The sequence below is a fragment of the Pseudorca crassidens genome, chromosome 3 (assembly GCF_039906515.1).
Source record: "Pseudorca crassidens isolate mPseCra1 chromosome 3, mPseCra1.hap1, whole genome shotgun sequence".
NCBI classification, from domain to species: Eukaryota; Metazoa; Chordata; class Mammalia; order Artiodactyla; family Delphinidae; genus Pseudorca; species Pseudorca crassidens.
The window spans coordinates 27977795-28038742 of NC_090298.1; the positions used below are offsets into that span (position 1 = coordinate 27977795).

Sequence of the window (60948 nt, forward strand, 5' to 3'; positions counted from 1 at the left end):
TTTAGTCCATTAAGCATAGAGGTGATCCTTCTAATGTGTGTGTGCACACATACATGTGGAAAGTGAGAGAGACAGAGAGAGAGGGATTCTGGGATAAAGGAGCGGCATGGATTTCAGAAGGAAAAAATGAAGAAGGTAGCTGGTCTAGCTCAGGTTAAAAAACAAAAATGCAGAGAGGCAAGTACAGCTCCAAATAACCAAGGTAAATAAGGTAGTATCGTCTTTCTCCCACTTTCTCAGGCAAAACAGGCCACTAAGGCATTGGGGTGATCTTGCCCACTCTTCAAGCCTTCTATACATATTGGCTGAGTACCAACTGTGTAATTCCTTTTCTCTCTTATGACCAAAGTTCACTTGTGTGAAAAATTTTGGAGAGGAGAAATCAGGACACACAAATCCAGAGAAGATGTCGTCATGCCAGTTTCAGATATTATTCCCAACCCTATGACTGAGTCCAGTGAAGGGGGGACTACAGGCAAAAGCTGTAGGAAATGTTTGTAAAGGGACTCCATGAGGTGTGGAGACCTGCTCAGTAAGGCATTGATGTTCTGGGTGACAAAGTGTGGCACAGAGCTAGGAAGCGGGGCTTTCTCTACACCTTTGTGTGAAGCATTCCTCCAGTACTGTGAGAACTTTGGGAAGCGTTAAGGAGACTGCACTCTTTGTGGGTCAACAGCTTCCTCAGAAAGAGTACCAACAGTTGGGACACTGTTGGGGCATGTCTCTCAAGGAGACTTTGTATTTCTTCAACACCTCAATAAATGCTTATGAGCAGCCTCTGTGCCAATCATTCTTCTACATTCTGAGGATACTGCAAGAAGCAAGGGCAGAAGAAAGCAATCAGAGAAATAGAACAGCCCATGAGAAATTATTGGAGCTCTTTTGGAATATCCCGGAGGCTCCCAGAGTTGACTAGGGTGAAGTGGAGCCGGAGGGCTACAGTTGAAGGCTGAACTATGCAGATGGGGACACAATCCAGTTACATTTTGGTTCATATTCTTACTGTGAACCCACTGGTATGTGCACACTAGTGTGTATGCACTGCGTATCCATGCATGGATAAGGGCTGGAAGGAAATATACCAAAATGGTAACAGTTGTTATTTATGGGCAGTAGGATTATGAATATTTTTATATAATTTCATATAATATTATCTTTTCCAAATGTTCTATGGTGGATATATATATATATGTTATTATTATTATAAGCAGAAAAATAATTTTTTATTTTGTAAAGGAGGAGGTGATACTACCCTGTCATTAATTTAATTTGCTTTGGATAGCATGATTCTCTAAATTCTGACCATGCTATAAATTTAAAAGAGGTGTCTTTCATGATAAACTTACGAAAACAAGAATTGACAAATTTCTCTGCTGCTTTGTAATTTTTTTTTTCATATAAACCCTGGTTTCATCTGTGTCAGACGTTCCCTGGGATGGTGCTAGCTAATGAGACCTGCCATGCCCCATACAGGGGCCTTACAGCCATCCCCTGGGGCTGTCCCCTTGGAGTCTTTCCTCCTGTGAACTCCTTCAGCCAGTGATAATAGTAATAACAGTAACAGTGATGGTTACTGAGCATTTCTGGGGTTGGGGCCTGTACCTACATCCATGAAAACCCTATGACAGTGGGGTCAGGGGGGACCGTGCACTGCAGGGAAGCCGCTTTTAAATTCTCTGATGATGTTCTCAGGCGGACGGGTGTAGGGATGCTGGTTTTGGTTTTTGATTGTCCTTTCTTTTTTAAAAAATTTCTATTAGAGTTGATTTACAACGCTGTGTTCGTTTCAGGTGTACAGCAAAGTGAATCAGACATACATATACCTGTATCCACTCTTTTTTTTTTTCCCCATATAGGCCATTACAGAGTATTGAGTAGAGTTCCCTGTACTAGACAGCAGGTTCTTATTATCTATTTTATATAGAGTAGTGTGTCTATGTCAATCCCAATCTCCCCATTTATCCCTTCCCCTCATATCCCCTGGTAACGATAAGTTTGTTTTCTACACCCATGGCTCTACTTCTGTTTTGTAAATATGTTCATTTGTACCCCTTTTCTTAGATTCCACATATAAGCGATATCATATGATATTTGTCTTTCTGTATCTGACTTACTTCACTCAATATGACAATCTCTACGTCCATCCATGTTGCTGCAAATGGCATTATTTTGTTCTTTTTTATGGCTGAGTAATATTGCATTGTATATATGTACCACATCTTCTTTATCCATTCGTCTGTTGATGGACATTTAGGTTGCTTCCACGTCCTGGCTATTGTAAATAGTGCTGCAATGAACACTGGGGTACGTGTTCTTTTCAAATTATGGTTTTCTCGGGGTATATGCCCAGGAGTGGGATTTGTAACTAAATGTTTAATCTTATTTCATCTTTTACTCCTTCCAGAAAAGTAAATTTTACCAGAAATGAAAAAGAAGAGGGTAATTACCTTTTTCTGGGAACAATCATAAAAATAAGCTCTGTAGGGCTTCCCTGGTGGTGCAGTGGTTGAGAGTCTGCCTGCCGATGCAGGGCACGCAGGTTCGTGCCCCGGTCTGGGAAGATCCCACATGCCATGGAGCGGCTGGGCCCATGAGCCATGGCCGCTGAGCCTGTGCATCTGGAGCCTGTGCTCCGCAACGGGAAAGGCCACAACAGTGAGAGGCCCACATACCGCAAAAAAAAAAAAAAAAAGCTCTGTAATTCCTTGGAAGATATATTCTACATGAATAAGAAGATAATTAATTGAACTCTTCAGATAATTCAAGAATTTAAATACCACATCTTTGTCCTGGTGTCTCTATAAAAAGATGAAACGGTTTACATGTGTGCCTTGTTTTATATTCTATTACCATAAACGTGGCAGTTCTAATTCATTTGTAAGTAGTTCCCCTTGAAACATCTGGTCTTCAAAAGTTTAATGCTACCTCTAATGTAACCATGTACCTTAATGTTTTATATACATAAATGTTTTATTCTCCTGGAGAACTTTAATTCAATCTAATACCTGATACAATTGATATTCCTTTGTTAGAAAAAAAAAAGCAATGAGAAATTTTATCTAGTTTTTCCCCCTTCAGATCTAATTGCAATTTTTTAAAAAGTGGCAGATTAATTTTCTTAAAAACAATGCAATGAGACTTTATGCCAACACAAGAAACATGTCTGTGCCAGAATTAGAGAAATGAATATGACATAGAGATACACAGCAAGCCTGGAAAGGCCAGGCTTGAGTGGGGCACAGAAATGAGGGTTCAGCATGGGGACCCCAAAATGTGGAGATTCCTGGAAGTGAGAGACTCCGGAAAGAGAGGTGATGGTGCTGATGTACACTGTTGTCCAAACGAATCACTAATTACTGCTTGATGATGGTTTTAGTGGCAGCTGTGCACCTGAATCACTACTCCCAGAAAATAAACTATAAACGCTGATTTGGTCAAACCCACCCTTCAACAGAGTTCATCCAAGACCTTCAGAGAATTGCCAAGGACGTTTACTGTCCACAAAACATGCATGACTCCAATACAAACTCCAGGGCAAACTCACCAAGCTTCAGAAGCCAGAATGTCTTCATCATAAAGAAAGGATGCTCCAGGTGACCTAGCCATGGAAGCATACATACATGGATATGTACGTATACTTTGTTCTGGAAGCCCAGATCTTGGGGTCTGTTTGTGCCTTCCAGACCTAATTGGTTAAGAGTAACCTTTGAAGTGAGGAAGTTCACCTTCCTAGGTCAGGTTCATTGGGAACCTTTGATGTACTACAGACCTTCCTTTGAGCCCATGTTTCCTTTCAGAGGCCCTCTGATAAGATCTCCTGGGAAATCTAAAAGAAGAGTTGTGAAGGGCATCCCAGATCACAGCCAATGTACAGAAAGTCTTGACAGTTGGTTCTTTCTACTACATTGAAAATATGGGAACTCTCCAGTCAATACTCTGCTGTTTTCTTATTCAGTCCCAGCCTGCCCTGAGAGCCAGGCAGAGCCAGTTGGAAGACATGAGGTATTGGGGAGCTCTCCCCTCCCTGATAGAGATAAACCAACTTGGATTCTCTGTATACTTCTAAGTCTTGACAGATGAGCTGTTCTGCCTGAGAAACAGTCCAACAACCTTACTGTAAAAATGCATACACTTTCCACATTACAAATGCCAGACAGCTAAAAACACAAGCCCTTCAATGACTGTCAAATCTCACAAGAGGATGCAGATGGCATTCATGTTGAATTACAATACAATTCACCATCTTTTTTTTTTTTTTTTTTTGTGGTACGCGGGCCTCTCACTGTTGTGGCCTCTCCCGTTGCAGAGCACAGGCTCCGGACGCGCAGGCTCAGCGGCCATGGCTCACGGGCCCAGCCGCTCCGTGGCATGTGGAATCTTCCCAGACCGGGGCACGAACCCGTGTCCACTGCATCGGCAGGCGGACTCTCAACCACTACGCCACCAGGGAAGCCCCAATTCACCATCTTTATGGTATTTGCCAAAGCTTTCTCATTGTTTCCATTTCTTTTCTTTTTTCTCTTAGGGGAAAAACAGAAATAATATGCTTTGGGGTTTTTTCACTTAAAATGAGGAACTCAGATCTAAGTAAACAGTATATCTTAACACTTCTCTTGCTTTCAGGGGAGAAAAACAAGTGGAAAAATTATTAAATACATTTGGAGAGAAGAAGAATCCCTCCCTTGTAAGCTAAAATATGGATGAAACAAGTAGAGTCGTATATCTGAAAAAAAATTATTTTGACCCCTATTACCAAAGCTAAATTACAAGAATCACCTGGAAAATATGTTTGGTGGCAAAATATACTACGGCACTCACCAGTTGGAGTTATTAAGATTTGGGTCACATTTCCCAGTCTACAGTGATGTAGCCTAGCAGTTCTCTTATGGAAGCTCTCTTAGGTAGGTAAGTCTGTCTTGAGGCTGAGGCAGGTAGATGTGATGCCAGCACTCAGCTCTGCCATTTACCAGCTACATGTGTTCTTGTGCAAGTGGATTAACCTCTCTGAGTTTTGGTTTCCTCATTCATAGGCTGATGACAATAACAGTACCTTCCTCGGACTTCCCTGGTGGCGCAGTGGTTAAGAATCCCCCTGCCAATGCAGAGGACATGGGTTCAAGCCCTGGTCCAGGAAGACCCCACATGCCGCGGAGCAACTAAGCCTGTGTGCCACAACTACTGAGCCCATGCTCTAGAGCCCGCAAGCCACAACTACTGAAGCCCACGCGCCTAGAGAGCGTGCTCCACAACAAGAGAAGCCACTGCAATCAGAAGCCCACGCACCGCAACTAAGAGTAACCCCAGCTCGCAGCAACTAGAGGAAGCCTGCTCGCAGCAACAAAGACCCTACGCAGCCATAAATAAATAAATAAATTACAAAAAATAGTATCTTCCTCATCAGATGTACTAATGTATGTAAAGCAGTCAACACGGTGCCTGGCACGTAATAAGTATGCAAGCATGCATTAAACCCAGAGTCAGCGAATTATGGCCTGCAAACCACCAGTTTTTGTAAAGTTTTACTGGAACACATTCACACTCATCATTTACATATTGTCTGTGACTGCTTTCTGTTCACAACAGCACTGAGTAGCTGCAACAGAGACCATGTGGTCTGTAAAGCTGAAAATATTTGCTACTTGGCCCTTTCCAGAGTTTCCAATTCCTGGATGAACAATAAAAAACAACTATTATGATAGTGATAGCTCAATTTTCTTTTCTTTTCTTTCTCTCTCTCTCTCTGTGTATGTGTATAGAAAGGAACTGACTTTCAAAGTATAGCAACTTACTGAAAATCACCCAGCAAGGTGGTGACGGGGATTCTCTTATCCCCATTCCCACTCCATATTCCTTCCTGCACTTACAGAACCTTAAAGGAGGTCGTTTCCTTCAGGAAGTATGTTTAGCTTGCGGTCCCATAACACATTTGCTATTTTTTTCAACTGATTGGCTTTCAATTCAAATTGAACTTACTAAAACCAAACATTATCATTTAGGGCTTTGAAGATGATTAAATGTTGTACATAGGTTTGTTCATCCCAAGAACCCTACCCCAAAATATTCTTGATAAAACTTTGGCTACGACATCCCCCCACTGTGCTTATCTCCCTCTGGGCTCAGTTTGCTTTGAAGTCAGTGGATGCAGAAAACGTCCCCAGGGGGAGTGTCCCCAACTGGAGGCTTGATCTCTGAAAGTAAGTTCAACAAAAGCCTCAGGGTCACTCCAATGATCATTGAGCCCGTAGGTTAAAAGCTGAGGAGTGCAGACAAATTGGCAGTTACAAATTAGGTGTCCAGAAAGACAGTTCAACTGAAAAAAGTATTTTACTTCTACAACACCCGGGCTCACTTACTGATAAGCTCTAAAGAGACACTTTTACAAAGTGAATTTGATGTGTAGCTTTGTTCTCTTCACTTCTATCCCCAGAACACCCTTGTTATTAAAATAAAAAGTAGAATTTGAACTAAATCCTTAAAAAGGGAAAACATATGCAAGTAACTCAAGAGAGAAAAGGTTAATAAACAGGTTTAATAATCCTGCTTATTAAACCCCCTCTATGGGTTTATCACTGAGGTTGAAAAAAGACAGCATCAGAACACACATAAATGGTTTCTCCTGGCCCATTGTGTTGTCTGCCCTTCTACTATGTAACCCTTACAAAGCTTTGTTAAAAACAAGAAACTTTTACAAATAGAATTATTTTCTCACCCAGATGTTATGTCGGTTTATTTGCTGAGATACAACGTCTTTCTCTGATCCAAAGATGAACTTCCAAACTATACTAAAGGTCATATAGAATAAAAGAACTTAGTGAATTGAAAAATTATGCTTTAGGGTTTGGAGTTGATAAAAAAAAAAAGAAATAGCAACTAGATTTGAACCATTTTAGGTTTTGATGTTAATTTTTTTTTAAATTTTTATTGGAGTATAGTCGATTTACAATGTTGTATTAGTTTCAGGTATACAGCAAGGTGAACCAGTTACACATATACATATATCCACTCTTTTTAGATTCTTTTTCCATATAGGCCATTGCAGAGTATTGAGTAGCTGTTAATTATTTTGACTCTTTAACATTTTATTCAATTTAAGGTAAATTTATTTTCTTCTTTCCTAAATGACTCTGGGATTAAGAGCAAGTCTCAGACTTGAGGCAGAATTTTACAGCCAAGTTACAAAAGCCTGACAAACAAAGTTTATAATGGGAACACACAACAACATGACCAGCACTACTGTGATGGAATCAAAATATGTGAGAAATAAATTTTTTTCCAGTAATATACAGGAGAATATGAAATTCCCACATTGAAATAAAGCATATTTGCTGGTTATTTACTAGGAATAACCAGTATTTCTATGTTGAGGGAATACAGAAATTCAATCCGCACACGCCTGAAAAATGCGAACACAGGTAATGGCCAACTTGTCTTGCTTCCTCATTGAAACCAAATGGAATTTGCCTACAACAAGCAACTCTTATTTTGTGAGTATAAATTCAACAAGAGATTTAAAAAGAGGGAGAAAAAGACTGAAGCCATACTACATAAAATAGGAAAAACAGCAGAATACCCCAGTTGTCCAACCCAGGGCAGATATAAAATAAAACTGAAAATAGCTTAAGGAAGATGCTCTACAGGTCTTGGTGTTCCTTCATGTTGCATTTGAGCAGGAAAAAAAAAAAAAAATGGGGAGAATAAAAGATCTGGTCCCTTAGCTTTACAAAGTTCCATCCCAGCTGGAGAGCCATAGTGTTACATGCATTCATGAACACAGATGAGTCACACCTCAGTACTGGTTCAGTGTGTCCCCATTTTCCAATCCCTGGCAGAATCTCTCTGATCATTTTTTATCTTTCAGAAAGTAGATCAGTCCTGTTATTTACCACCACAGAGAAGTTAACCCATGGCCCACCCTCCTTTCTGTTCTTCTGTCTTTTTAAATTCTGGGTTCTCCTGTTTTCTCAGCTCATCTCCCCACATAGAACTTTTCTTGGGAGGGGATGTGCGTTCACTTTTCCTTACTGTCATCATCTTAATAGCTTACAGTTATGTAGCACTTCCCACTTTCCACACTCTTTCAAACATCCCAGGGGGCTTCCCTGGTGGCGCAGTGGTTGGGAGTCCGCCTGCCAATGCAGGGGACACGGGTTCGTGCCCCAGTCCGGTAAGATCCCACATGCTACGGAGCGGCTGGGCCCATGAGCCATGGCCGCTGAGCCTGCGCGTCCGGAGCCTGTGCTCTGCGACGGGAGAGGCCACAACGGTGAGAGGCCCGCGTACGGCAAAAAAAAAAAAAAAAAAAAAAAAATCCCATAGCGCCCCTAGGCAATAGTAGTAGTATTCTCAATTTACTCAGGAAATGAAACCAGTATTAACAGACTCATTGTTTATATACAGGATCCATTCCCAGCCCCATCCCAAAAAAAGGATTTATTATAACTTCTCATTTATAAGCATTACATAAATGACTTTCTCATATAAACAAAACATTCCTTTTGGACACCAAAGCTCCATTTTAATCATTTTGTAAGAAATCCTTCTCAAAAAACTTATATGTCATAAAGGATAGTCAATGCAATTTAACCTTTTCTTGAAGAGCCGAATATAAATGTAAATATCATTATCTTATAATTATGTAATATAGTTTTGTTCCTTTGAGTTTAGCAATTTTCCCCCTTATTCCTTTCAGGCTATCTGCTGTAACTTCCCATTTTAGTGGGCCTGCCTCTTACAGTCCCATTTCTGTTTCAAACACCCTGAAGTCATCTAAACCAAGAATTAGACAACCATGTTTATTAAAAACTGCATGTCAGATAAGGTTCAAGGAATGACATAGAAATTATTGTTAATAAGTTTGGTGCAGAGATCTTAAGAAAGCTATTTCACTTTTCAAAGAAAGCCCTTTTCAACTTTTCCACCCAGGACCGTGTTAAGAAAGGAAAACCTGAGGTTGCCAAAGTCTAACCTTCAGATAAGCTAGGTGGTTGTGAACTTTGATTTCCATTTTCATTCACATCTACCCAGTTTCTTATATCCTCCTGTGAGTTACCTGCCAACAGGTCTCAAAGCAGAGTAGGAATCTATGAACAATATTACTTTTTTGCCCAGTGTTACTGGTACTAAATTAAGTCACAACAATTTGAACAATCTACTCCAGACCCCCAAAATTACTCTGAATAATTTCAAGAAGAAAAAAAAAAAAATCAGTTGATAACTGATGCAAAAACATCTTTTCCAAGATTTACTTACTTTAATGAGAGGAAAGTCCACTGGAATAGAAGTCAAGAAGTCTAGTTTTAATGCTAACTAGCTATGTGATCTTAACTAAATCACTTGATTTATCTAGTTCAAATAGTCTATTTTTGTTTTTAATTAACTGACATGATTGAACAACATGAATTTTAAGGTCCCATTCAGCTTCCCGTATAACCTGGCATTTAAAATAGGGTTTGATAAGCAAAATCTATGAAGTGTATGACATCTAGTGGCTTCTCAGTTCATGTACATCCTGACTATTCAACAATTCCCATGAAGTCACCATGGATTAGTACAATCTCATACATGCAAATATTTAGAATTTTAAAAGAGTGATCTAGAGGATAATCTAGTTCAACCTCCTCATTTTACACTCATGACAACAGAACAAATAGTGGTCATATCCTTGCTTAATTAAGGACCCAGAGCTAGAGGTTACCCACAGTCTGCTGACTCTAAATCCAGTGTGTTTATCTTCTTTATTTTTATGTTCCCCACAAATGCCAAAAAAGGCAAGAAATAGTACCATAAAAGACCAAGAAGGATTTTATTCTTTTATGCAAGATCATGTCAATGAAAAATTAATCAGTTGATCTAAGAAAGAAATGCAAAATTTTATTCAAGCCAAATTGAGGATTTTAACCTGGAACAGCCTCTCAGAAAGCTCCCAAAACTATTTTGGGTGTTAGAAGTCAAAGCACAGTTATAGGGCTTCCCTGGTGGTGCAGTGGTTAAGAATCTGCCTGCCAATGCAGGGGACACAGGTTCAAGCCCTGGTCTGGGAAGATCCCACATGCCGTGGAGCAACGAAGCCCATGTGCCACAACTACTGAGCCTGAGCTCTAGAGCCCGTGAGCCACAACTACTGAACCCACGTGCCACAACTACTGAGCCTGTGTGCTACAACTACTGAAGCCCGTGCGCCTATAGCCCGTTCCCCGCAACAAGAGAAGCCACCGCAATGAGAAGCCCACCGCAACAAAGAGTAGCTCCCGCTCACCGCAACTAGAGAAAGTCTGCATGCAGCAACGAAGACCCAATGCAGCCAAAAATAAATAAATAAAATTTTAAAATTAAAAAAAAAAAAGAATTACCAAAAAAAAACCCCACAGTTATATACGTTTTTGAGATGGGGCTATACATTAAATGATGTAGATAGTTTGCACAATCCAAATCTGAAAATACAAAATGGTGGATCACTGTGACCCTTTACAAGATTGTAAGGAGACAGGTTAGGGGGTCCCCTGAGAAAGAGAACCAGAAATGGCTTTCTTGACATAAGAGAATCCACTTTGGCCTAAGCCGTTTTGTGACCTAAGCCTGGCCACAATGCTTGCCCTTAAACAGGTCAAAGTAATTAATGATTTTAAGGGAGGGAATGCAGAAACTAGGGAGGAGCAGTCAAGAAACAATAGTGCAGCCTTGGGGCAGGGTCCTGGCTCCTCAAGGTATATACACAACATATCTTTGAGTTCTGCAGGAACTAAGGCCCCCCCCAACCAGGTGGAGGATAGAATGATGACTTCAATCAACCTGTGCCCCAATTCTAGGCTGAATTCTCCTCTGCTCAAGCCCCTTCACGAATATACATGTACACTTAGCTTAAAACTTCCCCAATTTTGCTGTTTGGGAGACACTGCTTTGGGAGTGATCCCCAGTGTTCTCCTTACTTCCCGCAAGTAATAAATCCTTCCTTCTCGTGATCTTTAGCTCTGTTGTATCTACTGGCTCAACACCCACCAAGAGGAGAACCCAGTTTTCAGGTAACAAGATCAAAAAGGAACATAATCGTTTAGGAGTTGTTGGTGCTAGGAGATAGTTGCTCTTTATGGCTGAGCCAGTATTTCTGCCAAAAGGGGGGTGTGGTTGATGCATAATGCAGCTACACAATGCACAGTAGAGGCGAAAGAGGAGGCCAAAGGGCAGAGAAAAAATTTTATGTTTGAATATTCCTTAACTTGCCTTAGAATATGAGTTTTTATTTCACCAATCATTATCTGTCATCATACCTGTTAGTGATTATCACACTGTTTTATAATGGTTGTTTACTTGTTTAAATTTCCTCATTAGTCATGAGTTTCATGAGACTAAGAACCCCAGGTCTCACTCATTTTTGTGGCCCTGGTACCTACAGTTATATTGAGCCTATCACTGATGCTAAAATCTATATATTTACTATCTATCTATCATCTATTTATCTACCTACTTATCAATCAAGGATTGGTAACATATTGTCAATATATCCTTTTTAAATGTAGTGAAGAGTGTGCAATTTTATAAAATAAAAATGTAATTGTGTATTACTTGTATGGCCAAAAAGAAGATAAGTTTATTGGACTGTTTTCCCCACCTTCCATTGGAAAACCACTTATCTTCATCCTGCATCACTTGGGTGGGTCTCCCTTGGCCCCGGAGGAGATTCAGCCCCAGAAGTTCATGACCCAGGCTTGGCCAGTTTGTCTTCCCCATTTTTCTGGGCGTGTCTGTGAGGGTATTTCTGGATAAGAGTAACATCTGAATGAGTAGACTAAAGCGGACTGCGCCTTCCTAATGATCCACTGAAGATCTGAATAGAATAAAAAAGCTAAGTGAGAGGAAACTCCTCCTGCCTGATTATTTGAGGTGGGACATTGTCTAGTGGAAACTCAATTTCCCACTGATTAACAGGATTACGCATCCTGGCTAGGACAGTAATGTGGGAAGTTGGGTGGGGCTGGGGAAGTAAAGCTAGATCCCAAATAAGGGGGACCACATCACTCTGCTTCCAGCTTCACTCCACTACAATCCACTCTCTCTGGTACAGCCCGCGTAACATTCCTAAGACAAATCTGATAGACCTAATCCTTCTTACGTCTCTTCATTGGTCCTGAAAAAAAGTGTAAACTCTCTATACATTGGCCATCATCTCTAAATTCTGCTTCTCTGTCCAGGACCTTTTGTTTTTAAACCCGTACCCCATTTCTACGTGGCCCGTTATAGACACACAATTTTAAACATGTTTTGGTTTTGTTTTGTCGTTTGTCATGTGCTGAGATCACTCTTCACTTGCAAGACTGTCACTCAGTGAAGAAAAATTAGAATTATGATCCTAGTTACACTATACATAAAAAAGAAAACAGGCAAAAGAAGCTATTTATTCCTGAAAACCTTTCTGGAACAACTAACCAATAAATATACGGTAAACACATGCTATGCAGTAAACCCTTAGTAAAGGTGCAGTGGCTAATACAGTGACACATAAAACAATGTTTCTGTCTTCAGTTAGCTGTATGAAGAATACGGAGACAATATTCCTAAATATTAAAATAAAAGTTAAAAATGATAAAAGATACAAACACTAAGATCAACATAACAACAGGAATGCCTTCATATGCTTTCATGGGATAGTCCATGATTGCCAGGAAATCACCCAGTGTTGAGGTGACGCAGTTTGGAAGAGTGGAAGAAACATACATTTTGGAGACAAATAGACCTGTGGTCCACTCCTAGCCCTGATTTTACTAACTCTATAACTGTGACCAAACCACTTAACCTCCCTAAATCTGTTTCCAAAATGATGAGGTACCATGCAGAATAATTATGGGGATTAAATAAGTTGCTCAAAAGCAGTAGAGATTTCCACCTGGAACACAGATGTTTGAATGTGAAGCACCTAGGCTGGAGCCCCTGGGATGTAAATGACCATCCTACAGCCAGAGGGCCCCTGAATGGTGAGGAACTGGAGAAGTGGTGCTCCTTGAGCTCTGTGCTGAGATAAAAGAAGCAGATCACAGAGCAGGAAAGGACCCAGAAAACACAGGTGAAGGAAGGAGAATATTAGAACACTGTAAAATTGATCACGTGTCTCCCTATTTGCTACCTCTGTCCTCTGTCATTCCCCCATCTACTCTCTACAAAGGCAAATGCAAATGCTTAAAATAAGAAACACTATGGACTTCATTTCAGCAACATACACGAGAGAGGAGGTGAGAAGAATCCCATCTCACAATCTGTCTCGGAGGAAGAAAAGTCTCTGGAAAGAAAGTAGCTTCTGGCATCTTCAGAGAAAAGGGAAGTAAGCTGAGTCCTATGAGCCTGCACAGAAAGAGGGAGAGGTGAGAAACGCTGCAAATGTGACCCTTAATTGCCATGAGGAACATTCAGGTTCCCAACATCTGATTAACTTCCAAAAGAAATATATACCCAACATATGCTCTAGATACAAATGGTAACTATGAGGTTTGCTAAGGCCTTATGCTGGCCATAGACAAATGGCAAGATTTAGATGGATCTGAAGGGCTAAGATCATGAGCAAGTGAGCAAAGGCCAGGATACAGAAAAACACTGTCACCTCTCCTGGGGTACATCTATTTCACTGGAATTTATGAGGGCAGAGAAGAAACATAAACTGGAAAGTTACCAGGGCCTAAGTCGTGAAAGCTCTTTATTGCTAGGATAAGGACAACCTTTGCTCTAGGCAATGAAAAATCATTGTAAGGTTCTCAGCAAAGATGAGGTATGACAAAACTGAAGATTAATTCAGGGGGATTTTTTAGGATAGTTCCTAATGAACCTAGAGTAAACCTGAGAGGGTAATTAGCCAGAACATTCATTTCCCCAAACATTATTAACTTTTATAGCCCTTTAGAGTTTGCAAAGGACTTTTCATACACCTAGTTTCATTTTATTCTCCCAACAAGTTCCAGAATCACGTGTTATTCTTATCTACATTTTATAGCTGAAGAACATGAAGATATCAGACAGGGTCTGCAGGATCTGCCTGAGAGAGTGGCTGCTTCAGTATTTCCCTGCACTACACATTAGGCTGGGGCATTCTGTCAAGTACTGTCAAAAGGAATAATATTTGCTTTTTATAGTCTTTTTCTGCCCATGTGCAGGATATTAAAGCACAAAGGCAGCTAAGATACACACGGACTATAGAGCTCTGCTCTGTGGTAGTACTAGGACTAGCTGTAGTTTTAGAACTAGGTCTAGGTATGCAGAGCTAGATCAGCTGTCCCAAATTCCACTCCTCTTTGCATGACTTTTGAACTGTATTTAAGGATAAAAGCCTGGAGGAAGTGACTTTTTGGACTTTGTGGTTTATCCAGCGATTTCACCAGCTATGTGATCTTAAGTAGACTCTTGAGAATTAAAAAAAAACATTTTTTAATTAGTTTGTGTTATTGACAAAAAGTCAAGGATATAGGCCTTTATTACAAAGACAATATGTTCTTTTGGGGGACTGCAGTAGAGAAACAATTCAATTAAATTATTGCAAGCCCAAAGGTGAAGAAGGTAATTAAAATATTAAAAAGACCTGTGTCTGAAGTCTCTGTCTCAGGGAAGCAGGTGTTCTTAGGAGACCAAGAGGAAGGAGAGGTGCTTGGAAAATACACTTCAGTTTTAGTGTTAGAAATCAGCAGTGTTACACTGAAAGTAAAACAAGAGAAGACAAGCTGATTAAGCTGCAGAGAGAAATTCCCTTAAGAAAAAAATTACTATGGTAGAGGCAAGAAGGGAAAAAGCGTATCTTTAACGAAAGGATAGATAGGAAACGGAGGTAGAAAGGTAGAAGGTAGAAGAGAACTAAGGTATTCTTCAAAAAAGCAGTAGAAAATGGGGAATGTGTTAGATGTTATTAGGTCAAAACAATGAGATCCACTGAAATAAAATCTAACAGGATGGGAAGCAAAGCCACTAAACAAACTGGAAAACTCAGAAGAAACCAGGGTTCAAACACCACAGAGTGCCCTCTTCAAGGTGTAGATAGGTTTTCTATTTTGGAAGCACCTACTAAAGGTTGACACTGTCATTCAAAATGCCCACAGAACATCTGGACAGTTTTGAAAAGTAAACCAGAAACATTGGTGTAAAATACCCAAAGAGTTAGACAGTGAGTTTCAATTTGACCAAGTAATTATGCTTGTGCCCTGAGTAAACATATGGTTTTATATATATATATATATATATATATATATAAAATAAATCTGCATCAGCATCACCTTCTGTGCTGTGGTCTATAGTGACGCTATATGCTATGAATCTGCATGATGATGATTGGTATCATCTTCAACAGCATTCACAATTTTAACCATATTTTTCAGATACAAAATGATTTGCAGGATTAACTGCAAAGAAATCAGAAGGGAAAAAATTCATATCAGTAAGGACCATATGTCTGATAGCTCTAATGATTTCAGACTAAAACATAAGCCAAGATTTATTTGGAAAGCATTGTGTCACTCCAAATGTGACTGGTAAGTAATTTTATCATAATAATGAACACCTTATAAGTGGTGTCACATTTTCCAAAGTGCACTGCATGGAACAACTAGTTTTGTCAGATGTTGTTAGAAGTTAAGCACCCTTGCATCCCCTCCCCAACAAAAACCTCCACAAAAACACCCTCTTAGTTCTTTTTAAGTGAAATAGCACCCAAATTCCTTTATAGTAACTGTAAATACTGCTCAATGAATCACAAACACGTTTTGCCTTAGAGATAACACTCGCAGCACCTGTCATGCTCAGCGTCTCCTTCTAAAGGTGCCCCCAGTCCATGAGGAAAACAGCTGATCCCTGCAGCACAATGGCTAAACCACATGACCAGCCCCTCAGCCATTACAGATAAGACCAGGGGAGGCACCCGACCTAAGGAACAACCAATCCATCCATAAGTTGGCCTGTGACTTATGATGATGTGGCTTGGCAATTAGACAACTACTCTGATTCTCCCTGGTAACTTGAACCAGGACATGTGGAATAAATTGGCCAGTTGGTAATAGGAGGAGAAGCAAAAGACAAGACTGACTGAATCTTGTTACTAGCAGAGTACTAGAGTTCAAAGCACAACTTCCTTATACTACAGAGCACCTCGGATTCTGATCAACCATCAAGCTGCAGTCTTTGCAGCCTCGCATGAGGCCCAGTTGTCAATTTTCCTGCAATCCACCTGGCCTGGCTACACAGATGAGATTCTCCTTTCCCTTTCTACTTCATGTTATTTAAGAATAAATTTCCTATTTGTCAAAATCACCAAATGAGTTTCCTTCTTGCAACCAAAAGACCATGCCTCCCCATTCTCACTGTAATCAGATTCATTCTTACCTGGTTATGTTCCAGCTGAATGTTTTCCTAAGATGTACTAACAGCAAAGGAGAACTTTCCATGCAATCTTCCATTGTTACACACCCTCTGTACTTCCTTTCTTTTTTAATGTTCTTACCTGAGTGAATAAGAGATTATAGATCATCTTGAATCTTCTCTAATTCATATTTCTAAAAAGTTGATTATGTGCAATCTTCTATTATTTTTAACATTTTTTGTAGCGTAGCTCTTAAATAATTTTGTTCCACTTCTCAAAGCAGAGATGTTGAGAATCACTGTCCTAGAAAGTATGTAGAGTAGTAGGCATAAATTATAACACTGGATGTCAGTCAATATTTTTTTTGTTGGTAAATACAAATAAAGTTGCATAAGAGCATGTTGTGCTCTGGATCTGCAGGAAGCTCCCATCATCTTTGCTTAGCCCTTAATGTGCATGATGAAAGTACCCCTTCCTAACACCAGAGGACACTGTGCCATCAGGATACTGCCAGCAACTGATTTTTTTTTTTTTTTTTTTTGCAGCTGCTTCTATCAATACATTCCTGCACCACATTCAACCTCTCAGAAAAGCCTTCTGCTTTTTCTTTTTGCCATTCTTAGGCCAGGACTGGTTCTGAGGTTACATGAGAACAAGGGATTAAGAGAGGCTGCTAAAAACCAAGTTTCACAGGGATAAGAACAATCTGTAATTTTTTAGCCATTATTATTCTGCCTCTAGCAAATTCAGTATCTTGATCTTTCTGGCCCTCATTATTCTCATTTAAAATTAAGATACAATTCCGGCTTCCCTGGTGGCGTAGTGGTTAAGAATCCGCCTGCAAATGCAGGGGATACGGGTTCAAGCACTGGTCCCGGAACATCCCACATGCCGCGGAGCAACTAAGCCTGTGCGCCACAACTACTCAGCCTACGCTCTAGAGCCCGCGAGCCACAACTGCTGAAGCCCACGTGCCACAACTACTGAAGCCCGCGCGCCTAGAGCCAGTGCTCCACAACAAGAGAAGCCACCGCAATGAGAAGCCAGCGCACCGCAACAAAGAGTAGCCCCCGCTCACCATAAATAGAGAAAGCCCGTGCGCAGCAGCAAAGATCCTACGCAGCCAAAAATAAATAAATGTTTTAAAAATTTTTTTAAATAATTAAGATACAATTCTCGGGAAAACATGTCTAATGAGCATAACTAAACAGTTTTGCATTAGAAGGTAAGACTAGATCCTGTTGATTCTCATTGCAATTTAAATAAGGGAAGTCAGATTGGTTTACTTAAGCCTATGAAATTGCGTCTAACTACTGGAACTTCTTAAAGAGAATACCCACCAAGTACTATCAATAATCTACTCTTATTATAAAGCTTCTTCTAAATCTCATTAGTACAGGGGTTTGGGCTTCTTTCTTTCACAATCCAGATTAAGAGGAAGTTTTTCAAGCAAGGATTGTCTCAACACTCATTAATTCCCTCAACATGTACTGAACATTAACTGTGTGCCAGGCTTATATCTGCTAGATGCTGGCAAAAATACACAAGTTGTGCTTTCATGAAGTTTTCAATCTGAGGCAATAAAATATTTTTTTAATTGTAAAACTGAACTGATAGGTGCTATAAAGAGAGCTCCAGGAAGCTACCAGAATATATAACAGGGAGACTTGCCCCATCTGGTAAGGGTGGTCAAGAATGGTTCCCCTAAGGAAACGATTCTTGAGATCTAACAACTAAGTATGTGCTAAATATGCAAAAAAGGACGTGGGGCAGGCAGAGATGAGGATGGGGAGAATAATCTCAGCAGGTACAAAAAAAATCTGTGGGAGAAGACCTGAGAAATAAGGTCACTAAGGTTCAGTTCAGTGTATGGTGGGGAACTGGGAAAGCAGGGCAGAGGCCCTCAAAGCCATGACTATCTTTATACTGAAAAACACTTAAAGAATTTTAAGTTGGAGGTTGCCATGATCCTATTTGTATTTAAAAATACTATTCTGGCGCCATGTGAAAAATGAACACAAAGTCAGGTTAGGAGGCTACTGATTATTGAGCTTCACGGAAGGATGACCCTGAAGGTGGCAAGTTGAGAGCTGATGTTGAGAAAGTAAAATCCACAAAACTTGGTGATGGAGTATATAAATTATAAACGAGCTCATTGTGCTTCTGATTTCAAGTCACCAACTGTTTTAAATTGGCTGGTAAATGAAAATAGAGCCAGTGGATTACAAACACTGAGACCTCTGCCTGAGAGAATCCCTGGGGTCGGCGTGGTTATTTTCTTAAGCAAAAGATTCGCTGCAGTCTCATGGGCTCTGTGGAAATGCTCCCCGATAGATTGGCGGTGGCGGGTACAAAGGAATGTCCGAGGAAGGGCGCTCGCCCCTGGATCACCAAGGCTTGGGTCTTGGGAACCCTGGAGTGCAATAAGGAGGGCTCGGTCGATTCACCGCCACAGACTTCGGGGCCCTGAGTAGTCCCCAGAACTCAGCAGTCACACCAGGTCGGGTGGCGCCGAAGCAGCAGCGAACGTCGGCCTCTATTCCGGTGTTCATCCCACTGCCAGGGATGATAGTCAGCTTGCCGGAGGTTTGCCGGAAGCTCAAGACAGCCCCTCTTCTTCGCTACGGTGGCCGAAAAGGCCCTGGAATAATAAGCCAAGTCAGCCTGAAGAAGGCGCACGCGCATTGCGGGAAAGGCTCAATACCTGACGGGCAGAGAGTGCAGGTTTAGCGTCTGTAGTTTCTTCTCCCGCCCCGCCGCACCCTGATTTTCTAGAAGGGTTGTCGCCCTACAAGCTTGGTTTAGAGAAAGGAGGACCCGCCATTCCCCGTTGTCAATTAGCTGCCCGTCATCCATCAGGTTAGGAGGCGGAGTTTGGGCGCTTTCCTGTTGCATCAGCAGGTCCCTCCCGGGCCACGTGGCGCAAGCGCAGTGTTCCTGGGCGTTCCAATCCACCTCTGCCTGGCGACCACTGTCCTTTCCTCCTGACCGAAGTTTTGGGGTTTAGTTTTCTCTTAGTGGTTTGCCAGTGTCCGAGGAGAAGGCGAGTAGCCCTTCAGGGAAAATGGGAGACGAGAAGTCGGTGAGTGGGTTGAGTGGATCCTGGAGGCCGGGCTGGGGCTCTCCTGGTACCCGTGTTGCCCAACCGGGGGAGGGAGGGGGTGGAGGAACCCGAGGGGGGCGATGGAAATCCCGGACAAGTCAGGGTCCCCTTTGGAGAGGAATCTCAAATGGATAAAGCCGGACGGGGCTTAAGATCGTCTCTGGGACCATCCTCTTTTTGTAGATGAGGACACTGAGACCTTGAGTGTCTTGCTCAGAGCCATACAACTAATTAGAAGCCGAGACAATTAGAATCTAGGGCTTCGGACTCCTAGACTAGGGTATGTGGCTCTCTTTCGTCGGGAAGAATGTTGCAGAGCCTCATTTACTTTTAAAACCACCTACGGGTAAAAAGCCCCAGTTTAAGGAAGGGAAAACCAAGTCATCGAGATCTGCCCAAGTTTTGGGTGGTTTATAATAAATGGTGGAGACTGGATGACCCCAGCTGACAAACTCTAGAAAAGTTACACACTTCCCTGCGTGGTGGTGGAGGCATGCCTTATACCATTCATAAATGCTCATTTCACCTCTGGACTTTCCCTTTAGTGTCATAATTTGCTTAGGAACATCTTCCCAGTCCTCTTCTGTGTACCAGCTTTTGGGTTGAAATTTTAGATTGCATTTACGTTGACATATAATATGTAAACTCGCCTATTTTTGTTTTGTTTTCATTGGAAGTAAAGAACAGTTGCCCATCACGATGTCACTTGTTATAGGAAAGGTGAAATGGGCCTCAGGGTTCCAGAGAGATCCATTTTAACGCCCTGGCTCTACTGTTTACTAGCGATGTACAAATGGGAAATTACTTACTTTCTTTGAGCCATTGTTCTCATTTGTAAAATGGAGAGGTATTTAGAAGACAAAAAAAACGTGATGTTAATTTTCTTCATCTTTACCATTATTCCTGTTCATTTAGCAAATATCCATGTGACCAAAACCAAAAACATTTAATCAGAGAAATAGAATTATTTCCCTCTCTTTCTGTTTTAAAGCTATACAGGCAGACTTGCAATTAATTTTTACCCTCTTTTTTTAAAATAAATTTATTTATTTTATTTATTTATTTTTGGCTGCACTGGGTCTCCGTTGCTGTGCGCAGGCTTTCTCTAGTTGTGGCGAGCAGGGGCTCCTCTTTGTTGTGCGCGGGCTTCTCGTTGCGGTGGCTTCTCTTGTTGTGGAGCACTGGCTGTAGGCGCGCAGGCTTCAGTAGTTGTGGCACGTGGGCTCAGTAGTTGTGGCGCACGGGCTTAGCTGCTCCGCAGCATGTGGGATCTTCCCGGACCAGGGCTCAAACCTGTGTCCCCTGCATTGGCAGGTGGATTCTTAACCACCGCGCCATCAGGGAAGTCCCTTTTTACCCTTCTTTTCACCTGATGTATTTGACTAATTACATTGATCATACAGTATGGTGAAGGCATACAGGTAATCTTATAATCATGTTGGTTAGTACTTGATTAGAATGGACTTAAGGTGTGTTCATTGTTCATCTATTGACTATAAATGAACCTTCAGAGTTCATTAAATCGTGAATACCTGAGTGGGGCAAGTGTTAGCTCAACATGAAATTCGGAGTCATATTTTAAAAATTTGTTTTGATTTTTAAATTATACACGTCATAAGTTTTATGAAATTGAAAAGAACAATCAGATTGTCCACAAGGGATAAATGGATAAATAATGGAATGTTATTTGGCAGTAAAAAGCAGTGAAATACTGATACGTGTAACATGGATGATCTTGAAATCATTATACTAACTGAAAGAAGCCAGTCACAAAAAACCAATATTGAATGATTCCACTTATATGAAATGCCCAGAGTAGGCAAAACTGTAGAGACAGAAAGATTAGTGGTTGCCAAGTGCTGGGGAGAGGGGAGAACAGGGAGTGACTGTTCATGGATACATGTTTCCTTTTGGGGTGATGAAATTGATCCTGGTGATAGTTGGGCAACTGTCTATGCACTAAAAACCATTGAATTATATGCTTTATGTGGGTGAATTTTACGGTACAGAAATATATCTTAATAAAACTTTAAAAAAAAATTCAAAGATCAAAAAAATATATGAAACAAAAGTCCTCCTGTCACATCCCCAGTTCTACCCTCAAAACTCCTTCACTGCTGATAACATCCCCACTTAGAGCTGACCACTGTCAACATCTGGGTGGGTATCTTTTTTTCCTGCCACTTGTAGGTTTCCTGAACCTAGAAAAATCATCTAACTTTTTAAAATTTAATCTTACCTATAAAATGGGAATAATAATGATAGTCATCTCACAGTGTTTCTATGAGAATCAGATGTGATTGTGGAGGAACTTTGTAAACTGTAAAACTTTATGTAGTGAAATTTGCATTAGAATGTTTCTATCTGAGCAGTTACAAAGAAGTAAGTAATTTATTTCTGAGAAGATGCTCTTTGGAGTATCCCATAATGTGGCTCCGTGTTTCTCGACCTCAACGCTCTTGACATCACAGACTGGATAATTCTTTGTTGTGGGAATCTGTCCTGTGCGTTGTCGGATGGTTAGCCACCTCCGTGGCCTCTACCCACTCTCTTTCTGTTGTACGCAACACACCACACCGCCCTCCCACCTTCCCCCAACTCCCCACCCCCGGTTGTGACAACTGAAAAGGTTTCCAGACATTGCCAGGTGTCTGTTGGGGGCAAAATTGCTTCTGGTTGAGAACCACGGGTAAGACCAGTTCTTGCCATTGGTTGCCTTTTTGCACAGGACTTACTGTAAAACTTTCTATGACTTCCTGGAATTGAATTGAATTGAATTCTAATTGAAGTACACATCTTTATGGTAACTTTTAGTGCTTGCTTCTGTCTAAGCCCTCATCTGTCTTAACTGACAGTGTTTCCTAAAAGGTTTAGTAATTTTCGCTCTCTCTCTCTCTCTCTGACATTTCCAACAATAAGTTTCTGTGTACACCTAGAACAAAATTTCCTCCATTCTCAAAATCCAGCCTGTTGAAATCTTCTCCATCCTTTAAAGTCCTTTAAAGCCCTAACAGTTACTAGTGTCTTACCTTATCTGACATCTGACCAGAGTACTACAGCTGTGTTCTTTTCTCCTTCAGGAGTTTCTCACATATGTATGCCTTAGTTTCCCCAAAGAGATTAAGTTTGCACATGGTAGGGATTGGGTCTTATGTTTGCTTCTTCTACAGGGTTTAAAAAAAAATACTGTGAGCACAGAGGCTCTGGGTAGTACTTGTGGGATGGATGGATATATATTGCATTAGATTTTTTTTTCTGAAAATACTACTGAATAAATTGCATGCTTCTTGTAGCTATATATTTAGTATATGTCCATTTAAACCTGAAGCGAGAGTCATGTGAACAGGTAAAATGACTGAAATTTGAGGACTTGAATATTATCAAGTAACTCTTCTACTTTTTTAGGGCTTGTCTTTATTGTAAGTTGTTAACTTGTCTTTGACAGTGGTGAAATTTTCTAGTCTTTCAAAATCAGATTTCCACTTAAAAAAAAATAGATGCTAAAATAACATCCTCAAAACTTTTCTGGAGGCAGCATGGATGGGTGTCAAATGAGATTAAAATGTAAAACCTTCATGCCTTTTTTGCTTATTTAGGTAGGTGCCAGTGAAGAGAAACGAAAGGAAGGAGGCAAGAAGAAGAACAAAGAAGGCTCTGGGGATGGAGGTCGAGCAGAGGTAAATGTTTTCAGGGCTCTGTCATCAAAGATTGACAGAGGCAGGGAGCTGTCTCAGACTCATCCTATGCAAGATTCTAATGGTTTTCGTGGGGTTTATAAGATGGCACTAGATGGAAAAATCAGGGAGAAGAATTAGGAAATTCTGAGAGGGGGAGGAAGACTTGCAGTTACTTGTTATTGAAAAAGGAAAACAACTGAAGTATGATTGTAAAATAATCTGTGGGATTAGATATTAGAACAAAAGTTGGTGAAAAGAGGACTGTGGTAATTAGTTGCCAGGTCGAATGCTAGCTGTCTGACCATTTCATTCAATGAGACGTTAAGAGACTTGGTGTTTGGGCTTTTACTGACTACAACAGAAACCAAAGAAAGCCTTGTTCCTTCACCCCATTAGCACTGTTTCCAACTGGACCTGCCACTGGCGTTTGGTTTTAAGCCAGGACAAATCTCCTTGCTGCCTCTCAAGTGTAGAGAAAAGGCTTTCAGTTCACCAGGCTCACACTAAAAGGAACTGGCATTTCAAGAGTCATCCCAGAATTGACCTGGCTCCTGGGTCTTGCTTTAGGAGGCAGTTAAGCTTGTCTTCCTACTTAGATTTTGAAATTGAACTGCTGTGAACCGTGCTTGACTTTTTGCTTTTGTCATTGCAACCGTTTTGTTAGATCTTTAGAAAACGACCAGAATGCAAGACAAAGGAATAGGTTTTTAAGAAGTATGCTATAGCACAGTAAACTGACTTTAAAGAGCTGTTTTTATAAATGTTGCATTGCTAAATTTATAGTGCTTCCACTTAATTTAGGGTAAGTTTGTAGGTGATCAAGAATCACTAAGTGTTGCCGAGAGCCCTGCATAACCGCTTCTGTTGTGTTTTGTCCATTATATCCCACTGTAATTGTGGGGAATTGTTGATTGTGAATTTCAGAATTTGTAAGTAAATAAGAAAATGGCGTATGTTCCCTAATTTCGTTTTTGTACTTTCAATACAAGTAGTACATGCTGTTCTGTTACAGCTTGAGATTTAGCCTGGAAATAGGAAACAAAGGGTATAATTAGAGGACTGTTTTGAATAGAGAATTGTGCGTGTGACATGTGGTTGATTATATGTGTTTTAAATGATCTGTCTGGGAAAAAAGTGTACAGTGAGATGTCGAAGACCTTTCTTCCTCCTCCATGCTCCCATCATCTGTGTACTTGTCTTATTCCCCTTCTAAGGGCAGTGGGCAGGTCTTACTCTTCTCTTGCATCCGCAGAGCCAGGCACAGAGAGTATCTGCTCCATGAACGTTGAATAAATTAAGTTTGACACTAAGTTCTGATCAGGAAGTGCCAAATGGACGTGGAGATAAACAGCAGTAAGATACAGAGGGTCATGTGGGTGGGTAGGACTGTAGTGATGTCAGAGTATGTGGGACCAGGTAATGTGCTTTGGCCTGAGGGATTCAGAGCAGGGTTGTAGAATGATAGGCTTTGAGCTTTTAGTTAATTTATTGATGCTTCTTCATTGAGGATTATGGACCCCTGTGACAATTTAATGAAAAGCCCCCAAAGACCACCCAAATGACTAAAGAAAGGGAAGGACTGTGGTTGGAGGGAATTATAAAGATATTAAGGCTTTTCCGTTTAAAAAACTGAAGGCCAAGAAAAAATATGATTGAAATGAGAAGGAAATTTTGTATAAGGGAAAAACAATAAAAACACTACTTCATACAAGGTAACCTTTGTTTTTATTATTTCTTCCACTTTTCTAAAAAGGAAAGCAAGTGTGTACTGATTATTTCTTCATTTGTTGTCTTGCAGTTGAATCCTTGGCCTGAATATATTAACATACGTCTTGAGATGTATAATAAACTAAAAGCAGAACACGATTCCATTCTGGCAGAAAAAGCAGAAAAAGACAGCAAGCCAATTAAAGTCACCCTGCCTGACGGTAAACAGTTGGATGCAGAATCCTGGAAAACTACACCGTATCAAATTGCTTGTGGAATTAGGTATAAGCTATACCTGTCTGGACCTTCTGTTGTTTGTAGCTGAACTTTTTTTTTTTTTAGCTTTCCAAGTTTTATCCTCATAATATTTTTATGTTCCTGTTCAATGTTTTTATTGTTTAATTTACCTTATTTGGGATTTTTAAAAAACCAAAATAATGTAGAGCTTTATAGTCAAGATTCAAAGTTAATATCTGAAAGAGTCAACTTCGGTCTTATTTTACAAAAGATTTTATATAATTAGTTCTCCTACTTTGATCATAAAATGTCACATAACCAAGTAGAGAGTACTTCACCTATTTTGACTAAAAAGTCTCAGTTTTAAAGTTAAAAATGAAGGTAGCTCATCTCAAAATGGGAAAATTAAGAAACTAATATATGAAATATATTATTAAACTATATATGAAATATATGAAACTAACACGTGAAAAAATGTACTATTTTTTATAAAAGCTAATGTTAAAACTTTTGTCGGGCTGGGGAGAAGTTATTTCAGGTAACTGAGAATTAGATGCATACTTTGTAATAGAGTAAATGCTTTCCTAATCTAATATGATTGGGATGAATAGTTGGTAAGTTTATCAAAAAAATGATAAAGTTGGGAAGGCATAAATTGATAACATGTATCTTCTACCAAGTGTTGGCAAACTGGTCTTAGCCTGTTTTTGTACAGCTCAAGAGCTAAGAATCGTTCTTATGTTTTTAAATGGTTTGAAAAAAATAAGACAACTAAGAATATGCAACAGAAACCATGTATGGCCTTCAGTCTAAAATATTTATATGGCTCTTTACAGAAAAAGTTTGCCAACCGCCATTTAAACATTTTAACTTAAAACTTGTATATATTCATTTATTCACTAATATGTATATAAGGCCAAAGTTTGGGGGGTGGAGTACTAATTAAACTTTTACATTATCTTAGCACACTTGAGAAGCCATCTGAGTGCAGAAGCCTTCCAGATTTTTATGTAGTTGTTTCATCCACACCTGACTTGACAGTATCTTTTTAGTGACTTCCCTTTATCAAGCCTTCCCAAACATTCACCTTGGTTTGAATGTAATTCAAACCAAGAAACTGTAATTCCCTCGTTGTATTACTTATATATTTCTATTTATTTATAATAATTACATATTGAGCTGAAACAAATGAAATCATATATGAATTGTCAGAAATGGTTGATTATCATCAATTTCATATTGTTGAACCTAAGACATAAAATAACAAGTGCATAAACAAATTTGGGAACCATCACAGCTGATTCTTGGTAAGCCTACTATGCAACTGGTGGGAGTTAGGCCCACAAGCTATGTATTCGTATATGCCGTGGCCTTCTTACAGAAGGAATGGAATGTTGCTGTTAATCTGACAAGTACTTCTACCTAACATACTTCTGCCTTACTCGTAAGAAAGTTGTAATGTTAAGCAAGTTTCCATGTGAGATCATAAGTGACTAGATAGACCTTTAAATATCAGTTCAGCCTTTCACTTGAGAGATAATTTCGCAGGTGAGGTTAAAAGATTCCTCCGTTGTTGCACAATGAGACTGTAGCTGTGTCAGTACTAAAATCCAGGCTCCTGTTAGTGCAAGAACTTTTTCTCTACATGCTACCGTATTGTTCTTCAGATTATGTTGTAATTTATCAAGTGGCCCATTGGAAAACTAATTTTCTCTTTTTTTGAATTAAAACTTTTATTGCGGTGTAAGTGTCATAACATATTAGTTTGAAAATATTTGAGGCGGGGAAACTGCTAGCCTATTATAGACTGTCATTTCTCTAGCTGCACATTCACACCTATAAGCTGACTAACTTTACTCAATTCTGCTTGAGCCCCGCAGCTTCCTGAACGTCTCCTAACTTATATCTCTGCTTGCATCCATGCCCATTCTCAGCATTTGAAGTGCCATCTCCTCTCCTTTTCTTCCTGTCCAAATCTTTTGATGCTTCGTCCCCTCATTACTTTATGTTTTAAAGCCTGTCCAGACTTCTCTGAACTGTGCTGCTTTCCCCTCCTGAGAACTCCTGCGACTTCTCCACTTGGTGGGTCTAACATCTCATCACTTGAGGAGAGAGTTATCTTTTGTACTGTGTACTGGACATTTAGATGACATTTTTATCCGTATTATAAAATGTTTCATTAAATAGTATTTCACTTCACCTGTATATTTGTTATAACTAATATCATCTTAGGCATTTGCAGAATTATGAGATTAGCATTGCTTCTCAGAGGAAAGATCTGTTACAGATTTCAAGCAGGATAAAAGCAGAGAGGTTATTTAGAACCATCTCCACCTCCCTTTTTTTCCTTTGGGATCTAAATAGCTTGGCTTTATGGAAAACTAATTTTGGAGAAATTTAAAGATAAACTACTGGAAATTGTTATTGTTTATAACAGGTGCCATGTCTGCTTAAACAAGAAGCATTAAATGAGGTCAAATAATAGTGTTCGGAATTTTCAGCATCTTCTAGTTATATTCTTAGGGACTTTTTTGAATTTTGTCACTTTTTCATTTTATTTCAGAAAGGTAAATGTACATCTATATATAATATACAGGCGTACCTCAGAGATATTGCGGGCTCAGTTCCAGACCACCACAATAAAGCGAGTATCGCAGTAAAGCATGACACACGAATTTTTTGGTTTCACAGTGTATAAAAGTTGTTTACATTGTATTGCAGTCTATTAAGTGTGCAGTTGTTTGTCTAAACAAAAGTATATGTTGTAGTTTAAAAATACTTTATTACTAAAAAATGCTAACTGTCATCTGAGCCTTTGGTGAGTCATAGTACTAACATCAAAGATCACTGATCACAGATCGCCATAACAAATACATATAATAATAATGAAAAAGTTGGAAATACTGTGAGAATTAACAAAATGTGACACAGAGACACAAAGTGAGCAAATGCTGTTGGAAAAATGATGCCAATAGGCTTGCTTGATGCAGGGTTGCCACAAAAAAAAAACAAAAAAACCCTGCAGTATCTTCACAGTGCAATAAAAGGAGAGATATGCCTGTATATAATGTTTATTTTCCTGTTCTTGTTCTCAAATTAACTGTTGTGCTGCAGAAAATTCTTTTTTAGAGTCTTGTGTTTTTATACATGTGTGTATGTTTTTCTTAAAAGTCAAGGCCTGGCTGACAACACTGTTATTGCTAAAGTGAATAAAGTCCTCTGGGACCTAGACCGTCCTCTGGAGGAAGATTGTACCTTGGAGCTTCTCAAGTTTGAGGACGAGGAAGCTCAAGCAGTAAGTTTTTATTCAGATTCACATTTGCAGACTTCTCCAGCTTATTACTAAAGCCAACGGGTGGCTAAAGTTGGTTGATGTCTCATTGTCATATTTGAAATCTTCGTTTTGTCTTTCATGTAGGAAACATAGTAAAAGTGCTTGTCTTATAAAATTAATAAGTGCACTTATTCAAGTTTATTTTTACTCTAGATACTTCAGTGGGGAAAAAGTGCTGGGAATTTTATTAAAAATTGATTAAGCAAGTAAAAATTGTTTTCTGCATTATTAGTCAACACTTAATCAAGATGCATATATTTAACAAATTCGAGCATGATTTAAAGTTCTCTTCCTATTGGGCAATTGATTTCTGTATTTTTCTTACCTTAAAATGCAGATCTGCTGAAAGCACTGTAAAAGTCAATCTGCATTTGATGGCAAAGTTTTCTCCTTATTTCCCCATGATGGAATACCATATAAGAAGAAGTAAAAGACGTTGTTTTAGTGGCAGTGGTTTACTTATGTATGTGAATCAGTGGCTTTCAAATGTATTCTGGAGTCCTTAAGTTTTTTATGAGAATTTAATTTTACTTATTATTTATTTATTTATTGAAGTATAGTTGACTCACATTATTAGTTTCAGGTGTACAGTTTTTATGAGAATTTAAAAAATCTTTATTTTGGTACCTTATTAATTAATCTTAAAAACATTGCTTTGGGTATATTCTGTCTCATCTGAATTACCACCTTAAAACCAAGTCCTACCTTTTGATTTCAAGGCCCGTATGTGGTCCTTGGTTTTATAATTGTACTGTAGGGTCAAGTTGTACCATCTTAGTTTTGTTTGGGGCCAATAAGAGAAAAGCAGATATAATTCTTAAGTGATGTTCCACAGCCAAGTGGAAGGCCAGAGCCAAGTTCCAAGCCAACTCAGATATTTTGAGTCAGTTCCAGGGATTGACTCAAAAGATCCCGGGGCCATGGCAGTTAATAAGACAGTCACATTGTGAGTGCCTGTTGTTTTCAGGAAACAAAATCCATCCCGTTTAATTAATGATGCTAAATGTGTATTTTAATTAGTTTGAAAACAACTAAACCAGATAATTTCTAAGGTACAAATACAATTTAGTAATTAGAATCATTTTAAATTATGTTGGCTCTGAATGGACTCACATTGCAATCTATAGATTTGTAAATTTAGGTTTTCACATCTTGGGTTTATTTATAATAAACTTTATATATCTTTCAAAACAAACAAATTAATTTACAACTTGTATGCCCAGACTCAAACCATCCCATTTTTCTTTGATTTTCAGGTATATTGGCACTCGACTGCTCACATAATGGGTGAAGCCATGGAAAGAGTCTATGGTGGGTGTTTGTGTTACGGTCCACCAATAGAAAATGGATTCTATTATGACATGTACCTTGAAGAAGGGTAAGTTTTGTAACTGGATAAAGAAAAATAAAATCTGAATTACTGTGGGTCCATACATTATTTTTAAAGAGTTCTCAATTAAGGAGGAATGATATAAAACTTATTGCTTCATAGTCACCAAGTACTCCCACTAACAAAACTTAAAGTGTTGTAGTAACTCACGATGTAGTAGAGAGCTCTCTTCTAGATCAGTGGAGGTGGAACCCTAAGCTATGTCGGGAAATAAAATGAAGCTTGGACCTCTCCTGTTCTTTAAACCCGGTTCTAAAGTTAGAGGAATGTTCACTAGTTGGAATGGTCTTCATGATGACCAAGGTCAAAGCCACTGAAAATATGAAAATAGTTTATAAAAACTGTCTAGTTAAAAATTCTTAATAAATAATGCAGGGGTCTAATTTTTTATATTGAAACCCTTGAAGTATTGTAAAGAAAGGTTCCCCCAAGCTGCGGTGTGAGTGGAATGGAATGGAAAGAGATTAATTATATTTTCTTCTTCAGGGGTGTGTCCAGCAACGATTTCTCTTCTTTGGAGGCTTTATGTAAGAAAATCATTAAAGAAAAACAAGCTTTTGAAAGATTAGAAGTTAAGAAGGAAACTTTACTGGAAATGTTTAAGGTAAATTGAACTGTAACATGGCCTCCACTTTTATTTCACTCATTAATGTTACGTAAAGTACATTGGGCTCTACGCAGTGCTCTGTGGTGACCTAAATGGGAAGGAAATCCAAAAAAGAGAGGATATATGTATATGTATAGCTGATTCACTTTGCTGTATAGCAGAAACTAACACAACATTGTAAAGCAACTACTCCCATAAAAATTAATTTAAAAAAATAAAGTAGGGCTTCCCTGGTGGCGGAGTGGTTGGGAATCCGCCTGCCGATGCAGGGGACACGGGTTCATGCCCCGGTCCGGGAGGATCATGCGTGCCGCGGAGCGGCTGGGCCCGTGAGCCAGGGCCATTGAGCCTGCGCGTCCGGAGCCTGTGCTCCAAAGCGGGAGAGGCCACAGCAGTGAGAGGCCCGCGTACCGCAAAAAAAAAAAAAGTACATTGGGGCTTAGTGTACTAAGTTCTTTAGAAAAATATAACAGTGTTTTTAAAACATGAAATACGTATTTATATTCATACGGTGATTAGATGTACTTTGAATTGTATTTTAGCTATAGTATTTAGAAGTAAAAATTAAAGGATGGTTACTTAAAAAATAATTTTTCCTATTTTCAGTACAACAAGTTCAAATGCAGGATATTGAATGAAAAAGTGAATACTCCAACTACCACAGTCTATAGGTGAGAACATCAAGTGTCATTAAATACCATTGGTGTATATGTCATTTTAAGTCTATGTTAAAATTCCTTTTAATTTATCTCTAGGTGTGGCCCCTTGATAGATCTCTGCCGGGGTCCTCATGTCAGACACACTGGCAAAATCAAGACTTTGAAAATACACAAAGTAAGCAATGTAACTTTGAAGGTGCTATATAAACGTATTTGTATACAAAAGATGTATGTTTAAACTTGCATTCGTTTCTCTTTTCAGCCATTTTTCTCTTGCATATTTAAGGGTGGATTTTTTTCTCGTGCTGTCTACTGACTGTGGGCACTACGTGCCACTAGGCTTTTTTTTAACTGAAATTCTCTCAAGCACTGACTGAGTGACTCACCACTCATCACCAGAGCACACGGGGATGGAGATTTGGAGGATTTACAAAATCACAGTCATGGGCCATTGTGGCTCTAAAAGCTTTGAGACTCACTGGAGGAGTGTGTGCTCTTGCCTTTTGTATGTCTAAGGTAGTAATTACCCAAGTTGTTCTTTTCTAACCAAACTAATCCTACCAGTCAGATTTTTTTTTTTTTTGGCTGGTTGGTTGGTTTTCCATTTTTGCTGAATCATCTTGTGGGAGATGCCCCTGTAGTCAGTTGTGTTCGTGGAGTTGTGGTGTGAGTGGGTCTTGAGGGCAGGGCAATTTCAAGGGCATTAAGCAGCCAGCTTTGTGCTGTGGAATGAGTACAGCCACCCTAGCAAGGCCTCAGCAACTGAGATGCTTACTACATGTGCACTTTTTGTGCCATTTTTCTTGTCATAAGGACTAAATATGAATTTGACTCATGATGTGACTGAGAGAGAAAACGCCTAACTCTTAAAATAAATGAGATATTTAAAAATTTGGGGACTTCCCTGGTGGCGCAGTGGTTAAGAATCTGCCTACCAATGCAGGGGACACGGGTTTGAACCCTGGTCCCAGAAGATCCCACATGCAGTGGAGCAACTAAGCCTGTGCGCCACAACTACTGATCCTGTACTCTACAGCCCCCATGCTCCGCAACAAGAGAAGCCACTGCAATGAGAAGCCCGTGCACTGCAAGGAAGAGTAGCCCCCGCTCACCACAACTAGAGAAAACCTGCGTGCAGCAACAAAGACCCAACACAGCCAAAATAAACAAATAAATTTATTTTTCAAAAAAATTTGAATATTATCTCATGATTATTCCTTCTTTTCAGAATTCCTCCACCTACTGGGAAGGCAAGGCAGATATGGAGACTCTGCAGAGAATTTATGGCATTTCATTCCCAGATCCTAAAATGTTGAAAGAATGGGAGAAGTTCCAAGAGGAGGCTAAAAACCGAGATCATAGGAAAATTGGAAGGGTATGTTTAAAAGAATAATGATGTGTGTAGACTGAGTTTTCTTTATTTTCATTTGAATTGAAATTGTATTACGTACCAGGAATCTACTTCTGCAGAGATGCTGTAGCTTTCAGTAATTATTGTACTGTCCCGTGAAAGCTGTAAATTACTTATTCAGTGTCCACATTATCTTTCTAGAGTGTGTTCAGTACCGCACAGAAGTTCATTTTGACTACTCCTTTTATTGAGAACAAATGCTGATGACCTACATTTTTCTTTAAAAAAAGTATTGCAGCATAGCAGCATTTCATAGAGCTGGGAGATGCTTTAGAAATCCCCTGGTCTCACTGACTTATTTTAAAGATGTGGAGGGCTTCCCTGGTGGCGCAGTGGTTGAGATTCCGCCTGCCGATGCAGGGGACATGGGTTCGTGCCCCGGTCAGGGAAGATCCCACATGCCGCGGAGCGGCTGGGCCCGTGAGCCATGGCCGCTGAGCCTGCGCGTCCGGAGCTTGTGCTCCGCAGCGGGAGAGGCCACAGCAGTGAGAGGCCCGCGTACCGCAAAAAAAAAAAAAAAAAAAAAAAAAGAATGTGGAAACTTAAGTCCCAGGAAGATTCATCTGCTTGTTGCCCAAGATGACATAGCAAGTCATTGATGGATTCTGTGGTGTCCTTTTCTTTATTCTTCTACCCCTGACTGTTTTCTAAGCTGTCAGTTGGGTTTGGTAAAAATACTCCCTTCTAGAAGAGTGTTTACTCTGTGCCGGGCGTCAGGTCACGGCTGTTAGGTTGTGAAGTTTGAGCACAGGCAGCATCCACTGTCCTGTGCTGCTGACTGCCTGAAATAAGATCCAGCAGGAAGGAGGCCAGCAACAATTGGTGGGGTCCCTCCCTGAGGAGTTGGGCATTTGGTGGGCAAGAAGGTAGGAGGGTGTGCCTCTTTCACCATGACCCAAAGTTAGCCAACTTCTTCTCCATCTTCTCTTTCATTATCAGTGTCTTTTTCTCAGTCTCCTTCCTGCTGTTCTTACTTTAAAAAAAAAAAAAAAGAAAGAAAGAAAGAAAGAAAAAAAAAGGGAGGGAGGGAGGGAGGATCGTTGAGCTTTGAGGAATTAAGACTGAGAGCCCCTGCTGTGCACAGTAGAAGAAAACTAAGACCCTTGCTCCGTGTGACTCTTGGGTAAACTTGACTGGATTCGGGTATGTAACAGTCAGAGAATGTACTTGTGCTAAGTGGTAAAGCACCTGCAACACCAGAAATGTCAACATGTTTTCCTTGATTTGGGAATGGCACCAATTAAAATGTGAAGCATCATGACCATACTCTGAACTCAAGAACCCTGAAGTTTGTGTTGATATTATATACATATATAAACTTTCTTTTGCTTTCGTTTTACCCAGGACCAAGAGCTATATTTCTTCCATGAACTCAGCCCTGGAAGTTGCTTTTTCCTGCCGAAGGGAGCGTACATTTATAATACACTTATTGAATTCATCAGGGTAAACCATATTCATCACTTTCTTCTGTAGATTTAAGGCATAAGTTGATTTTATTAAATAAGATCTGCCAAAGGGAAAGATAATCTTTTGTTTGAGAAGAAACATTTCAAATAATAAATGAAAATGGACGTATGAGGTCTCATAAAATGTTTAAAAAATTCTTTCCTTCTAATACATGATCTTGTCCACATACGTGGGTGTGCACGCATGAGACAAGCTGGTGAGCCTGCAGGGGGCCTGTAACCCTTTACACAGGAGCTCTGTGGCTTTCTGACCATTCATTTGTATTTTCCTAGAAAAAGCAAGTTAATCTTTACATTGCTTTTTTTCTTTGTAAACTATGAAGTGTTTCAAGCATACATTTATAGAGAATAATACTGCCAACATCTCTGTAGTCCCACCTAATTTAACACATAACTGCATTGGGCTATATTTGCTTCAGATTTTTTAATTGAGGTAAAGTAATACATATATAGTAAGGGGAAAAAAAACTCCCCTTTGAGAGCCCTTTCTGATCCATTTCCCTCCTTTCCTAGAAGAAACTACTGTTTAGAAGTTAGCATGGTTGGATTCTTTTTGTCCATGTTATTTTTACATCTACCCCATAAATATGTACCCTAAATTATAGTGTTTGTTTGTGTGCTTCAAACTTACGTACGTGAAGTCTCATTGTATATCAGTCTGCACTGTGATTTTCATTTTAGATAGGTACAGATCCAGTTTGTTTCCAGTTGTTACGTATTAGTCTGTCATATAACTACCACAGTGTTCATTTCTTTACTGGGGGACACTGATGTAATTTCCCATTCTCCCATATTACCAGCTGTGCTGCAGTAGCCTCCTTATGCGCATGTGCAGGCGCTTCCTCTTTGGTGTACACCTCCAGGTGGAGCTTCTAGATTATAAGATGTACATCTTGAACTTTACTAGATAGTATAAAATTGCTCTTGAAATTTTTACTTCCACCAGCAGTATAAGCATCTATTCCTTACACAGGCATTGTATGTGTTTTCTAACAGAGTGAATATAGGAAACGAGGATTCCAGGAGGTGATCACCCCAAACATCTACAACAGCCGACTCTGGATGACCTCGGGCCACTGGCAGCACTACAGCGAGAACATGTTCTCCTTTGAGGTGGAGAAGGAGCTGTTTGCTCTGAAACCCATGAACTGCCCGGGACACTGGTATTCTGCAATTTTGAGTTTCTAGCAAAGATTTTCTTGCAATCAGTCCCAGATTGTTTTCCCTCCTTTGAAAGTATTTTGTGAAAAACAAATTATGTAATCAGAAGAGTATTTAAATGCATCATCATTGTGGTGTTGTAACATCTTCTGTGCCCAGCTAGATCCTCAGATCTATAGATAGTCAAGAATGGAACCGGGGTAGCAGCAGTGAACAGGCAGAATACAGAACAGGGGCGACTGAATATGGGGCACAGCAGTTTTTTGTTTTGTTTTTTTTAAAGAAACATGTATCAAAATCTACTGCTGATGAATTGACCTCCTTAGAAAATCTTCCTTGCCTTGAGGCCGCTCACTTTCTATCCTTGAAAGTTGGGTGAAGAGCAGCGTGGCGGCAGACTAGGGAGAGCTGTGGCTATAGGTGGCTGAGTTATCGCTCCTAGCACTGCTCCCAGTAGCAAGACCTCAAGGGCAGAGGGCTGAGACAGAGGAGTCTCCACGAGGGGACTAGCTTGTAGGTCAGGGAACCAAGGTCAAGTTCATTCTTAGTTTTCCCAGATTCTTCAAAGTTTCTGAAGCACTTTCAGACTAAGAGGGAACTGAAGCACTTTTGAGAGCAACAAGAAAGTACAGACTTTAGTTTCTGCTGATATAAATGATTTGTATATAGCTAAGATTTTCTTTAAAATATGAGCCTTAAAGGCAGTCCTCAAATTAATAGAGATTGAGCACAAGGCTATGACTCCAGACTTATGGGAATACATTTTTTATTTTCTCTTAGTTATAGATGGTTGTATTATAATTTATTTGCTACTTTATTCATGCAAGTGCTTACACTGTTGTATGAAGCCCAGACTTTGAAAAGTGTTGTTTGTGTGAACAACTAGAACAAGTAGCTTTTTGACAGCCTTCCTTATAGTATTAGAGAAGCAGTTTTATTCTTGTGAAATTAAATATCAGTGGATTTTACTTTTCTGTTTTCTTTAGCCTTATGTTTGATCATCGGCCAAGATCCTGGCGAGAGTTGCCTCTGCGAGTAGCTGATTTTGGGGTGCTTCATAGGAATGAGCTGTCGGGAGCGCTCACAGGACTCACTCGAGTACGAAGGTTCCAGCAGGATGACGCTCACATATTCTGTGCCATAGAGCAGGTATGAGACACTGGGGTGAAACACTTGGAAAAGAAGTGTCACAAAACTTGAGGAAAATTAATGACCACTGTGTCCCTGTTTTTTTTTTTTTTTTTAATTTAAAGATTGAGGATGAAATAAAAGGTTGTTTGGATTTTCTGCGTACAGTATATAGCATATTTGGGTTTTCTTTTAAACTGAACCTGTCTACTCGCCCGGAAAAATTCCTTGGAGATATTGAAGTATGGAATCAAGCTGAGAAAGTAAGTGGTGATTTTCAGCGTGCTTCAATATTATTTGACTGAAATTGGCTTGCGCCATAATGTGAGAAAGCAAAGCCTCTTTAAATGGATAAAAGCAAAAGAAAATTGGAAATGGTTTCTAGGCTTGTATAAGCTAGTTTTATTTCTCTATGATTTTGTATTTTAGAAATGGTTGAATGTTCTTTTAGTCATCAAGCTGTAACCTTTAAAGGGGTTTGTGTATGAGTATGTCTAGGTGGACAAAATGGTAAAACAAAGAATAGTGACACATGAAAGTAGCTGTAGTATTTTTAGTCTCAGATTAGGCTGGAAGAAGTTGCATTTGACCAGAAGTTAAAATCATTTTGCTTTATCCTTAGCAACTTGAAAACAGTCTGAATGAGTTTGGTGAAAAGTGGGAATTAAATCCTGGAGATGGAGCTTTCTATGGTCCAAAGGTCAGTACCAAAGTCACTTTGAGAGTCATATGTCTTTCATTTTTGCGTGAAGAAGAGATTACTTTAAAATAAGTTTTAAAAAATTCAACCCTAATACAACCCAATCTTTGCTTCTTAGATTGACATACAGATTAAAGATGCCATTGGTCGGTACCACCAGTGTGCAACAATCCAGTTGGATTTTCAGTTGCCCATTAGATTTAATCTTACTTTTGTAAGGTGAGTTTCTAGTGTCTGCTCTGAATATTCTTCTTCAAGGACATATAAAGGAATATATATATATATATATATATATATATATATAAAATAAAGCAAAACAAATCTTTTCTTTCTAGCCATGATGGTGATGATAAGAAAAGGCCGGTGATTATCCATAGAGCCATCTTGGGGTCAGTGGAAAGAATGATTGCTATCCTCACTGAAAACTATGGGGGCAAATGGTAATTTTTGTCATTGTTTCCTTCTGTTTTTGTCTGGACCGTGTAAATTGACTGTCAGAAATGTCTGCTGTCCAATTTAGTTATATGATGGAAAGGAGGAATGATTCTAGTTGGTCACTTCTAATTAATGATAAGTGTTCACTAAAAAGTAAGGAATCACAATCTAAACCCAAACTTTTTAGCTCTATGAATGTTTGTTGTGAGTAATTATTTTTATTTTAGCACTTGATTTGTTTGAATATTATATAAATGCTTTCTAACTAGGAATTATTATTCAGTAAGAAGCTTATTGTTTTGATTGCTTTTCAAGTAACTTTGGGAATTTATAAGTTTGATGTTTTTGTCTGAGTAAACAAGAGTAGGCTTTTAGCAATACTTTGTTCAGTGTTGCTGATCATAATAAACAAGTATTTTAGACTCTGTAGAAGCCAAGGTTTTTTTTCTTTTGATTGAAAGTACAGACTCCAAACTGATCATCATTTTTGTGTCCTATTTCTAGAAGCTTATGTTTCTACTGGCAAGATATAAGCACATGACTTGCATTTTATTTTCTAAGCAGCTTTATCTGGGCCCACATTTTGTAAAGGCAGTTGAAAACAGCACATGGTTATAAAACACCCATTTTGTAGAGCCTGACAGACTACACTGTAGTCATCTCAGTTTCATGTTTAATTTGGTTGCTTCAGACATAGGGTGGGGTGGCGGTGTCATACTTGTAAATGAAATAAGCTAATCTTTTAGTTATATTTCATGAAATCAGATCAAATGTGGGCAGTATTCTCTATGCACAGTCTAGAGAATAGGGGGATCTTCAGATAACTGCTCTACGAAACCTGTAGTAGGTGGGGGGAAAAGCCCACAGTTTGGGTAGAATTTAGTGCCTACTCCAGCCTTTTCCCTAATGTAACAAAACAACTTGAACATAGAGGAGTGACCAAGAGAAACACTGGCCTGATGTGTGTAGCATGGGGAGGGGTTAGACACCTGAAATACCTGAAAGGTAGAATTGAGGATGGGGGTCACCTTTTAATAAGTAGTGAAAACACACTCATTTTTGCCAAGTACCATCACCAGTTATTATCGGTTCCAATTTGTTGAATCCTGCAAAGTGGATCTTGAATAAACTGAAGGTACAGTCTTTGTCCTCCAGTGAAGAAAAAGTAATAAAATAACACTTGAACAAAATAACTTTTTGAGTAAAATAACTTGAATCACTAAGTGTTTCTTAAACTACGTTAAGCCCTCTGGCAGCAGGCATATGGTGTTCTGTTACCTGATGCGTTGAGTTGTGGGCTGTAGTCCCTGCCCTCTGTTTGCTTTGCTATATCTGCTTAGCAAGACAAATCTTAGTTACAGGTTTTCCTGATTTAGGGTTCGTTTTCTCCTCCTGAATCTCCCTTTAGTCCTTTTTGGATATTGAAAAAAAGCCAAGTTTTTTAAAGTGGCCCTTGCGTGTTTCAGGAAGTGGTACTGAAGAGTAATCTAAGAATTGTGCCATTCTTGTTAAGGAAAGTGCCCAAATCCACATTAAATGTTTTTAATTTCTTCTAAAGGCCCTTCTGGCTGTCTCCTCGCCAGGTAATGGTAGTTCCAGTGGGACCAACATGTGATGAATATGCCCAAAAGGTAATCCTTAAGTATGACTTACTTTAAATTTAAGAGCTGTCGCTCAGCTTTTCAATCTCATAAACTACGTGTATTCTTGGTAAATCAAGCTGCTTGCGATATAGAGAAATGTTTCTATTTTCAGTCTTTGGTAAGCCTCAGTAGATCATATTACCTCTTTAATGCTTTTTTATGTGGTTCCATGGTTAGTAGACTTAATTTAGAGAGTGCATACTTGTAGTTTTTAGTTTTTAGCATTAGTAAATAGCAAATGCTTCAGTATGACATGTAAATTCAAATGCATAGTGCAGTTTAAACTGCTCTTTGACTTCAGTAATTTTGCTTTGTTTCTAATGCACATTTCTTTAATTTGAAACTTTTTTTCAGGTTAATGGCATGACAGAGCAATGTTTGCCTTACCTACCAAAAAGCTACCTTACTAACAGATGTACACGTATCCATTCATACTTCTTACCTTAAAGACTGGAACACTCTGTTCTGTTATAGCAACAATTTCATACTAAGGAATTTCAAATTATCAAAAGCTGATATTAAAAAAAGCATTGTTTCATAACTGGCAAAGTAATAAATTGGCTAGTTAAAACACAAAAATCTAAATATCAATGAATAACATTGTAACATCAAAACCACCATGTTTTCAGGTCATCAGAATAAATTGCACTCGGGTCTCAACTGTCTTTAAGAAATAAATGATCATTAAAACAGCTGATAGGCAAACCATTCAAGATATACTGTGTTCCTATTACTGCACATAGTAGTTTTAGTTAGAAATGATCAGAATCAGCTATGCTCCATGTTTAATGAATTTTACTTTATTGTATTTGCATTAAGAAAGCTCACACAGTAGGAAGAAAGTCTGTATTAGTTAACTCACTTTTCAACTGGAGATAGTACTGACCTTCTCCTTTCCATCTGGGGGTGGAGTAGCGTTTAGAATTACGTGGGGTGGATTTTGGTTATATTGAGTGGACGGGAGGGTGAGCACTGCTATTGCTACTTAATGACTAGAGACCACAGTTGTTAAACAGCCTAAAATTACCAGGCTTCCTCCCCAATTACAGAATAGCTCAACTCACATGTGCAGAGGACTCGTGTTAAAAAAAAAAAAAAAAGACACTGGTGCTTTATTCTTTAAAATAGGTTACAGTTGAGAGTGAAGTCTTATCCTGGCACTCTAATAAACTAAGTCAGAACCCTTCTGAAATTTGCGTACTTATAAAATCCAAGGAGGTTCATTGGTTAATGATCACTAAGGCACAACAACCTATTAGTGAAATAAAAATGGTTCATTCAGATCTTTTTGTCATATTAGTGGTAATTGGTTGTCAGATGGATGGAAAATGTAAGCTAGTTTATTTAATTTAATTCACAATTTATGTCTCGAGCAGAGTATATAGTTTTGTAGTTCTAAGTCACAATAATATATGCTTCAGTATATCTGTTAACATTCCTTTTTAATGCTGGCATGATTATCCAAATTGTTTGTTAAATAAAAATATTTAAGATCAAAATATAATTCTGATTTTAGATCTGAAGAACCCTCTATCTCTATTTAAATAGGTACGGCAACAATTCCACGATGCTAAATTCATGGTGGACATTGATCTGGATCCGGGCTGTACGTTAAACAAGAAGATCAGAAATGCACAGTTAGCGCAGTACAACTTCATCCTAGGTAAGAAAGGAGACTCACCAAAGGAAATCTGCCAACCTTTAGGAAAACTTGAAATGCTGAGACTTAGGCTTAAGGGAACTGCGGCCATCAGTAGTTCTTTCCAGTCCTGATCTCAAACTGTATGTTTGTTCCATTGATGTAACAAAGAAACACTTTGGTTTGAAAAAGAGTACTTGAAAGGTTTGTCTAAAAATCTCCCCTTCACCTCCTATTTTTTCATATGGTGAATTTTTATTAAGTTGGCTGGATTAAGTGACTTGGTAAACACAGCAGTTCTAGTCATTGCAAAATGGTGAGTTGGGGTTTTTTGTTTTGTTTTTTAATGACTAGATTTGGTCACCTGTACATTTTAATGAATCAGAAGCTACAGGGTGGATTTCTGTTCCAATATTCAATAGGAGTCCTTTCACCTAACAAAGCTTTGTGGGTTTTGGTTTAGTTGTTGGTGAGAAAGAGAAAACCAGCAGCACTGTCAATATCCGTACCAGAGATAACAAGGTGCACGGAGAACGTACTATTTCTGAAACCATCGAGTGGCTCCAGCAGCTCAAGCAGTCCCGCAGCAAACAGGCAGAAGAAGAATTTTAAGGAAGAACTTTGCCCAGATTGGCTCAATGGAAAAGGATGAGCATGTTTCCATAACAGTAACTTTGTACAATTGAAAGCATCAGCTTCTACTGACCTTGGAATCGTTTGGCAGAGTCCGCAGACATGAATGCAGGATCAACCATGTTTGACCTAGACAGATTTTAGAAAATATGTATTTGAAGGAGTTAATTAAAAGTGACACAGTAAAGTGATTTTATTCATTAGATTTCTGAGCACTGGAATAAAAACATGAGGAATGCTCTGATGCAATGTGGAAGAATGTTTTTGTAAATTTAATACAGCTAAAATAAATTTTTTTTCAAATTTGATTAATGGAAAAGAAAGATTAAAATTGGATTATGATCTAGAAATAAAAACTTTTATTCACGTAAGTTTCAACTGCTCTGTCCCTCGTGTCCGTACAAACCTACCTGGAACAAATGGCGTGATTCAATACTTATCTTTCATCTTTTATAATACAAATGATGTAAGTTGGGTGGAGGGGTAAGATCTGTAGTGTACTGCTGTTCTCAAACGGGTATGAACCAGGTGCCTGCTTCTCAGTCACAGGGTGACATCGCGTAGGAATGTCACCTAACTGTTTTGCGATGCAAACCTTTTAAAACAAATTAAAACCAACCATGAAGCTAATTTAGAGTAGATTTGCACAAATTTTTAAGAAGAAGGATGAGTCTTCAAAGAAATGCATGCTTCATAGATGTAGAGAACAAACTAGTGGTTACCAGTGGGGAGAAGGAACAGGGGAGGGGCAATAATAGGGGTAGGGGATTAAGAGGTACAAACTATTAGGTATAAAATTGGCTACAAGGATATATTGTGCAACACAGGGAATATAGCCAACATTCCATAATGAATATAAATGGATTATAACCTTAAAAATTGGGAATCACTATATTGTGCACCTGTAACTTATATAATATTGTACATCAGCTACACTTCAATTAAAAAAAAGAAATGTGTGTTTATGGCAGACTGTTCTGGGCCATAGAATCCTTTATACAAATTCCCTGTTGTCTCATAAAGGATAATTTATGATTTTTTTTTTAAACCATTGAATGGTGTTTGGGAGAACACCACAAAGTAAGGAATTTCTTATGTGGATACATATCAATTCCTCTTTAGTTTTTTTTTTTTTTTTTTGTGGCACGCAGGCCTCTCACTGTTGTGGCCTCTCCCGTTGCAGAGCATGGGCTCCGGACACGCAGGCTCAGCAGCCATGGCTCACGGGCCCAGCCGCTCCACGGCATGTGGGATCTTCCCGGACCGGGGCACGAACCCGTGTCCCCTGTGTCCCCTGCATCGGCAGGCGGACTCTGAACCACTGCGCCACCAGGGAAGCCCTATTTTAAAAAGACAACATCTTGTCAGTTCGCCAGTTAACTCCAGTAGTTTGTTTGCTAGGATCACTTCCAAGCAGAGCCCATTTGCATAAATGAATCCTCACTTTAATAAAGGAGATAAGATCTTTAATCATAGGGATTTTTTTTCCTGAAACTTCATAATTAAGCCTTGCTTATGACTGTCTTATAACTTAGCCTTGGATAGGTTTGTAATTAACTACTAATGCTTATCCTTAGGAAACTAATTTTGTATTTGAACCAGAACTTTGCATTCTCAAGTCATGACACCACAATTTCTGATTCATTTTAAAACTATTTGACTTTTATTTTTTTTAAATTCACAGTATCTTAATTTGGATTTTTCCTCAGTTTTAAAAAACTCATATTACAGCATTATTTTAAATGGCTTCTGTAATAACGTAGTCCAAAGACCAACTACAGTTTACCTAGATTTCTTTAGTACCTGTTTTACACTTAAAGCAACAAATGGCTTGTATATTAATAATTTTCTTGAAATATTTGGAGAAGCTTCATAAATCTTACAAAACTTAAGATATAAAAGTATAATAAAGACATAGGCAAGACTGGGAATCAAAGACTCCTCTTTGTAACTGACACCTTCTTAGCTTAGTCCCCACTTCCAGTGGAAGCATAGGGGACCACTCTCTTATCCCATCAAAGCTCTTATGTCTGTAGTTTGTTTTCTTTTCCTTCTCTTTTCTGGAGAGCAGAGACTTCTATCGTTGTACCCTTCTGATTGCTTCTGGCATATAATGAAGAATTGACTGAACCCAATTGCTGGGAATTCCCTGGCGGTCCAGTGGTTAAGATTCCATGCTTCCACTGCAGGGGGCACCAGTTTGATCCCTGGTCTGGGAACTAAGATCCCACATGCCCTGCGGTTCGGCCAAAAAGAAAAAGAAGTGACAGAACCCAATTGCTACGACTATCGAGAGTTATATGATCTGGTAATGAAATATACAGACAGGAACTATGTGAGAACAATGACATCTGCGAAGACAGATTTTGTCAAGTCAAACAGGTACGAAAAATAAAGTAGGTACCAAGATGTGTAAAACAGGCACCAAAACCACAATCAGGCTAAACCAGAATCTGTAGAGACATAAAGTCAGGGTACTGAACAGGCAGGTAAAGATGGTTTAGGCAAGTGAAAGGGCAAAGGACCTGGGACGGTGAGCTGAGGTCACACCTGAGCCCCTGGTGACCTCGTGTGCCCAGTGCATCCACTTGCTTCACTTCACCTTTATACATCCCCAGACATCTGCGCTGTGACTGCTAGACTGTGCTTCTCAAATTGTACTGGACGTGGGAATCAGCAGGAGATAGCGTGAAAATGTGCATTCACTCTGTAGGTCTGGGTCCTGGGATCCTGCATCTAACGAGCTCCAAGTTGATGCTGACAAGCACGGTTTGAGGAGAAGGTAAATCAAATTGTAGTAAAAGGCCTATAAGGAAACCAGCCTATTGTACTTTGGACCCTCATCTGATTCCCATGCTCCCAGGCAACCACTTTAGCCATGCTGCTGTAGGCTTCTGTTCCTGTTTCTAAATACATTACTCTCTGATTCATCACTTTTAAAACCCTTCTTCCGACTTACTGTTTTAGAAGATGTGGATTTTAATTTACACCTGTTTATTTCCTCTCTCCATCCTAATATATCTCAACTTTTTGTTAAATCCATAGTAGGTGTTATTGTTACTATGTCCACAAATATTATGGTCTAATAAATTTTATTCTGTGATTATATTTTCCTAGTACAACTTTTTTTTTTTGGACCTTTAATTTTTTCTTTCTTTTAAAATGTCTTCCTTGAGTATTTGACTTAAACAGCTCTTTGTTATACCTTTCATTACAGTTTTCCCAAGTCAATTTTCTCCCCAGCTTTATTGAGGTATTGACATATATGTAATAAGTTTAAGGTGTACAATGTGATCATTTGATACACATAAATATTGCAAAATGATTTACTGCAGTAAAGTTAGTTAACATCTCCATCCCCTCTAATTACCATCCAAAAGTCAAATCTGACAGTTCACTAGTTCCATTTCTCTTCCAAGGCAAGTCTCTTCTAGAATCTTCCAGTGTCCTGCTCATGGCAGCCCTCACCTGGGTCAGCTCCCACCTTCCCTCCATGTTTGATCCTCTTCCCTGGATTCCATGTCTTCCTTTCTCTTCGTTTACTACTTCATGTTGGTGGACAGGATTTTCCAGCTGCTTTTCAAAGAAGGATGCATGAGGTTAGGTATAGAATCCTTGGTTGAAAATATTTTTTTTTCTCAGACTTTGGAAGACATTGCTGTCACTTCCTTCTGCCTTCTAGTGTTTCTCTGAGGAATCTGTTCCAATTCCCAGTCCTTTGTGTGTTACCTGTCACTTTTTTCTATGAAAAGTTTAGATCTCTTTTCTTTAGGCTTATTGTTCTGAAATTTCCTGGTGATGGTGTAGGTCTTCTGCCTTCCATCCTGGCGAGCAGACTTTTCATGCTGGAGATGGTGCCCTGCAGTTCTGAGAAATGCTTTTTGTGTTGTCTTTGATGGTTTCCTCCCTTACCTCTGTTCCTAATGGGCCTTCTATTATTAGGTGTTCTACTTTAAGAGAGATTTCCTTAACTTTCTCTTTCTATTATTTCATGTGTGTGTGTGTGTGTGTGTGTGTGTGTGTGTGTGTACATGCACAGACTGGAGAACTGTACTAAATTGTGATCTGGTGGGCAGTTTATTTTTCCTTTTGTTCTTAGTGGAATTTCTATCATTTAGGTGATTTACTTTCTTTTTTTTTTTGCAGGTGATTTACTTTCAAGAGTTCTCCTTAACTTTGTCTTCCCATTCATTCTATTGATTTAAAAAAAAACGTTTCAACTGTCACTTTTTTAGGTTTCCAGCATTCTTCTTTGTTCTCAGCCTATTCCTTATATAATAACATACTGTAGGGGTTATAAGTGTCTTTAGAAAAGTTTCTTCCAATCTCCCTGCAAGATAAGCCTATGGCTTTTTGGTGTTGCATGCAGGAAGGGTTTGGGAGGGGAAGTCTTATCATTCAGTATGCAGACTGTAACTTAACTTTCCCAATGTCCAGGCAGAACTTCATCCTTGTTCTCCTCGGACCCTGGTGTCCCAGAAGGCTACAATCTCTCTGATTCTCCAGAGAATAAACCAGTCTTCTGGGAGGTGCAGCATGGAACAATCACCTGACTGCGCAGGTAGGGTTGCAGACAGAGGTCTAACTACTCTTTATGCAGACTGAAATAATACCCTTATATTTAGTCCCCTTTCTTCCATTGTACCCAGTGCCTCTAATTCCTGAGACTTCCTGGGTTCCTCAGGGCAAATGATCTTGCTCTTCCTACCCTTTACAGGCATTTAAGTTTGACCTTCCTTTTCTCTGCTGCATCATATACCAATGCCCCATTTACCTTCTGTTACCACAAAACTGGGTTCGCCTCTTGGTGGGTGTTGAGCCAAAAGACACAACCAAGCCAAAGATCTGGAGAAGGAAGGATTCATTACTTGCAGGAAGTAAGGAGAACACTGGAGATCTCTCCCAAAGCAGTATCTCCCCAACAGCAAAATTGGAGAAGTTTTAAGCTAAGGGTACATGCATATTCATGAAGTGGTTTGAGCAGAGGAGAATTCAGCATAGAATTGGGGCAAAGGTTGACAGATTCCAAGCTTTAGTTGAATGAAGTCACGAGGGTCAGAAAATGTCAGCATCATCCCTTAGGCTCCAGGTGATCAGGTGGTTGAGTGCTCAAGGCGGGTTTTAATTCTGCAAAAATGTGCTTCAGGCTAATCCTTACCATTGAAGCAGAACTGGGAGTCTTTACAACTGATTCATTAATCTGTAGATACTATCCTTAAAGCAGACATTCCCCAAATCAGTTATTCCTAAAAAGTTTACTTAAAAGCTCTTATCTCAGTTACCTCTATTTTATTTACTTCAAAGTTTTTGACAGCCAAAAAAAAGGAATTTCCTAATTCCCTGGCTGTCCAGGGGTTAGGATTCCATGATTTCACTGCCGAGGGTGCAGGTTCAATCCCTGTTCGGGGAACTAGCATCCCACAAACTGCGCACTGTGGTTAAAAAAAAAAAAAAGTTTTTGTCATATTATTATTTTTCTTGCTGACAAAATTTGTAACAGGGATAATAAGGTCTTATTTCAGTAAAACTAGGTACAATAAAAATATTATACTTAATGTTGAGGACTCTGAATTAATCAAACCAACAAGCTTAAGCTAATGTTAATACCAGGTATGAATTCAATCCTGAAATTTCCCAGATCACGTGAACCTGAAATTCATTCTGGCCAGCTTCTTTTATATTTCTTGAGTAAGTGCTTAATTTCCTTTAAGCCAATTAAATAGACCTTTCACAAATTAATTTTGGCAACTCCATACATCTACAACACACACATAGATACGTACAAACACACAAACACAGAGACCATGAGTTCTCATTCCATAATTTCAGCCATGAATCAGGCACAGCAATGTAAAACCCGTCACTTACAAAGGAGGTTGGATTCAAGTTGGGTGTCTGGTAGATGGAACAAATTAAGGCCACCTGTCTGGATGACTAAACCCTCTCTACTAATATTTATGGAAAAGACCCCCATAATATATTTGCATTTTTAAAAGCTGGCAGAAAGAAGGGTTCCTGGAGAAGTGCAGGTAGAACACTGGCACCTCAGAGGCATAGGAGGAGAAAGGCAAGTTCCTCCTTGGAAAACTTTGTTTCCTGAAGGCCAGAAAAAAGTCTTTTCCTCAGTACTTACAAGCCTCTTAAGGTAAGTAGGGGCAGTTTGGGGAGTGGCAAAGGATTGATGGGTTTTCAGATGATTTCTGGAGCCACACCTCTGGTCCCATAAAGACTAGATTTGTCAAACAAGGACAGTTCTTTTCTCCTCAGAGAACTGGGTGGTCACCTCAATGAGATGGAAGGACTGACACACCCGTTCCCTGTGTTGGGATGCTTTACTCTCCCTCCTTTTGCTTCGCAGAGAAGGTCTCCCCACCAAATTCCTATCAGGCCCCAAATACCAGCTATGGTCAGTTTAGTCAGACTGGCGGCCTTGCATTTTGGTAACCTATTTACAACCACTTTGGGGGGTCACACACCTCAAAAGTGCCGTGTGTTCCCAGAATAATTTCTGGGCTTAAGAAATGCTTCAACTATGGCCCTCAGTTTGGCCTTTGGTCTGAAGAGATTTGCCTGCAGCCTCAGGTAGTCCCATTTCCAAAGGTAACTGTTTAGTAGTGTCTTCAGAGTGGAAAGGCAATCAGGCAGAAGATCACTAGAATGAGTACTCAAAGAAGCATAGAGCTTAAAGTTTTAGGGACCTTTTATACCATTCATCTTCCACTAGCCGTCTACAACAAATCTTTCAATGAGGCTATTTAGGAGTTGTGAAGCCCTTTGGGGCTTCTGCATACCAATGAAAATAGGTACAATAGTTTAAAATGAGGGCTCTGTAAAATTTTAAGTTTAGATATTTCTCCAAAGGATCTGTTGAGTTAGCTCTAGATAGAACTAGTTAGAACTTCATTTTCGCAGGGAAAGCCTGATCCATGAAGATGCACATCTATTTTACCTCTAAGCAGCAGAGGGCGATCTTGCCCTCCTCATGCAAATTGACATACATTTGACAAGGTTGAGATAAATCAGCTAAAATAACCTTAGCTAGTTGCCACTTCTCTATAAAGACAGAATTACATTCTTTCATACAGTCCAGGCAGGGCTTCGAAACCCTCTCCTGATAAAGTGTGAGGCCTAGAATACCTGCTTCCTGGACTAGTTGGTTCACAAGAGGAAGGGGATAGGGCTGAGTGGACACAACTGGCTCTTTCTCCTCTATCAAATAACTGTCCCCTTAGTTGGGGAGTGGGGAGTGAAGTGAGCTGAAGAGAGGGACCAGGACACTGAGTCTAAATAGGAGTAGAGAATAAACATCCCCTCTTAGAAATTATCTAGAATTTTATTCCTATTCAAAGTTACTCCAGCCCGTGAGAATGCCCAGGGAGATAAGAGAGAATTCACACACGCATATTTTGGCTCCAAAGGTCAAAACGTCAGCCCAGGCCTTTTCTCTGAAATATAAGTGAGACTCTGAAGTTTTTTTCTGTAGCCACTATTTTCAAAAAGCGTCTACCACCTGGAACCTCAATTATCCTCAATTGACTGCATACACAGAGGCCCAAGGTCTTGGTTTATGTGATCTGGAATGAATAAATGAATAAATTCAGTACCCCGACAAGTCTCAGCCCCAGCTCATGCACTAAGAGAAGAAGCAGCACTTATGTGATAAAACCTGTGGCTGACCCTGGGCAATGTGTAAGCTGGACATGGGCGGGGCAGTGGGGGGGGGGCGGAACTGAAGGGGAAGGCGGGGGACCTGGGCTCCAAAGTCCAACTAGAAGTGGTCGAATCCCTTCCCCTCTGTGGGCTTCAGTTTCATTTCCTGCATAAAATGAGAGGTTCAAATATGGTGGCATCCTTCCACCTTAACACGAGTTTTATTTTAAATGTACAAAAGGAAGAGTTTTTTACTAACGATATGCCTATGTTAAAAAAATCAGCAAAGTGGATGTGATGACATTTCAGATAAAGAATAAAGGTTTGTAGATGACAGAACGGACAATTACTGCTCTCTATCAATATTCTTAGCAGAGGGACTTCCCTGGTGGTGCAGTGGTTAAGAATCTGCCTGCCAATGCAGGGGACACAGTTTCGAGCCCTGGTCCAGGAAGATCCCACATGCCACAGAGCAACTAAGCCCGTGCACCACAATTACTGAGCCTGCGCTCTAGAGCCCGTGAGCCACAACTACTGGAGCCCATGAGCCACAACTACTGAAACACGTGCACCTAAAACCCATGCTCAGTAGCAAAAGAAGCCACCTCAATGAGAAGCCCACGCGCTGCAAGACACAAGTAGAGAAAGCCCAGGCACAGCAAGGAAGACCCAACGCAGCCAAAAAAAAAAAATAAAATAAATAAATAAATAAATTTAAAAACCAAAAAAGTTTCTTAGCGCAAACCAGAACTGGCTGTACATCCGGTGGAGAAGAGCTCGTTAAAAGATACTAAGTATTTACTTCACAGAACCTGCAGGTCAGGATTGGGGTTGGACGTGGAAACTGTGCAGGAAGGAACAGCCCAGAGGGCAGTGCTGGATTCCTGGCGGAGCCCTTGCTGCAGCCTCCAGAGGACTCCAGCTCACCGCACCTGCGCTGGTGCGGGGCTCCGCCTCGCATCTCCACCAGGGCTGCCTAGTGAAGCTGGGCATCTCTCTGTCATCATCGTTCATTACCCTCTCTCGGCCAGCTGGATTCTCAGGGTGCCTGCCTCCTTCTTCCCAGTGAAAATCTTGCTCCTTGTGCCCTAGTTTCAAGGGAGGTTGGTAGACGGCTTTGTGTCAGGGAGGTAACATGCATAAGGGAGTAATTGCCCAGATGTAGGAACAGAACTCAAAAATATTGCGTTACCAAAGAGTACAGCAAATGTCCCTGCCCGCTGTTATTATATCATCCTATAGGCAGAAATCCAGGAAACTGAGATTTAATGCATCACTTAATGCATTTGATTTGCTTGTGAATGCTCACACATCGTGGGACCAGAGAACCACCCTATGTTAGTTTGCCATCATATGATAGTTATTTAAAAAATCAATTCTGGGAAGTGAAAGTTGTTACTGTGCTCATGGCTCTGGAGAAGGGCGTGTTTTGTTAAATGACTCATTGAATATTAATTCAATGTGCAGCTAAATGGAGAGGTTGGTTGAATAAGCTGTCTTAAAGAGGATTTTTGAGGGGAGGAAGAGCAGTTGGGCAGAGGGGTCAGTCAGCTCTTCAGTGTTGGTTTTGCAGTGGTTAGCTCTTTTAACACATTTCAAAATCACCTAGGGTCCTTGTTAAGATCTTAGGCTGATTCCTGACTTAATGAATCGATATCTGGGGAATATCATCGGGCATATACGATGGTTATAATGGTGTGAAAGCAATACACATTCAGTAGAAACAGTACTTTGAATTTGGATCTTTTCCTGGGCCAGCGATATTTCGTTCGATCCTCTCTTGTGATGGGGGCAGCGACAACCAAAACTCCCAGTCAGCCATGTGATCACGAGGACAAGCACCTGATGCAGCCATTCTGTTTTTCACTTTCAGTACAGTATTCAATAAGTTCCATGAGATTTTTCAACAGTGTACTGTAAAATAGGCTTTGCGTTCGATGGTTCTGCCCAACTGTAGGCTACAGTAAATTTTCTGAGCACCTTTCAGGTAGCCTAGGCTAAGTTATAGTTTTTGGTGGGTTAGGTGTATTCAAAGAATTTTCAACTTACGATATTTTCAAATTACAATGGGTGTATGGGGACGTAACCCCATCGTGAGTTGAGGAAGACCTGTATAGTTTAACAAGCTCCTTAAGTGATTTCTTCCATGTACCAAACCTTGAGAACTACTGCGTTATATGGGAAATATAGGTACCTTGAGGAAACAAAGCTTAAAAATTAAAAACTTATTAATTAATTAATATAGCAGTGTACCATTTACACTGTATTATTTATTCTAGTCTCTGTTGATTTGGTGTAACATCTGCTATTTACGTTGTAGTCTACAAAATCCGAAGTGACAGTGCTTTACTTTTATCAGTACATTTGAATTTCAAATGTCTAAACGTTTCCTAGGAGTCCTTAGTCTGCATTTTTCTAAGCCAATCATCACAGTCACGGTACAGCCTCTTACCTAAGCTTCTCAATCATGGTCTTTGATAGCAGAACTGGAAATAGGCCTTGTTTCCCCTCCTACTGGGCTTTTAGCCTTGAATTGGCATTTATTTTTTGAAATGTAAAAGTCATCCTCCTTCAAGGAAAAATATTCCATCAAATTTTCCCATTAGCTAAGTTTTTGAAGCCAGTACTTCCCAAACTTAATGTGCATCAGAAAAATCTAGAGAGCTGTGGAGTCTGCAAGGCCTCTGACTCAGTGGGCCTGGGATGTGGGTGGGGTCTGCACACTGGGCACTCAGCCCAGTGGTTGCTGGTGCACGAACCACCCTTCAAACTGCTTGGACTGCCCCAGATCCCCTTGTGATTATCCTTCGTCATAATCACAGGAGGATAGCTGAATTATGTAAGACAGTTTCTAATGAGTGAAGTCTCAGGCTCAGGAAGAATGCAGACAAATTGGGGTGATCAAAGTGTTGCATCATGTGTACAGAAATTCCAGGGCTGTGCCCCTGTGTTGGCTGTACCAGGAGAGACGCTGCAGTGACCTGCGGGGGAGACATGGAGCCCAATTGTTCATCATTTCTCAGCTGTGGGCTGTGCTTCCTGAGGGCAGTGATATGTAACCACCCCTTACACAGGGCTCTAGGAATTTAATACTTTTGTTTATTCCTTTCAACAACCCTGTGAGGAAGGCATTATTATTATCAGCCTCATTAAAAAAAACTGAAGGTCAAAGAAGTTGTCTTGCCCGAGATCATGGCCTGAAAACCGTCACCAGCTACCAGTGAGGATGGATGAACTCCTTAGGGAGCCTTGGCACATGGCTCTGGGCTCAGGTCACTGGCAGCAAAGCTCAGGTTAGAGCAATTGAGCTGCCCTGAGCAAGCCAGCAGAGCTTCCCTTACCTGGGAGTGAGATGCGGCCTTGGGTTGACACCTGACCCCTTCTAACAAGGCACTTGCAGGTGTGGGATCTTGGGAATAACCCTCCTCTCCTCCCTTCCCCGAAGGCATGTCATAGGGTCTGAAATCTCTCCAAGGAGTATTTTGTCCCTTTGAATTTAAATAGAGCCCATTTGGTCTTAGTGTTACCTGTAAGGGATACCATTTCAAGACCCTGAAAGTACCATTTCCTCTGTAGAAATGGGGATGCAGGATGGCAACCGGCCCATAAGAGGTAGGTACACACTGAGCCTTGAGCTTGTCTGTGGTGGGCTTCACTGTGTGGTGGCTAGTTAAGGTTAGAGGCGCAGGTGGTGGCTATGAAACAGAGGGGTGTTGATGAGTAAGGATAAGGAAAGACAGGACCCTCCTAGTGCCCAGCCTCAAGACAGGGCAGAACTCGTTCTAGGTATGCTCTGGGCTGAATTAGAAAGACTACAGAAACTCATGCACTGGCATTTGGGTAAGGCTTCTCTCTCTCCCTCCCTTCCTTCCTTCCTTGTTTCCTGAATAATTGAGTCCAAATATCACTAGGTAGGGCTGAGAAATATTGGGACCACCTATTGGGAGGGACAGGACCAGAGCAGGGTGTCAGAGCCTACATGGGGTGAGGGAGGCACTTGTGTGGGTGAAGGAATGGTCAGAGCAGAGGCCCTGCACCCCTGGTAGTCTTGGCAGGGTGAAGAGGGCGTCCGTGTTGGGTAGCGGTGGTGGCCCAGAACGGGAAGTCAGGTCACAGGGGAGGGAGGGGTCAGTGGGAGGTGGGGGGAGGTGGTGGTAGGAGATGGAGGAGGAGCCCACAAGTGCATTTATGGAGCAGAGTGGGAGTCAGGGAGTTACAAATATGCAGGGAAACTCAAATCAATCTGCAGTACTGCTTTGGAACTGAAGGTATCATTGTGGACCCATGATTTTCAGTATATATAGATAGGTATGAAAATATAGCTATGACTGTTCATGTGTACATACCCACACTTACACAGACACCACCTCAAACGAGTGATCCAAAAAAAATTTTGTTTTGGTTGCGTCTCACGTCTTGCGGGGTCTTGGTTCCGCGACCAGTGAAAACACGGTGTCCTAACCCCTGGACCACAAGGGAATTCCCAAGTCATCAAAATTAACATTACTAGCAACGGGGCAATTTCAAATGGTGTGCCCCCGATAGGATTCAATGAGAAGATTATATCACTTCTGTGATATTCCTGCCCCAAATCATCACCTGAATCTAATTATGAAAAAGTATCAGGCAAATCCAGATTCAGAACATTCTACAAAACAACTGGCCTGAAACCTTTGGACGTGACAAGGCCATAAAAGTCAAGGAAAGACTGATTAATTATTCCAGACAGAAGGAGAATATGATAAGTAGATGCAATGTGCAATTCTAGATTTGATCCTTTTCTATAAAGGACATTACTGGAACAATTGGTGAAACCTGAATGGTGTCTGGGGATTGGATGCTGGATGGGTATGAATCTTGAGTTCCTGACTTTGATGGTTGTTTTGCAGTTATATAGGAGGAGGTCCTTGTTTATGGGAAATATACTGAAGTATTCAGGAGTGATGGGGCAGCAGGTCATCAACTTATTCTCAAATGGGTTCAGGAAGAAAAGTTCTTTGTGCTTTTATTGGAACTTTTCTGTAAGTTTGAAGTTATTTCCAAAAAAAAGATTAAAAGATGTATGTATTTCTTTAAAATTGCTTTTGGGATTAAAGAAGTTCCTCTTAACTTTCTTTTCTCATTGAGGTATAATTTACATGTTAAAAATTCAGCCCTTTGGGTTGTATAATGCAATGAGTTTTTGACAAACATATATAGTCATGTAACCACTATGAACATATAGAAAGCTTAACTGTGTATATCTCTGACTTTTAAAACTGTTAAGGAATTAGTTGGGCTTTAGAAATGCTCTAATTTATTTTACAGGTATAAATATTAAACATTTTATTACAATTCCCTTTCAAATATTCAGATATGGAACATGTAATACTAAAATATGTTTGACCCTCTTAAACAGGTTAGAAATCGTATGATAAAACAAGCAAAGGGGCATGGCATGAAATCTGCCCTTTACTGCAGAGAATGTTTGCCTCTCCTGTCTTTTCCCCATCAATGTGGAATTAGTGCAGCGTGGGGAGAGCGATGTACCTCTGCCAGGAAAAGCCTCATTGGCAGCAGGGAGAAGCCCTACCCACCTGCCCCTCGGCTCCCCAGTCACCTTCCTCAAGATGCCACTCTCCCCACGGCTAAAAAACACACCTACACGCTCCACTGTGGTCTGCAGGCACTTAACTTCCTTGTCCTCCAGTCAGCTAATGGGCTGTGAGGTACGGGCTGACACTTGCTCAGACCCAGCAGAGACCAGCGCTGTGAGCAGGGGCTCAGCTCTCACGGTGGCTTGAAGGGAAGGAGTCAGAAATGGATCATGTTCACTGCAGCTCTATTTACAATAGCCAGGACACAGATGCAACCTAAGCGCCCATCGACAGATGAATGGGTAATGAAGAGGTGGCACATATATACAATGGAATATTACTCAGCCATAAAAAGAAACAAAATTGAGTTATTTGTAGTGAGGTGGGTGGACCTAGAGTCTGTCATACAGAGTGAAGTAAGTCAGAAAGAGAAAAGCAAATACCGTATGCTAATATATATATAGAATCTAAAAAGAAAAATGGTTCTGAAGAATCTAGGGGCAGGACAGGAATAAAGACAGAGATATAGAGAATGGACTTGAGGACACAGGGAGGGGGAAGGGTAAGCTGGGACGAAGTGAGAGAGTGGCATGGACATATATACACTACCAAATGTAAAATAGATAGCTAATGGGAAGCAGTCCCATAGCACATGGAGATCAGCTCGGTGCTCTGTGACCACCTAGAGGGGTGGGATAGGGAGGGTGGGAAGGAGATGCAAGAGGGAGGAGATATGAGGATATATATATATGTATAGCTGATTCACTTTGTTATAAAGCAGAAACTAACACACCATTGTAAAGCAATTATACTCCAATAAAGATGTTATAAAAAAAAAAGAAAGAAATGTATCACTGAGCATGAGATTCATAGGTTCTTTCCTTAATTCATTCTCTAGCTTCCCTGCTGACATTCTTGCAGCCAGACAGTAAAATTCAACTTGTCACAACTCAGAGGTTCAGGGAAAGGGAGATTGTTTTCTCTGTAATTGGAACTTTCTCCTGAGCCCTCTCCTGTGGGATACTAGGCAAAAATTAATTACATCTCCAATCCTGTGTAAGGCGTATTCCCTTTAAGTGGGGTTCAGTTTCCATTAGTTAAAAATGCTCAATCCCTCATATAACTTCTCTTCCCATCTTTATTATTAAGATTGTGTCTGATTTTGAAGAATATAGCTTACTTGACCTTGTGGCTCTGCAGGGAAGTTGGGGTCCCCAGGAAGCCCTAGAGACCTGTGCTGCCCAATACATCTCCTGGTTTCTGGATGATTTGTCTTTCCTGCTGGGTAACATCTGGGTGGGTATGACTCAGGGTTGTTATTGTTCCATAGGCAGTGCACTCAGAGGTGCTTTCTGGGTGGTCCTATTTCATGTCAGCTCCTGCTGGCACCATGAACAACTAGAGAGCAGGCTAAGACACTCATTTGTCTCCAGCTTCTACTTTTTGTCCTGCAGGGTTTTCTGCAGGACCCCTTTGTCCCAATTAAGACAACTCCTTCTGGCAATTTCCTCAAGACAGACAGGCAGGTATGTCCAGGTCCTGTGCAGCTCCAGTGGACAGGGCCATGGACCTGGGATGCTGGGGAAGTGGCTGAACCTCTCTCTCCCTAGGATGCTTCATCCGTAACACGAAAATAACAGTAGATAATGTTAATTGAGCACTTACTCTATTTGGCACTCTTTTGTGTTCTTTATAATATACCAGGTAGTTCCTAAGTCAGTGCCTCTCAAATTCTCTGAGAATGACTAGTGTCAGAGAAAGAAACAAATGACTACTTTCTTCTTTCATTTCCAATTTGACACAGAGCAATGTTTTTGCAAAATACAATAAAAATGAATTAATAAAACGTTACGTAGAAAATAACTTTAAAACTTGTACATATTGTCCATTGAAAGTTTAAGTGACTAATACAATCACTATTCTAGTATTAATACCTTGTTACTTCACAAGTATAACTTCACAGAAAGTTATGAGTAGAATAGTGACTCCCCATATTAAGGGCCTTATACACACTTTGAATAAATGCTGTGTGTGTCAATATTTAGGGTTTGTAATGTGACAAATGAGCTTTCTTCTTGTTTATAAACTCATCGATCTAAGTTCCTCTACTTAACTATACTTGCATATTGATCTAGTTGCAGACTGGTAGCAAGCAATTTGTGGATGGCATTCGTCCATAAAATACTTTGTTTTTTGTTTTTTAAGAATTATTATTTTTTTATTGAAGTATAGTTGATTTACAATATTGTATTAGTTTCAGGTGTACAGCACAGTGATTCAGTTATACATATACACATTCAGTTATAACATATTCAGTTATACATATATTCTTTTTCAGATACTTTTCTCTTATAGGTTGTTACAAAATATTGAATATGGTTCCCTGTGATATACAGTAGGTCCTTGTTGGTTATCTATTTTATCATAATAGTGTGTATATGCTAATCCCAAACTCCTAATTTATTCCTCCCCCCTTTCCGCTTTGTAAGTATAATTTTGTTTTCTATATCTGTGGGTCTATTTCTGTTTTGTGAATAAGTTCATTTGTATATTTTTTTATATTGCACATATACACGATATAATATGATATTTGTCTTTCTCTGTCTGGCTTACTTCACTTAGTATGATAATCTCTAGGTCCACCCATGTTGCTGTAAATGGCATTATTTCATTCTTTTTTACAGCTGAGTAGTATTCCATTGTATATATACACTACGTCTTCTTTATCCATTCAACTGTTGATGGACATTTAGGTTGCTTCTATGTCTTGGCTGTTGTAAATAGTGCTTCAGTGAACATTGGGGTTTATGTATCTTTTCAAATTATAGTTTTGTCTGAGTATCTGCCCAGGAGTGGGATTGTAGGATCATATAGTAACTCTGTTTTTAGTTTTTTAAAGAACCTCCATACTGTTCTCCATAGTGACTGTATCAAGTTACATTCTCACCAACAGTGTAGGAGGGTTCCCATAAAATACACTTTGAAAAGCACTCTTTCATATGTTTTTACATGCATTAACTAATTTAATCATCACAATAAGTCTATGAGGACAATATTATTATTATACAGCTAGTGAATTCATCTAATAAGTGTCAGAGTTTGGAGACCCAGGTTTTGAGACTCCAAGGCCCCTGATCATACTATGTTGTGAAGGCATGAAGGGACGTGCCAGGTAGATATTTCTTTCCTGGGTCTTGGAGACCCCTGGTGGAGTGAACTAATGATCAGTAGTCTGTGGAAATCAGCAAACGAGATGAGGTAGTTAAGGGCATGCGATGGAATTAGAGTGGGCTGGAGCAGTCTCTGCCCTCCAGGACCAATGAAAGTAATGGGCAAAATCAAAGAACCTGTGGTGGGGTCCCGGCTCCTGGTCCTGGGGGTGTGGGGAGGCCCAAGACTAAAGAGGCCCCTGTTGTTCAGTGTTGATCATATCATTCAACCAGAAGATAAGGAGTAAAGCACGCAAAAGATCGCCATTTGTTCTGCAAACCAAACGGCTGATACGGACTGTTGATTGTAGATAGCAGAACAATCGGACTAATTAACCAAATGCAGCTGAAAGAGGTGCTTGACCCAGCTCTCCATCCTGCTGCATTCCTCATTTAGAAGGCAGGCTTGGCTCCTAATAAGTCTTTATTTCTAGAAAGTTCTAGAAACTTCCCTTTTTAAGGTAAAGTGTTTTAATGGAAAGAGAATAAAATGTTTCCAATACTTTACCTTACTCTTGCAATTTAAAGAAGATCTTAAGGATTTGGGAAACATCTTCTCCATGATAACGCAGATAAAGAGGTAGAAGGTTATTTCCTGACTTGTCTTATCAAAAGGAGTCTGGGTTAGAAACAGGTGATTCTATTCAAGCTATTCTTGCCAAATGCAGGGAGGTGGAAAGAAACCAAGGGAGGGTAAGGTGTGTGTGTGTATGTTTCTCCACTCTGGGTGGCAGCTCTCTGACTTCCTCACCAATAATCTCTGATCCAGCCTGACTCCATAGAAGTAGAGGTGACTGTGGGTCAGCAGTAAGTAATGGGACTATCTCGTTTACAGAAGACTCTCAACTTACTAGGGGTAGACATGAGTGAGGCCGAGGTTTGAGAATTGGGGTACAGGTTTCCATCTGAAGTACCGCACCTACAATTTCTCCTCCTCTGTTCCTTGGACAGGCCTTTCTCCAAGACCTAGTATAAGGCCCAGGTCTGGAGTTCCATTTGACAGCACCCCAACACCATGCCAAGCTACAGAGGAAAAGAACACACCAGTTTAGCCTAAAACACAGTATGAGCACTTGCTTAAAACCCTTCAATGACCCTATCCTTAAGGCTAGAGTAAACATTTCTTAAAAGAAGGTGACAAGGCCCACTGTAATCTTAACCTTTATGGTAGGCAGAATAATGGCCTCCCAAAGCCGTCCATGTCCTATTCCGAGAGCAATGTGTTAATATGTTAGGTTACATGGTGAAGGGATATTAAGACTGCAGAGCAAATTAAGGTTGCTCATCAGCTGACACTAATCTAGGGAGAGCATCCTGGGTTATTCAGGTGGGTCCAGTGTAATCACAGGGTCATTACAAGTTGAAGAAGGAAGCAAAAGAAGAGAGTCAGAGGAATGTGATGTGAGAAGAACTTGGCCAGCTGGTGCTGACTTTGCAGATGGGAAAGGGAACAATGAGCCAACCACGCAGGCAGCCTCTAGATGCTGGAGAAGCAAGGAAATCAGTTCTGTGCTAGAGCCTCCAGGAGAGACAGCTCTGCCAACACTCTGATTTTTTTTTTTTTTTTTGCGATAAGAGGGCCTCTCACTGTTGTGGCCTCTCCTGTTGCGGAGCACAGGCTCCGGACGCGCAGGCTTAGCGACCATGGCTCACAGGCCCAGCCGCTGCGCGACATGTGGGGTCTTCCCGGACTGGGGCACGAACCCGTGTACCCTGCATCGGCAGGCAGACTCTCAACCACTGCGCCACCAGGGAAGCCCCAACACTTTGATTTGAACCCAGTGAGACCTCAGTTGGACCTCTAACCTACAGAACCGTAAGATAATATGTTTTTCTTCTTTTAAGCCACCGAGTTTGTGGTAGTTTGTTGAGGATTTAAGCTTAGCTTCCAAAGAGGAAAGCCAGCAGTATCTTTCTCTTTCTTTTTTCTCTTCTATTGTAGTTCTATCATCAGTTTCACCTCTCTCAATGCACGGTTAAATGAGAGAAACATCCTAGAGCAGGTTAACAGGTTCTTTCTAATACTAGGTGGGAGAGTTATTATGAAAGTTATTCAAGATTATGAATGTAAAAGGCTTCATTCCAAAATGCCTGTGATACCCAGCAGATCCTATAGGTAAAGCGTAGTTCTCTCCATTTAAATGTATTTGCTCTATTGCTCTCTGGAATTATAAGCCCTGGATGTGCGTCCTGGTTTGAAATGCCTCATATAGACTGCCCTTGGTCAGCATTGTGGCAGGGAGCAGCCCAGCTGAAAATGATGAAGCTGAAAGGAACGAGGATAGGTCCTTATAACAGGCTTAGTAACAGCCCTTTGCTGACAGTTGCAGAAAGGTTTTCACTATGGTGGTAGGACCAGGGAGTATCAGTGGCAGTGCTTTCTCTTCTGATTCCCCAGCAGGGATTGCCTTTCCCAAGACCATGGAGTTCTGAGCTGGGCAGTGAGCTGAGCTTTCTTCCCTGCCCCACTGCCCCCAGCTGGCCCCTCAGGGCTTTGTTCCCTTAAAGGGCTGTGTGACCTCAACCTTTCTGTGGCTGAGTCTCCTCTTTTCTCAAAAGGAAGCTAGAACTTCCCTCCCAGAGACCTGAGAGGATAGCTGTCTGTAGTACCCAGGGAGCAAACGCTGAGGGCTGAGTTGTATGCGATTAAAGTGACGATGATAATGGCTCTATATAATTAATTCAGTCATGTTCTTAGTTACAGTTGTCATGTGCTTCTCTGTTCATATGAGATCTGTTTCTTTTTTTCTTTTATAATTTTTATTGGAGTATAGTTGATTTACATTGTTGTGTTAGTTTCAGGTGTACAGCAAAGTGAATCAGTTATACATACACATATATCCACTCTTTTAGCTTCCTTGCTCCCTTCCTTCCTTCCCTCCTTCCTCCTTCCCTCCCTTCCTCCCACCCTCCCTTCCTTCCTTCCTTCCTCTCTCTCTCAGCATCTTAGTTCCCTGACCAGGGATCGAAATTGTGGCCCCTGCATTGGGAGCACAGAGTCTTAATCACTGGACTGCCAGGGAAGTCCCCATAACTTTGTTTTCTATATCTGTGACTCTGTTTTGTAGATAAGTTTATTTGTACCATTTTTTTTAGAGTCCACATGTAAGAGATATCATATGATATTTGTCTTTCTCTGTTTGAGTTACTTCACTCAGGAGGACAATTTCTAGCTCTATCCGTGTTGCTGCAAATGGCATTATTTTCTTCTTTTTTATGGCTGAGTGATATTCCATTGTATATACGTACTTCTTTATCCATTCTT

The 60948-nt window shown here is 40.1% G+C and overlaps 1 protein-coding gene across 1 annotated transcript; it reads left to right on the top strand.

Moving 5' to 3' along the window:
* The first annotated feature begins 19261 nt into the window (after positions 1 to 19261).
* On the top strand, positions 19262 to 41619 carry TARS1 (threonyl-tRNA synthetase 1). The gene is made up of 19 exons (XM_067730474.1): positions 19262 to 19400; positions 23018 to 23098; positions 24897 to 25087; positions 28214 to 28337; positions 29633 to 29754; positions 30253 to 30370; positions 30980 to 31044; positions 31129 to 31207; positions 32261 to 32407; positions 33788 to 33886; positions 34906 to 35072; positions 36057 to 36219; positions 36324 to 36461; positions 36821 to 36898; positions 37017 to 37117; positions 37234 to 37338; positions 38892 to 38964; positions 40525 to 40639; positions 41079 to 41619. The coding sequence occupies exons 1-19, from the start codon at positions 19383 to 19385 to the stop codon at positions 41225 to 41227; spliced, it is 2133 nt and encodes a 710-aa protein (XP_067586575.1). The 5' UTR covers positions 19262 to 19382; the 3' UTR covers positions 41228 to 41619.
* Positions 41620 to 60948: the final 19329 nt, after the last annotated feature.

Excerpts from the sequence above, each read along its gene's own strand:
- TARS1 (XM_067730474.1), top strand. Across the intron at positions 28,338-29,632 it reads AGGACGAGGAAGCTCAAGCA|GTATATTGGCACTCGACTGC; the intron begins GTAAGTTTTTAT and ends TTTGATTTTCAG. Across the intron at positions 35,073-36,056 it reads ATGAACTGCCCGGGACACTG|CCTTATGTTTGATCATCGGC; the intron begins GTATTCTGCAAT and ends TGTTTTCTTTAG.